General features: G+C 32.4%; 2 protein-coding genes across 2 annotated transcripts; both read left to right on the top strand.

Moving 5' to 3' along the window:
- The first annotated feature begins 26,353 nt into the window (after positions 1-26,353).
- LOC127711543 (uncharacterized) lies at positions 26,354-32,362 on the top strand. The gene is made up of 3 exons (XM_052217978.1): positions 26,354-26,618; positions 27,934-28,149; positions 32,148-32,362. The coding sequence occupies exons 1-3, from the start codon at positions 26,354-26,356 to the stop codon at positions 32,360-32,362; spliced, it is 696 nt and encodes a 231-aa protein (XP_052073938.1).
- Positions 32,363-37,684: 5,322 nt separating this feature from the next.
- LOC127710699 (receptor-type tyrosine-protein phosphatase T-like) lies at positions 37,685-58,789 on the top strand. The gene is made up of 19 exons (XM_052216953.1): positions 37,685-37,895; positions 38,623-38,760; positions 39,056-39,193; positions 39,797-39,940; positions 40,872-41,006; positions 41,443-41,580; positions 41,795-41,900; positions 42,446-42,495; positions 44,801-45,096; positions 47,889-47,976; positions 48,294-48,361; positions 48,988-49,024; positions 50,534-50,631; positions 51,405-51,536; positions 51,916-52,061; positions 52,455-52,590; positions 53,895-54,044; positions 54,974-55,073; positions 58,728-58,789. Exons 1-19 carry the CDS (start codon positions 37,685-37,687, stop codon positions 58,787-58,789), a joined length of 2,373 nt encoding a protein of 790 aa, XP_052072913.1.
- Positions 58,790-72,089: the final 13,300 nt, after the last annotated feature.

The raw sequence follows: 72,089 nt of genomic DNA, 5'->3' as shown, positions 1-72,089 counted from the left end.
ACACCCGCGGATCCGTGACTAAATTAAAGTACATACGCCTTATTTTAAGCCTGGATTTTTAGTATTCGTATTGTCATCTGATAAAGTTGTGCTGGTTATAAGGTGCATAGTTTTCTCTGCTATCAAAATCTTTCTGTTTGAACCCGTCCTGGTTTTTCTTACTACAACCGGAAAATTCATGTGACAAAGATTGAATTTGGTAGTAATAATCCCTGTATAATGACGAAGTTCATGATCTCGTTATTTTAGTATTATAGATTTCGCGGGCAGTACGTCGACTGACCATGCGCGCATGATGATAAAAGCTTAATATGTGAAGGGTTAATTCCAGTCAGCACTTATAAAAAAGTAGTGCTGCATATACCTACGCGTGTTATCATTCCCATGTAGATCTTTATATCTTATATCTAAACACCTTTTCTTCATGTGTGTTGTTTTTAACATTTGTTTGCTGACATTGCTACCGGTAATTATCTGTACCATAGCCAAGCATAGATGCTTGTTAGTTACACCACTATAGGTCTCTACCATATTCTATTAAAGGTACCAGCAGGTCACACTGCTATTCATCTGTAAAATAGGTGCCTGTAGGTCGCATCACTATAGATCTGTACCATAGCCTATCATTAGAGCCTGCAGGTCAAACTGCTATTTATCTGTACCATAGCCTATAATAGGAGCCTTAAATAAGAAAATTTTAAAAAATAGCCATATTCCCATAACACACAGTTGATGCTTGGCTCAATTAACAATACTATAGGTGCCTGCAGGTCACACCAAAATTTATCTGTATCAAATGTGCCTGCAGATCACACCAAAATTTATCTGAACCATAGGTGCCTGCAAATCACATCGCTTTAGATCTGTAACATAGCCTATCATTTGAGTCTGCAGGTCACACTGCTAATTAACTGTACCATAGCCTATAATATGTGCCTGCAGGTCACATCTCCATAGATCTGCACCATATGCTATTAAAGATGCCTGCAGGTCACAGTTTCATTTAATTGTATGGTAGGTGCCTGCAGGGCACATCACTATAGATCTGCACCATATATATAAAAAGAAGACGTGGTATGATTGCCAATGAGACAACTCTCCACACACTCTAGACCCAATGACACAGAATTTAACAACTTACGGCCTTCAACAATGAGCAAAGCCCACACCGCATAGTCAGCTATAAAATGCCCCGAAATGACAAATGTAAAACAATTCAAACGAGAAAACTAACGGCCTAATTTATGTACAAAATAATGAACGAAAAACAAATATGTAACACAGCAACAAGTGACAATCACTGAATAACCAGTTCCTCACATACAGAATGGCGGGGTTAAACTAGTTTGAAGGCGCCAACCTTCCCCTAACCTGGGACAGTGTTGTACCATTACAACATAAGAACAAACTATAAAAATCAGTTGAAAAAGACTTAACTCATTAGATGGATACAAATAGAAATACATCTTACAAAAACACATAGTGGACGTGGACGGGTACTTGTACATGCGAATAACAAAAAAAACCCCAAAAAAACAAAAAAGTACAGATCTGAGAGTACTCGCAGTTATCATAGGTGCCTGTAGATCACTTCACTTATGATCTGCACCATGGCCTATCATAGGAGCCTGCAGGGCAAACTGCTATTTATCTGTACAATAGACTTTCATAGATGCATGCAGGTCACATCAGGATATGTAAAATAACATGGTGACTACAGACACCTATAATATGATATGGAAAATAACATGGTGACCTACAGGCACCTATGATAGGATATGTAAAATAACAGGGTGACCTTCAGACACCTATAATATGATATGTAGAACAACAGGGTGACCTACAGGCATCTATGATAGGATACGGAAAATAACAGGTGAGGGTGACCTACGGGCACCTATAATATGATATGGATAAATGCCATGGTGACCTACAGGCACCTATGAAAGGATACGTAAAATAACAGAGTGACCTACAGGCACCCATAATATGATATGGAAAATAACATGGTGACCTACAGGCACCTATGATAGGATATGTAAAATAACAGGGAGACCTACAGACACCTTTAATATGATATGGAAAATCCCATGGTGACCTACATGCACCTATGATAGGATATGTAAAATAACACGGTGACTTACAGGCACCTATGATATAATATGGAAAATAACATGGTGACCTACAGGCACCTATGATTAGATTTGGTAAATAACATGGTGAACTACAGTCACCTATAATGTGATATGGAAAATAACAAGGTGACCTACGTGCATCTATAATATGGCATGATAAACAACAAAGTGACGTACAGGCACCGTTGAAATGATTTGTAAAGATCAAAAGTAGTGTGACATACAGGCACCTAGGATATGATATGGTACAGATCAATAACAGGGTGATCTATAAGCACTTTTGATAATCATGATAGGATATGGTAAAGATAAACAGGAATATAATCTTCAGCAGCTATGATAGGATATGGTAGAGACTAATAGTAAATAACCTACAAGCACCTTTGATATTATATGGTACAGATCAACAACAAGGCGACCTACATGCACTTTTGAAAGGGAATGATACAGATCAATAGCAATGTGACCTCTTGCACCTTTGATATGATATGGTACATATCAATAGCAGGGTGACCTACATGCACCTTTGAAATGATATGGTACATATCAATAGCAGGGTGACCTACATGCACCTTTGAAATGATATGGTACAGATCAATAGCAGGGTGACCTACATGCACCTTTGAAATGATCTGGTACATATCAATTGCAGGGTGACTTACATGCACCTTTGAAATGATATGGTACATATCAACAGCAGGGTGACCTACATGCACCTTTGAAATGATATGGTGCAGATCAATAGCAGGGTGACCTACAGGCACCTCAGATAATTATGGTACAGATCAATATCAGGGTGACCTACAGGCACCTCATACAAAAAAGTCATGTATAATTATGGTACAGATCAATAAAAGCGTGACCTACAGGCAACTCAGATAATTATGGTACAGATCAATAGCAGGGTGACATACAGGCACTCAGATAATAATGGTACAGATCAATAACAGGGTGACCTATAGGCTCCTTTGATAATAATGGTACATATCAATAACAGGGTGACCTTTAGGCACCTAAGGTAATTATGGTACAGATCAATAACAGGGTGAACTACAGGCACTTCAGATAATTTTGGTACAGATTAATAGCAGGGTGACCTACAGGCACCTCAGATAATTATGGTACAGATCAATAACAGGGTGAACTACAGGCACCTCAGATAATTATGGTACAGATCAATAACAGAGTGACCTACAGGCACCACAGAAAATTATGGTACAGATCAATAACAGGATGACCTACATGCAAAACCAAATGAGTTTCATATGTTATACGGAATGGCCAGCAGTAGTTAGTATGTTATCAGGAGTAACCTGTCCTTACCCATACGTTGTTTGCATCGGGCAATACAAGAGACTTGATATGAAGTAATTGTACAAATGAATATGTAGTTCAAAACATACAGATGTAAAATTATAGAAAATTAGATTGGCATAAAACCAAAATCTAATTATAATTATTAATTAAAAAATAAAAGGTCTGACACCCCGCCGTACTAGTCATGCCACGAACAGTTCAATCAAAACCTTGGTGGACCTCCTAAGACACCCATTAGTAGTTAAATATTCAACAAATTAATTCATGACCTGCATGTACGTGTCGCTTAGACCCCTGCCATGTACCAAAATGGTCAATATAAATCATCCATGTAATTTGCTCCATGGAATGTTTTCAAAATTGCAACGGAGGAAATTTCTTGGCATGAATACTTATCTACCTGAAAGAATATTGATGCCACCAATGATTTCCACAAGTAAACACATACATGTCCTCCTGTTAAACTACTGCGGGTTTGTAATAGATCTTCTATGTAGAGTAAAACGGTCAGAAATAACATTTAATTAAATTTAAAAGTCCTTTAACACGACACCACTCTTTGACATCATGAATTACCTAAAAAAAGGGGGAAAAAACCACTGCAACACTCAAGGAAGGAAATGGAAACTAGATTCGACTAAAACAACATTTGGACTTTAGAAGACGGAAGTTCACCTGTTGATTCAGTTAACTTCCTAGATATGCCCCTGTCGATTTTTCTGGATTCCAATTCGGTTGCTGTACACTAAAAACCAATGTTTTTACGAACTTAATAAGTAGACATTTGATTTTGTTGATCTTTAAAAGTCCAGGGGCTGGTTTTCGAAAGTATCCTAAGATGCGTCATAAGATACATCTTGGGACAAATTTTATGACCATCTTATGACTATCATATGATATGTCATAGAATATAAATCATAGCTGTCATAAGATAGTCATACCTATGATGCTCTTATGACAGTCAAAAGTGAAAATATATAAGTATGAAAATAATAACTATTACTATTCTTATCTTATACGATTATTTCATATTTTTCATTATAATGAACACGGTGAACATAAAATAATATATGAAAAGGAGTTAAAATCTGAGTTGATAATTTAGTTAGAACTTCGCGTTCATGTATTATTATAATGAAGTGTCATCAAATTGGGAAAACTTTTAAAATTTGGTACATCGAGTACCCGCTTAAAAAAATGCCCGTGCAAATACGTTAACGAACTATATAAAGTACTATATAAAGAAAGAAATATTATAAATATTTAATAAAAATAATATGACTAAGAAAAGGATTCCAAATTTTACGTCGCAGGAGATCCAAATTTTAAATGACGAAGTGGAGAAGAATAAATCTTTACTATTTAGCAGATCAAAATGAGAGCAAGGGAGGCTGCATGCAGAAACGGATTCAGTAGGGAGGGGCAGGGCCTCGCCCCCTATGGAACTACATATATGGTTTATGTATAGACTTTTAGCATATGCCACTTCAAACGTTGTCTAGTTTGGGCCCCCATTTTTCAAAATCCTGGATCTGCATCTTGCATGTGCAAATAAAAATGCAGTAATTGACACTTATCACCTTAGAAACAAATATGTGATGTCGTAACATTTATGACAATCATAAGACCATCATAAGTCATGTCGTGAGGTGTTTAAGTGTACGCTAAAAGTTATGACATATCATAACTTGATACCCTTTCGAATACATATCTTACGACTATGAAATGTCCTTAAACCATCGTAAGACATGTCTTAGTCATAAGATACTTTCGAAAACCATGCCCCAGGTCTTGCCTTTCAATTTCCTCCTTGGCCCTCATATAAATAATTGTAAATCCATGATACCCTGCGTGAACAGATCTACTATATTTCAAAAGTTGGTGATATGTAAATGTGACCTGCAGTCACCTATCATTTTACCTGATATGACTGTTAATGGTATTTTAAATATTTCCAATAAACAGTAATTTTCAACGTAATACAAAGAGGATAATCAAAAGATAAAAACGGAATATCGGAAACCTTATGTTAAAATTAAAGGACAAAAATTGCCAGAAACTGACAGAATTTATGATGATAAGCAACAACTAAGTCACGTGGCATGTAATAATATCTTCGATTTCAATCTCAATTTATTGCCGGAATTACTCTTACTTGTAAATCACAGGCTATTCTTTTGATAATCAAGAAACATTGCACTTAATGCACTGAATTTATAGCAAATTATTTTACCGCACATACATCATGTACATGCTCAATTACAATGTTTCCTTTTAGGTATTTAGATCTACCTTTATGATTGAGACTACATTAACTTGCGTATACACTATTCGTAGTGCTACGGTTTTGACGATGGATGGCTGGCAGTAACCCTTCACATAAGTTTTTATCCTCGTGCAGCATGCGCGAAAAAGTATAAGACACGGATCGATAATGGTCTCCGATTTTGGATATTTTCTCAAAATTTGGCGTTTTCTGTGGAAAAAAGATTGTTTCAAAGACAAATTTAGGAAGTACAAAACACTACATTTATACGTCATATCACAAATATTTCCGATTTTGTATGGTTTTAGAGGAGTTGAGGCTCAGTGAAATCGGTCTCTTCCTTTAGTAGTATAGAAGTGCCAATCTGCCCAAGAATCAGGCAATGGTGAAAACATGACAAACAAAAACCCACTCCAGTTTACATTAATTTATGTTCAAAATTTGTTTCCTTTTCCTGTTCTGGTAATTCAAGATATAATTTTGTTGAAATGCACTAGAAATTAACAACTAAGGGGAGCTAACGTAATTTGCTATCATTCTAACCAAAAGTTATTTAGAGAATTCTCGAATTACCAGACACGCAGAAAGGAAAGACCTACCATTTCTAACTCAAGATAAAGGTAACTTCAAAATAGGATGGTAAGTCGGTTGGGATTTTTTCGGCCATGTTTTGATTTTTTCAAAATTGCCTGATTCTTACAAAGACTGTCACTTTAAAAATACTTGAATTTGTTGATTGATTGGTGTTTGTTTAACGTCCAGTGGCAAATATACCATGCATATTCAATACGAGAACAAATTAACAACGACTACAATAGGTAGGTCCTGTAATAGATGCCGTCTAGGATGAAGGTCGGGGAAATTTGGACTTTTACTTACCTTTCCGGAGCATATGAGATCACCCCAGCTTTTGGTGGGGTTCGTGTTGCTCAGTCTTTAGTTTTCTATGCTGTGCATTGTGTACTGTTTTACTGTTAGTATAAAATTGAGAATGGAAATGTTTCTTTTTTAGCCATGGCGTTGTCACTAATAAGTTTGAATGTCCCTTTATTATCTTTTGCCTCTCTTTTACTAGAAAATGAGGGTATATTGGATACCGACAGACATTTTAATACTTAGAAATATGTTACAGTATTGCCGTTGTTGCAATAAATTACATTACAATTTGGCATGAATAGTTTCTACCTCATAATAGTTTTAAAAAAATTGAATGAATTATTAAAATGAAGAAATAAACCATTCCTGGTAATTTTTTCTTAAATTTAATACTGGTATATTTTTTAACAAATCTAAAAAATTCCAAAATCTATAAGTTTTTTTTTAAAGTGAGGATGTATCACTTCTTTCATTATTATATATGCAAAACTTTTAATGACAAAAGTATTTCAAAGAAGAAAGGAACACAGAAAGGTTTCTTGAAACTCGGTTTAGAATGGCCGAAATGTCAATATGCTTTAAATGAACTCATACCACATCTTCTTATTTATATTAAAAAAATACATTTTGTAATCAATGATGTCTTTGTGAAATTATTTGCTTTTTATTTTGTAGTGGAAATGATTGTCACCAGTTTTCAAAGACCGTTTCAAGTTATTGCAAGTGACAGGTTTTCAGGCATGATAAGTTTTGAGCGGTATTTTTTGTTCGAAAGCATGGCCTGGTAAATATTAGAACTATACATGTACAAAAATGTATGAGAAGAAGGTATTTAGATCTACCTTTATGATTGAGACTACATTAACTTGCGTATACACTATTCGTAGTGCTACGGTTTTGACGATGGATGGCTGGCAGTAACCCTTCACATAAGTTTTTATCCTCGTGCAGCATGCGCGAAAAAGTATAAGACACGGATCGATAATGGTCTCCGATTTTGGATATTTTCTCAAAATTTGGCGTTTTCTGTGGAAAAAAGATTGTTTCAAAGACAAATTTAGGAAGTACAAAACACTACATTTATACGTCATATCACAAATATTTCCGATTTTGTATGGTTTTAGAGGAGTTGAGGCTCAGTGAAATCGGTCTCTTCCTTTAGTAGTATAGAAGTGCCAATCTGCCCAAGAATCAGGCAATGGTGAAAACATGACAAACAAAAACCCACTCCAGTTTACATTAATTTATGTTCAAAATTTGTTTCCTTTTCCTGTTCTGGTAATTCAAGATATAATTTTGTTGAAATGCACTAGAAATTAACAACTAAGGGGAGCTAACGTAATTTGCTATCATTCTAACCAAAAGTTATTTAGAGAATTCTCGAATTACCAGACACGCAGAAAGGAAAGACCTACCATTTCTAACTCAAGATAAAGGTAACTTCAAAATAGGATGGTAAGTCGGTTGGGATTTTTTCGGCCATGTTTTGATTTTTTCAAAATTGCCTGATTCTTACAAAGACTGTCACTTTAAAAATACTTGAATTTGTTGATTGATTGGTGTTTGTTTAACGTCCAGTGGCAAATATACCATGCATATTCAATACGAGAACAAATTAACAACGACTACAATAGGTAGGTCCTGTAATAGATGCCGTCTAGGATGAAGGTCGGGGAAATTTGGACTTTTACTTACCTTTCCGGAGCATATGAGATCACCCCAGCTTTTGGTGGGGTTCGTGTTGCTCAGTCTTTAGTTTTCTATGCTGTGCATTGTGTACTGTTTTACTGTTAGTATAAAATTGAGAATGGAAATGTTTCTTTTTTAGCCATGGCGTTGTCACTAATAAGTTTGAATGTCCCTTTATTATCTTTTGCCTCTCTTTTACTAGAAAATGAGGGTATATTGGATACCGACAGACATTTTAATACTTAGAAATATGTTACAGTATTGCCGTTGTTGCAATAAATTACATTACAATTTGGCATGAATAGTTTCTACCTCATAATAGTTTTAAAAAATTGAATGAATTATTAAAATGAAGAAATAAACCATTCCTGGTAATGTTTTCTTAAATTTAATACTGGTATATTTTTTAACAAATCTAAAAAATTCCAAAATCTATAAGTTTTTTTTTAAAGTGAGGATGTATCACTTCTTTCATTATTATATATGCAAAACTTTTAATGACAAAAGTATTTCAAAGAAGAAGGGAAAACAGAAAGGTTTCTTGAAACTCGGTTTAGAATGGCCGAAATGTCAATATGCTTTAAATGAACTCATACCACATCTTCTTATTTATATTAAAAAAATACATTTTGTAATCAATGATGTCTTTATGAATTATTTGCTTTTTATTTTGTAGTGGAAATGATTGTCACCAGTTTTCAAAGACCGTTTCAAGTTATTGCAAGTGACAGGTTTTCAGGCATGATAAGTTTTGAGCGGTATTTTTTGTTCGAAAGCATGGCCTGGTAAATATTAGAACTATACATGTACAAAAATGTATGAGAAGAAGCCTAGATCGATTATAACGTTAAACATTATTAAATGGTAATTATGATTATCGAAGAATAAACATTTGATAACTATTATAAGGTAATTGTACTAAAACGAGACTTTTATAAAACTTCGTTGTGTATTATACGGCATATGGCATTACACATGAACTCAGAAGTAACACTCATTCAACACAAAAATGCATCAAGAAAGTAGATCGCAATTTAACCATGATGATAATAGTATGTGGGATTTTTTTTACATTTTCCTCATGATTACATGAAATGCCCACGATGGAATTTATATTATTCATTCCCGGATACTGGCTTTCCCGTATTATTAATGGACACTGATTTACATTTTACATGTTTTAACACACTTGATGTTTTACATTGACATTTATAAAACATATGATAAGATCTAAATTCAAAATATAGTAAGTTACATATAATAAACATGGTCTGTCTTTCAAAATCTATTTTTATTTTGTGATAAATTGCGGTTTGTACCACAATGACTATATTTTACCTAGAATGTTACTTTTAAAACGTTCGCGTCAGTTGTGTGTATAGAAGTAGTTTAAGATAGACTTGATATTTTTTTCCGTCTGAATTGATGGCAGACGGATTAAGGGGGAAGGGGCCCGACCCCCCTTTTTTGTGGAAAAAATTTGGTTAATTAATTAGGGAATCACTGAAGCATGACTGGATCGGGCCCACTCTTATGGCAGTAAGTGGGCCCCCCTTATGAAAATTTCTGGATCCGCCACTGGATGGTGAATCTGAACGTTGTATTACTAATCGAAATTGCTGGAAAATTTCTTACTGTGCCACGAATTTAAACTGATTAAGCAGCAATATGTACAACATTTTGTGATTACAAAATCCATTGGAATTAAACGTGAACTATGCATTTTGTTTTCTCAGTTACGAGATAATTATCTATTTAGTCAAATCAATATGTTCACGTTCAGTTTCTTCTCTGGCTACCGTAAAACGTTACTCAACATTTCTATGAAAAATACAGCATATGAATCTTAAGTTGTTTATACTTGTGTCCTGCAAACTTGATATTCGAAAAGGATGGAAGCACCTCTCGAGGGAAGCACTGAATATAAAAATAGGGATATGTATATTTATATAATGCAAAGGGTCATATATGCACTCCCTGCATCGACCAAGCTACATATATATGAAAAATAAATAAGGCTTCAATATTATCCAAAAAAACAACTGCGTTGTTTACGCGTCAACAGGCTAATGAAATGCATTTTCCTTACATCCATCAATTGCTCAAAAAGAAGAATTACTACGAAGTTGAAAAATCTATTTTCCTTTAATAAAATGTACATACAATTTAATTGAAGGTACAATATCTAGACTTCCTGTAAGACAACACATACATATAATACATCCTTCGATCTTGTGTATCCACACTTACAAATTTGAATTTCATTACTTAACATAGTAGTTACAATTGTGAGAAGAAAACAGGTAAGACATTTTCAATGCATCTGTCTATTTGTAACGCTAACATAGATTTTGTACATTTATTTACATGTTAAATTGGTACATGCTTATAAAAATTACGAATTGACAATTAAAATCAAATATAGAGAAAATATGACGTATGCTATATATTTACATGTCTCTAGAAAACTATTTCTTAATTTGAATATAATAATGTGTATGAGTGAGAAATGTCTTTAGCATAGTATATTACGATCAATTCAGAAGTTATTGTATTGGCACACTTCAGAAATGTAGGGAGAAGTTACATGTTTTAGGTTTCTTTTTACCCGATAAACGAAAGAAACAATATTATTGGTTTCCGGAAATTGTTGACAACATATATTTGACATGTTGCAATAACATTAATTGACATTTAGCCTGTATATTTTATATTTTGTTCACCATAGTAAGACTATCTAAATCTTCAATATCTTGATTGTATAAAGAAGGCAACTTTTACATTTTCCAAAAGAATGAATGAAACAGGTCTCCCTTTCACGAAAGTTTAATCGGAACTTAAATACAACTGCACTCTGTAGCTTTGTTTATCATTATAAAGCTTAACATGCTAGCCTGAGTATGTTCTTTTATTTTACCCCAGTAGCAAATACTTTTCATTACTAAAATACGTATCTAATTTGAATTGGCTCGAAAAAACGAAACAAATCCAGTCGGTAAAGTATAAATAAATGACAAGCAAATATGTCAGCTTTAGAAAGAAGCTTATGGACGGTTTTATTTTAAAAAAATTTTCGCATGTGCTGATATATTTAATATAAACAATAGGAGAGAGAAACGTCTACTTCATTTTACCAGGAAAATTTTTATTTCTACCTCTAATTTCATTAATACTAAGGTTTTACTTATTTCCATTTTGAGAGAAACATATCGTATTTCTTTGCAATAAAATAAATCAGACAAGAAAATATTTGCTGAATATGTATTGCTTCAAATGACATATATTTTGTACACATTAAAGGTCAAACATATACTTACTGCGCACATCTTTATGCAAATAAAAAAAATAAAAAAATAATTATGTAACATAATTAATATTAAAACTCGAAGGAAACTATGCCTTTACTGTACTACACGTGGTCTATTTTGACAGATTGCGGCAATTATTCTGTTCTTTGGCTTTAACAACTTTTGGTTCTGCCAGCAATCAACATGAAATGCGCCTAGGTGAAACACGAAAAGAAATTGTCAAATTATTTGTTAGTTTTTGGATTCATGTTTACTTACTTAAACGTGTGAAATATATGAGTGATTAAAATTAAAATCATGCTTGTGTTCCAGTAATTACCACGAAAGCTGCCTTTTTTCGCCTTTACGGAAAATGAAAAGAAATTGAGAGATCTACGGATAGTGTTTAGTGCTTGAAACTTACTTAAAAAAGTGCAATAAATCAAAGATAAAACAAATTTTCGGATCATAATGGAAATTCACAGATAAAAACTTGCAAAATCAAATACCATGAACATTTTTATTGAATAAAGAAAATAAATTGAAGTTTTTGTATTTTAACAACAAATCTTTGTTTTCCTAAATATGGGTATGTCATTCGTAATCATAGCCTTTCTAATCCACAAGTAATGCTACACAGCACAAGTAAAAAGCTAGCAGGGCTATCCATTGATCTCTCAATTTCTTTTCATTTTCCGTAAAGGCGAAAAAAAGGCAGCTTTCATGGTAATTGCTGGAACACACACATGATTTTGAATCACTCATATATTTTACACGTTTAAGTAAGTAAACATGATTAAAAAAACTAACAAATAATTTGTCAATTTCTTTTCGTGTTTCACCTACGCGCCTTTCATGTTGATTGCTGGCAGAACCAACAGTTGTTAAAGCAAAAAAACTTAAGAGTAGAACGCTCTATTTATCATTTATATATGAGGTATATATTTTAATTCTATCTTTTCTAAATATGTATGAAATAGCTCGAATACGTGAGAAACTGGTCCACTCTCTGAGCAGAATAATGACATGTCCAAGTGCAGTTATCAGACTTTGTAAAGGGGTTAACATCAATAGTGTAACATTTTGTTATCTGTACAATGTTTTATTCTGCTTCTATAGCGCAACTATTATTCTGGATTACTGCTATCCTCTTTATAATTTTAAAACGTGTATTGGTACACTTTGTGAGGCGAATTGTAGAATACGAGGCTAAGTAGATCTAGTACAACATGTAGGGATTCCATGTTCTATTCTTCATACAAAATATTTCTTTGCAATTGAATTTTCCGTTTGTTTACAGGAATTAATTGGCATTGCCAAATATAATATTGTTTGTGTAGTTTAGGTCAAAATTTTTTACTACCTATATTTACGCACTGAATCGTGTGTTCATCAAATTGTCGAATACCAATAGTTATTGTTTTTGTTTGTTTCAATTGTCGTTTTTTTTGGTTTTATATTTGTATTCGATAACGGCTTAAAAAGGGGTGTTTCTGCTTTTCTGCTAAGTAATAATTGTCACTGGACGTTGGATTTTGCATAAAAAACTCCATGTTATAATCACAAACATTGAATCAGAGTCATACAAGTTATTCTTAAGTCCTTCAATTTTAGCGGGGAAGATTATTTAATTTGCATTTTATTTACAAAGTGTAATATACATTACATCTCCATATTTTGTATCGCTTTGCGACACATTGTGTTATATAGTAAGCTCAGGTCAGACATTGCTGGCTTTGTTCACCTGTATCATTTTCTGTTGTAGATGATTGTGTACCTAAATCTCCTGGCATTGATCGTAGGGCTTTTTACGTTGAAGGTTACAGCACAAAGTAAGCATACAATTTTTGTTTAGGGACCAGCTGAAGCCCACCTCTGGGTGCGGGATTTTCCCGCTGTGTTGAAGACCCATTGGTGGCCTTCGGCTGTTTTCTGCTCTTTGGTCGGGTTGTTGTCTCTCTGACACATTTTCCATTTCCATTCTCAATTTTATTTTGTACTATCAATTTGTGTGTATAACACTGCTTATTGTCCCTGTGAAAAAGGTGGCAATGCAGTTGTTCGCTTGATATCTTTTATCCACGATCTATGATATTCTTCAACATTTCATTTGTCCATTGAAAAATGAAAAAAAGAGAATAATAAAAACTACGGGCCCAACTGCTGCACGATGGTCATTTGTGATAATTTAATTTTTTTTCCAAATAATGTTCGGTATTTTCTTTTTTTTATTAAAATGTCAATAGAAATAATCAAGCTGATGCCAATAGTACTTGTTGGTGAATGTCTTTTCCCCTCTTTTTTTTTGACTTTTTTAAAAATGTTTTCCAGTCATAATTTTTTGTTTATAATAATATATGTTCCGCTAATAACGAACATGCAATATCAATCCCATTGAATATTAACAAAGTTAGTTGAAGAAGATACCTTTCCTTTAACATAACAAATCAAATGCTAACCCTTACCCAGAGAGGGGAGATGTAAATACAACCAAAAGGTACATTTGGTATATGTAATATCGGCTTACAAAAAAGATTAGCGAAATACCAAGCCAAGGATAACCAAACTAGAATCTTGTCAGGAGTTAGTATGCATGTCTATAGTTCCTGAAATGGAGAGAGAAAAAAAAAGAGAAGATATAAAATAAATCTTAAGATCTAAAATTACATGAAACCTATTATAAAGATCTAAAATCACATTACAAATTTGGTTAGGTGCCAAATGTTTTTTTTTTTATCTTGAAATTACATTCATGTTCAAATAAATTATAAAAAAAAAATTACAAAAAGTCATGATATGATAAAGGCAGTGGCTACGACTACCCACAAAAAGTAACAAAAACAGATAATTATTGTTATTTACGAGAATAATTGTCGAAACTTGTTTCCGGACAGGGACCAGATTTCAAACGGAAATCGCACGTAACAATAATATAGTTTTTATTGTTACCTTCAGGTCTTGTAACCTGCAAAATTGTATTTTGGCAAATTGTGTCTTTTTTGTATGAAGCATCTGGATATTCTGTACTGTCTTTGTGTTATTCTCCCGTATTCGTTGATTTGCATAATTATTTGAAAAGATTCAAATGAATAGAACATTATTTATTGAACATAGCAACGATAAATTGAAAACACATTTTTACATATTTAGAATTTCGAAATTAGCTATTTATTTTGGTGGCACGCACTTTCTGCACATCCAGTATGTAGCCTTAAGTGCCATTTTGAAGCCAACACATATCAGGTGATACTACTCCAGTCACCAGTCGCAAGTTTTAGGTCCATATATTTGCACGTCTATACCGCACACTTAACAGTTTCATTCTGGATACACCAATATCGAGTTTTTTTAATGAGTGAATTACATCGATTGACACATGCCATGCTAATGCTTTTTACATCATGATTGAATTGGTTAATGTTAAAAGAAGATGTGGTATAATGGTCGATGAGACAACACTCTACTAGAGTCCAATTGGCATTGAAGTTAAAAAAACAAAACTCACAAATTGCTCGGAAATCAAACCTTTTTTAAGATCAGTGCCTGTCTGAATACATTTGGCGGGTAATACTAACTGCAGATAACAATAAAACATTATATTATTGTTACTTGCAATTTCCGTATGAAGTCGGGTCCCTGCTCGGAAATACATTTCGGCAAATAGTCTCAGAAGTAAACAATATTTATTTCTTATTACTACTTTTTGCGAGTAATCGTAGCCAGTCCCTTTAATAAATGCCTCAAGTTGTGTCTCTTCAATAGGCAACACAATCTTTATATCAAATCCATAAACATATTGTAAGACTGTACACTAGTTTTTATTTTTATTCTAAGGCGTGTTTTAGTTAAGAGGCCGTGCCAATAAGCATTGAGCTTCGTACTGTACAAACTTTGAAAGTGCAAAAAATTAGATTCAGTTTAAAATGCTTTTAATTGATTTTTTATATCATAAAAAACATGTTTGAGACCCAAAAAAATATTTTCAATCACGTTCTTACATCTTGTAACTAAGGAAAATGTTTGGAATGTGTTTGTTGTTACAAGTACAAAGTAAGGTAACCATTGGCAATCATATAAAACATTGTTATCAGTAATGATATTTTTGTAATACGTTGCTATGGCAACGGGAAAATGCAAAGGAATTTGAATTGGAAACATTTAGGAATAAGACCAAAAGGACCAGTAAGACCCCTTTTTGGCCCCAAAATATAGCAGTTTTACAAAATTGTTAAAATGTAAATTTTTAGCTATTTATTGGAAAGAAGAATACTTCTGCTACTTAAATATGGGCTGTTTATGACAATACAATGCACATGTATCGAGTACTAGCATCATTAAGTCATGCTAAATTACTGAAATCTTCGAAATGTTGGCATTTTGGATAATTTTTAGACGGTTTCCGTCTGAAATGGAAGTGGCCGCATTTGTGTTCATTCTTAATATTTAAATGTAAGTTGTTTTTGATGATAAAACATACCATATATAAAGGTTGAGAATGAACACGGATGCGGCCACTTTCATTTTTGACAAAAACCATCTGAAAAGTGACATATTATGACATATTTGATAGATTTTTCATACTTAAGCTTGAATTTGAGCGTCTGTAATGACTAAATCAGTTCAAGTCTTTCACATAAACTAATTGAATCGACTGCAGTAGCCACTCAAGTTTTTAAAAAGTGTCCAAAATCTTTCATCAGATGAACCTGAATTTTGAGGCCAAAATCAGCCCTTACCGGACCTACTCCAAATTTGTATCATATGTATACAAACATCTGGACTAACAGTGATATGATGTATATTGTATTCCTAATATTAAATATCTATATTGTTATGAAAACAAATAAAATTGGGTAGACTTTAAAGAGAAAAGAATCATGTGCAAAACAGTGTAGCCGAGACCATTGATTGGCGCGCTAAAATATCTAATTGACTGGGTCAGATTATGTGAACGTTCGTCTGTAACGCCCACAACTCACGACGTATTTATTATAGACATTTAAACTGTGGGGTCACCAAAGGGTCTCAACGCCTAAATAAAATAATTCGAAAAACTATCAGGAATAACCTTTGTGTTTTGATCTATATTGAATACTTAAACGTTCTTTACTTGTGTTTTTGTTATGTTTTGATAATGAATTTTTATGATATCGGACGTTCTTTCAGCAAAAAAGGATTTAACTGGCTTTAAAAGTTACAATGGATGTGTTGATTATTATCTTTTTTTCGGACGTCAAAGCGATTTAACAATTGCGGTTGTCCAATTATGTCATCTTTTAACTTTTATCTGGTCAAAATTTTATTTTAGAACGAATGCATTGTCAACTTTAAAAAGTGTGCAAACACAAAACATATAGACAAAATATACTTCTTTCCTGTCTTTTTCGTACTTGCAAAGTTATTAGACAGTAAAAAGGCTATTTGGATCAAGCCTTGTGAAATTTGCATTTACGTTTTTGAATAGGTACACTGAAATGCAGTCAAGTTTAGCGATTGATAATTCATTGATAACATTCTGGCGTATCACAAACAAACAACTTGTAACGTCTCATTTCATTGGCCGAAAGATTTAAATACAACAACAATTGTAGTGTGCACGTGAATTGACACAGGTGACCGACAATGGAATGTACTACGTTACTACGAACGTAAAAAACAATGATTTTTGGTCGAAATAATTAAATAAGTATTTTGTGAATTTCAAATAGTGGGGTCGAAATGTTATACTTATAATTTGTGTTAAGTAATATTCTTTATGCATGCAGCACTTGTACCGCACTATGAAAAATATAAGGATAAAATAAAATACATGTGCCGCTTTAATACGGATGAATGTATGAACCACTTTAATTTCTTTCATATTGACGCTAGGTTATTATCCTGACAATGTCGTACTTACTTATAATAAGGATCTCATAATACTGATCCATTTCAAATTTATGTAGGGTTGCACATTCCTCTTTTATTGTTTTCATGCTATAAAACGAAAATAAAGTAGCTAAGCGTTTGGTCATTCAGAAATGACGTGTCATAAACGAGCAAATTGTCCCCGAAAGATCGTACCATGTGTGCACGTGAATATAGATGTACTATGCAATGTACTATCATAGTCACCACGAAATTCAAATGAACTCAGTGAAGGCATGTTGGTGTAAAAAGGTTTGAAATGTTTCATCGGCGAAGATTTTATTTTTGCATGTGTAGAACTAAAGAATAAATAAATACTTGTGAGAAATGTCGTAGTTTATAAGGAACTATATAAATGTACTGTCAGGGGCGTAGCTACCTTCTTAATAAAGTGGAATCACAAACTATAGGGCGAGGGTTCTGGGGGCCGCCTAAGGCCCCCAGTAGGTCCAGGGCAAAGCCCTGGTAGGGGGGGGGGAAGCTCCCCCGGAAGCTCCGCATATATAGCGTTTCAAAACAATCACAACCGAAATAAAACTTAGACATTTTTGTTGTGGTTTTTTGGTCAACTATTTGTTTCACTTCAAGTCGAATGAAGACTTAACATTGTCGCTTGCGTTTTTTGTACGTGAAAGCTTTTAAAATCATGGAGATTTGTTCCAAATGCTAGTATTTGTATTGAGCAAAGTAGATTTAAAAAAAAAAAACAATAAACATAAACACAATACTATATGTGGAATTTCTGTTAGCAAAACATCATGGATACCAAATACTTGGTGGACACATTCTCATAAATTTGCTTAACATATGTATTTAGATGTTTAAAAATTTTGTGGGTAAACTCTACAAGAGAGAGATGGGAATTTCGAATTTTACGTAGTTAGGAATATTCGAAGTTGAAATTAATGAACTTTTTCAGAGTAAATGATACTTTGATCACGATCTTTTTCATGATCTGCGTTTTTAATTAGCCAGCTAATTAACAAATGCATATGCATTCGACCAGTTGTATGGCAATATCTAGATGATAACAGTGAAGATACGTGTAATAAAAGTTTGGTGTATCTTTCGAAAAAGAATCAGCAGTTTAGTGTCCTACTCGGACAGTCAGTTCTTTTTAAAATTGAATGACCTAATAGTCCAGTAAAACGAGTTAGAATTAACAATTTATTTAAATGGTATTACAATCAACCATTCGCATAGCCGGCCCATATAGAAACGACTTCGAATTATCGAATCTATATAAAAAAAAAATTTGTAAAAAAAAAAAAACGTAAAATATGTACTGGAAAATGTGTACTTTTTTTTATAATAACAGCAGTTCCCACTTCTCATCTACTAGTATACGGAAACTATTGATTGATTGAATGGTTATTAATGTCCGGTAGCAAATATTACATGCACACAGGACGAGTTATGTTGACGTGATGTGAAAATGAACTATTCGTGTTGTCAAGACCTACATACTTAGTCAATATTGAACTAGTTCACAAGGTTACAGTCTTCATTCTAGTAAGATGTGTGCTTTGGGGTGAAGCGGAAAGTAATAATTTTCAAGTTTTGTTGTTTACCCTAGAGGGATTATGTTTTTTTTACACTCAAAGCGAGTATACGGTATGGTTGTGGTACCAACAACTATGTAGCTGGTATTTTCTAAACAATGCCCGTAATATAAAAAGTTACTCTATGTTTACACCAGTTGTATGGATTTATCGTACACATACATGTCTTACAGGATTAAAAATTCCGCTGCATGTGTATTCCTCTTGCTTTAATTCTTTGTGTAGTTTTTAAAATGCATACATAGAAAGACCAATTCCTATATGTTAACTTTGTCCCTCATGCACTCTCTCTTTTTCTCTCTCTCTCTTTTTTTTTTTTTTTTTTTTTTTTGTGAAAACGACGTGGATGCACGTGCTGCCGTGCCTCCGGGTAGCTACGCCCCTGACTGTTTTCGATTTTAATTGGTTGAAAATTTATCCTTTAATTTCATACCGTAAGAATAGAGCTTTGCATAACATTGTTGAACTATCCGCCAAAGTAACGTGTGGCATGCGTGCGTATTAAAATGAAATACAAAATCATACATGTATGATAAACTTATAAACGAAATATTAAGAAATTAAGGATGACTACTGTAAAAGTATGTACAAAAATGGAGTCACCTTTTATCAATACATTTAGTGAATAACCACACTGTTTAAAACTGATTGTTTTCTATGCAACTATTTAAATATTTACAATATATAATTTTTAACCGAGGATAGCAAAACAGTTAATTATAAATTAAGAAAGTATATCGCTGGAGTTTATAAAGTACATTTCCTTCCACTGTGCCATGGTTTGCCATCTCCATTTTTTCTCTAAACAAAGCATGGCTGGTTACATGTTCTGAATTTACTTAGAATTTCGGGATTTTTTTTTCAAAATCAAGTAAACTAAATCAGAAAAAAAAAATCACACTATCCTAAAACTTATGAAAGAATATGAATAATGAACATGACAGTTTATAACACAAACCCATTTACTATAAAAATCGAGCAATATCTTTAGTATGTAATTTGGTTATTTTTGTAGTTAAGTACGGTTTCATTTCAAGTACAACGTTAATTCATCAAGTCCATTGAATAAAAGATAAGGCAGGGTGAGCAACTTGACAAAAAAAAAAAAAGGCAGGATGACGATTTATGTAAAAAAATCAGGATAAACTAATAAATATAGTCAGGACCTAACAGACTGAAAAATAGAAAGACAGGACAGAGATAACAACTAAAAAAAATGAAGGACAAAATGTTTCATCCAAGTCCCCTACCCCCTATCAAAATAAAATGGTAGCTCCCTTAATCCAGGACCAATTGAGAGGAGACAGTTGAATTAAATATTTCGACGTGACTGTTAAGATTAAAGTTTAAAATTTTACATGCACATGTATAAAAGCTAGAATTGCCGTGGGATAACCAAGAACACAATCATGTACGTGAATACGACGATGGAAGTTTTTAACGACCTTGACCGGCTACGTGAATACTGATCAGTCCATTCAGCTTTATAGTACGCGTGTTCTATTTTCGCAGGTGTGAGGTCGAAGGTTTGAATTGACCAATGAAAACGATCGTTCCTTAACGAGTTAATCTAATAAAGTTTGTTTGACTGATTATGTTGCACGACCTTTCGCTAAGCTTGGCCGCAGTTCAGATAAAATGTATAGTTTGATGATCTTTTCTGCTAACTACTATACTTGTGAAAAACCCTTGGCAACAGAAACATATTCAGCTTTTTTTTTAATCGACCCAATTTACATAGTAATGGACGACTTCGTACATTTTATGATCGCAAATAAAATATGTATATAATTTACTGTGCACTGTAGTTCGTATATATACTGAGACCCTTTGGCAACCCCACAGTTTAAATGTTTATAATAAATACGTCGTGAGTTGTGGGCGTTACAGACGAACGTTCACCTAATCTGACCCAGTCAATGGGATATTTTAGCGCGCCAATCAATGGTCTCGGCTACACTGTTTTGCACATGATTCTATTTTTGCTGACGGTTTCAAAAATGCCTTTTTTGAAGTCTACCAGAAATGGTCTGTAGACTGAGATGACCTGGTGTCATCCTACTGCTTATCTGCTAACATTATTATACTGTTTTGTTTCATGATATAATTGTTTATAGATGGAATATTCCAATTATTATGTATTTGGGACTAATAAAGGCGGGTTCAGGGTTTGAAAAAAGGGGGGGGGGGGGCATACATTTTTTTTTCTTTAAAAAATTCGTTAAAAATGTCTAAAATTTTTACCATTATGGGCATTTAAAATTCACAATTTTGAATCCTCTTTTATTTCACCAACCCTGGTTATGCCCCTCTAATGTGATATTAAGTCCTAAATTTTATAAATGATTTTGATTTTTTTTAAATATTCAGTTCATTCATTCCAACCTTTCCACATAAACAAATGAGATTTTTTATATGTTTAACAGCTGACAACTTTACAGACTTGATCTCATTAGAATTCACTCTACTTATTGATCTAACTTCCTTTTCTAAGCAAAGCACCCACAACATCCTATTAAAATAACCTACATAATAATTATTTGCTTTATTTGAACTATGGTCAAGCATCTTTAATTCAAAATCTGTTGACTCAATCAGTCAATTTACATGGTATTTGCTGGAAGTTGCTGAAACAGTTTTGTTGCGAAATTTTACACTATTGTTCAAGACTAGTAGGGTTGAGCCCTTGTAAACAAATTACCCCCTCGCCTCACAAATTCGTTAAGTGCCTGTCCCTAGTTGGGAGCCTGTGATTTAGTGGTAGTCATTTGGTCGGGTTGTTGTCTCTTTGACAAATTCCCCATTTCCATTCTCAATTTTATTTTTATTGGTTGCTGTCTGCCATAATTATTTCTTAGTTTATAGTTTAAGCCTAAATCTGGCATCGGTTTTCTCATTTATTTGTTTTAAACATTTGTTCATGCTGTTGTTTTTATCATTTTTTATAGCTTGCTATAGAGTATGGGGTTTGCTCAATGGTGAAGGTTGTAAGAAGACCAATAGTAGATCTTTAGATAAGATCTACATCATTTTGAATGAATGAATTTTATTTCTCATTAACTACAAATTACATAGATACAGAGAATATATCTGTATAAACAATTACATTAAATATTAAAGCACATGTGAACAATACAAACATAAACATTAAATTACAAACTAACTAGGAGGAGTGACCCTCACATTTATAATTTTTATACATCTACATAGTTTTTCAAGAACAATATAATTATTAGAGCTCATTATTGTTGATATTTATAAATATTTGGACGAAGAGTACAATAGTATTGGTATATTGTGTATATTTGTCTTATTGGCAATTATACCACAACTCCTTATTTGAGTTCATCTGACACAAAATAAAATCTGTCATTTTACTGAACCTACTCTCATTTTAAAACTGATATATATCCATGGAAGAATTATACCTTAAACTTAAACTGCATTAATGTTTTATCTATTGTATAAGTATATAGAATCATTTTTTTATTTTTCCCATTAGGAACGGTTTTGATTACAAATATTGTTAGGTCCAATTTGTTCCAATATCATACATTCTTTTCTATACATGTGATCTCCCTAATATCTGATGAATTAGCTAAAAAACTCTGATTAAAATATATTTGCTAAGAATAGAAACTTTTCATTGCAGTTGTATCCCTTTTCATCAACGCCAACTTGAAAGAACATTGATCAATTTTGCAGGACAAGGTGATGCAAAGATTGATCACCAAATAAATTAAAATATGAAGAGATTGTCAAACATTTACGGAGTCCCTTAAGTGCCATGTAAATATAATAATATATATTTTCATTTGCCTGAGATTTAATGTGATGCGAACCAGTTTGAAATATCGTGCGCACGACTTTTTAACTTGTGCACAACTTTCAATAAAATGCTTCGCCGAGCGCAGTCTGATACGACCGCTAAGGTCAAACACAATATTGAAGCTTGATACTGTCTGAATTTGGATTGTGATCAAATTTTTGACATAATATAGGTTTCGGACACAAAATAAATGTGGTGAAAGATCTTAAAAATTTGAAATGGGTCAAAATAATTTTATCAATTTTCAATTAAAGATTTCTTGCTCTTGCGCAATATTTTGTAATCTGATATTTTTTTGCTTATTGTGCAATACTGTGGAATAGAAGATTTCTTGATATTGCGCAATACTGTACAATTGGATATTTTTGCTATTGCACAATACTGTAGAATTAAACATTTCTTACTATTGCGCAATACTGTGCAATTGAATAATTCTTGCTATTGCGCAATACTGTGCAATTGAAGATTTCTTGCTATTGCGCAATACTGTGTAAATGATGATTTCTTGCTATTGCGCAATACTGTGTAACTGAAGATTTTTTGCTATTGTGCAATATTGTGATATTGCGCAATACTGTGCTATTACACAATACTTAATATAATAATTTACACATCCTGTTTGTTGTGTTTCTCCTGCCATATCAGTATTTTTTATTTTATATATAAATCAGAAATAATCAATGGAAAAATGGAAAATTTTAAGGAAAAAAAACAAAAAATTATGAATCCCCCCCCCCCCCCGCAAAAAAAATCTTGCAGTACAATTTCAAAGAGATTCATACACTTAACCACAAGTTATTGTCTGGAAACTAGAAAAAAAATGCTTGTTTATGGTTCTTAATTCCTAAATATTTATGGAAATTACCCTCAAACTCAATCCAAGCCTTTCCTTTGTGACATGGAACCTTGCAGTACAATTTCAGAGAGATTCATACACTTCACTTAAACACAAGTTATTGTCTGGAAACTAGAAAAATGCTTGTTTTAGGCCACTTTTTTCCCCCCTAATTCCTAAACATTTTGGGCAATTACCCCCAAACTCAATTCAAGCCTTTCCTTTGTGATATGGTACCTTATGCTACAATTACAGAGAGATCCATACTCTTAAATACAAGTTATTGTCCGGAAACTGCAAAAATACTTGTTTTTGACCTTTTTTGGCCCCTAATTCCTTAACTGTTGGTACCATAACCCCCAAAATCAATCCCAAGCTTCCTTTTTTGGTATTGAACCTTCTGGTAAAATTTCATAGAGATCCATTCACTTAAATTAAAGTTATTGTCCGGAAACCAATGTGTCTTCGGACGACGCTGACGCCGACGACGCAACATCATACCAATATACGACGCAAAACAAAAATGTTTGCGGTCATATAAAACTAGTAGGTACGACTTTCAAACAAAGTTTGATTGATTCAATACGGAAGAGCGCACAAGTTTGAAAGTCGTGCGAACTATTTTTGAAAGTTATGCACACAAGTTTTTGAAACTTATGCGCACAAGTATAAAGTTGTGCGCATGACGTTCGAAGTCGTGCGCACCAATTTAAAAGTCATGAACACGAATTTTCAAACGGATGCGCACCTGATTAAATCTACAGCAAACAAAAATATTTATATTTATATCGCACATAATGGGCTCTGTAAAGATTTAACCACAAAAGTTTAAAAAGATAAAAAGATCAAACCTTTAATATTCACTTTAATTTCTATTTGATATGACAACCCTACAATAAAGTCAGTTGAGTTATATTTTGTTGACAATCTTATCTGACAAAGAGGGAGGTTTGATACAAGCCATTATTTGAACCCTGACATTGCAAAAAAACAAAAAAAATAAAATTATTCAAGTCTATCAAAATTATGATAACTTTATTGATAAATCAACAGGATATTAGACATTGAATGAATTTAGACCAAGTATGGGTTTATTTAGCCCAGTTGTTTTAGAGGAGAATACTTTTGTAAAAAAATACAAAATTTACGAAAAATTGTGAAGAATTTACTTTAAAGGCCAATAACTCTTTATGGGTCAATGGCAATTTTGATCATGTTGACATATTTGTAGACTACTTTGCTACACATTTTGCTGTTTACAATTTATCTTTATCAATAATAATATTACCAATTCAGGGGCAGAAACTCAACAACGGTTTTTCTAACGATTAATGAAATTTCAGGACAGATAGAACTTGACTTAATGAACATTTTCAAAAGTCAGATTTGCTCTAAATCATGAGTAAATGCTTTAATTTCAGAGATATAAGCAAACAAATGAATTTCACCCCTATGTTAAAAATCAACATTGTATATTTTCAGCCTCAGTTGGTTGCTATGCAAAACAGATGGTTGCCATGGAGATTTTATGCATACTTTCCTACTCAATTGAATACACTTTTGTGTGACATTTGTTTGTCAGTACAAATTAAATCATATGTGTATTTTTTTTTATAATATTTTTAGTTTTTGTACAAAATTGCTTTCGAAACACCATAATGTTGGGTAGCTGCCACCAATATAAATACAAATGTCTACCCAATTTTATTTTTTCTTTGAATTACATGATAGTTACTTAATTTTGTCAGTACCATATTTCATACTACATACATCTGGATTATTTACAATTTTGACCCAAAAATTGCTTATTTTTGTGTAAAATTTATAAACTTGAACCATTTGATTTTCCTGTACCATAGCAACCATAAATAAACATTTTTTTTAAATGCGATTTTTGTTAGCTTATCATTTTAAGGTTATATAATTAAAATATTTACTTGCAGTGACCAGTATTCTTTATTCTGATATTATATTTCATGTCGGAATATCCTGTTTTTTACAAAAAATAGTGTCTCAGATTGACTTGTTTCTATGGTAACCATTATTTGACTGCCAAAAGAGCTTAATTTTCTTTCGTTTGATCGTTATTGCTTGTCATATAGTCTTATAAGCGTAATATGTTCATTTTAACCAAGGTTTTATGATTTTTTTTCACTTTCCACCTGAAGCTCTATGCTTATTGGCACAGCCTCTTAAAAGCAATAAAAAATGAGATTAAATTGTGTATATCATTTATTTTTCAATTTCAATAATTTCATAATTTTCAGACTAAGTTTTGATTAAGTAGTTCAAAATCAATTCAAGAGAAATAAAAACTTTATATAAAGGTCAAGAACTAGTGAAAAGACTAAGTAATGATAAGTACATTCAACAACAAATTTACATAGTTTTTTCCTTCAAATATTGTTTTAAAGATAATCGTTTTGTAAAAACAATCTATAATTTCAAACAATGCATATAAAACAAACAAAATAAAAGCATTCGGTATATTATCCAGTTCATCTTCTACAATGCAGTATGATCTGCTAGGATATGTATGATATACTTGCCACTGGACATTATGCAAGCAAGAATAAATCAATGCCCGAGGTCAAGTACCATTCAGATATGTTGATACATGGATTAATATCGAATTTATTGGAAATCTCCAATGGTACACTTAAAAAATGTACATGTATTTAAAATATACTGTGCATCCTCATTATTTTCAGAAAACCTTGCTTTAGAAGGAGAGGTGAGACAAAGTACAATATACCAAACATTCGGTGCACATTTCGCTATTGAAGGACCAGCAAATAATGACTGGAATGATGGGTGCTCGTCTACAGCTGCGGGTCGACGGACAGCATGGTGGGGATTACTACTACCAAAACTAGTCTACATGACAAATATTAAATTATATTATAGAGGGGACAGTAAGTGTAGATAATTTCTTCCAAGGCATTTCACAGAATAAATTTGCTCATCTACATTGTTTTAACGGTACCGGTTATCAAGCCAAAACAAAATCACAATCATTATCATGTATGTAGATAAAATATTAAAAATGCTAACAGGGCCTATTTATTCAAGCTGAATGTGGAACTTACTGACTAAATTTCCTTTTCAGCTTTTAATTTGTTATTAATTTCTTTTCAGTCTCTTTAAATAAATGTTTTTCTGAAGACACTTATTAAATGATTTTTGAAAAAAAAACATTACTAAAAATTACTACCATGAGCGCACTTTTCTGAAGCAAGCATACTACCAGAAAAAACATCTCACTACATGTACCTTGTATTATTACGGCTTCCCCAAACTTCCCTCTCTCCACCAATGTTAATGTCTTTGGTTAATTTGCAAATGAAAATCTCTTTGTATCTGAAAATCTGGGGAATCGATCCTTTGTCATTGAATCATATTTAACATAAACTGTAAATATAATATGATACAAGATAATATAACGAGTCCTTTTCTATTGGATATCATTATTTTTTCTCCAGATTTTGATCAACGATTCATGTAAAGGAATATCTGATTAATTGGTCTTAAAATCTAAAATTCCAAGTCTTAAAAATGCTGACAAAATATGTTGATATATTAACTTGTTGTGTTAAATATCATTATTTTACATATTGAGTAAACATTACAAAATCATAATTTTTAATGTACTACATGTTTGTATATCAGCTACACGCAGCTTAATCAGTTATGCAGTATAGTAATACATTTGTAGTACTCACGTTCATAATTTTCAGAAGCACCAAGGCATAAACCATTCATCTTTTGTGTGTGTGCGGGAGGGGCTATTTTTAAATACATTGCTTATTTTGAAATAAAACAGTTTGTCGCCATTAAAAATTATAGAAAACATGATTTTATCATTGAATTTTCATTTTTTTATCCAAGTTCCTGTACGTGTTTGATATAATTATTAAAAACATAATTAGTCGAAAACAATTTATTGTTCCCGAGAAAAAAAATCTATGCCCTCCAAAAGGAAAGACGATTGGTCGGTGCCTAATCAATACTCAGAATTCTGAATGTGAACTGTACGTAGGCGGTAAAAGTCATAGTTTATACATGCATGTTCATTTAAACAGTAACTGTTGCTAAAGGAAAACCAAATAACTTGTATTATATGAATAAAGTATTTTTAATTTTAACATTACTATCAACTGAGATTATCTATCTGCTACATGCATTCATTCTTGCATATCTACTGTGAATTTGATATTATTTCTTTTACAGAACCAGACCGTATGAATGATTTTCGTTTATATCTATCCAATACTTCCGTTCATGCTTCGTATAAATTCCGTTGCTATACAGATCAAGGAATAGCTGGTTATCCTGACGTTACCCAGGATATCAATTGCAACCGCCTCACGAAAAATGTGTATTTCTTCAACAGAAGAACTTCTGGCGAAGGTGCCTTCGTAGAAATATGCTATATAGAAATATATGGTTGGTAGTATTTTGTATGTTTTGTTGACGTAGTATACAATGTATTTGATAAGCATTTTCCAAATTAAAGCATTATGTAAAAGGCCTTAACAATTGAGGTGTTTTCAAATATAGATCCCCTAACTTTTGTTATACGTGTTCAGGTATAACAAAATTTAAAATACATATCAATGTTTCCACAAAAGCTACTCTGACTCCAATCAACGTAAATTTTGCTCACAAGACCGGATTCATATGCTTCTTGATATTTTCACGAGTTTTATTTTGTCAGAAAGATATTTAAATGTTCACGAAAATCTGATCGTTGGAGTCTTCGATGGAAATTCAAATTTGTTCCGTGCAAAAAATTATGCAGCCCAGAGGACTAAATGATTTTTATGAAGGTCCGGGTTCTTATTACCAACAAAAATAATATTAGTATGAAAGTTGATCGTAGATTACTCTACATCTACTCGTACGAATAAATGTTTTCTTATTTTATTTTAAGGAGCCACAGAACGTTTGACTGTGCAAGAAAAAAACATTACGTTTATTTTCTCGATTACTTAATAAAATAAAATAAAAAAGAATTAAAAAATTGTAAAATTATGATTTCTGATTAAAATTAAAAAAAAGAGGATTAAAAATAAAAAGATTATCTGCTGAATTTTAGATCATTCTGCAAGCAAATGTAACTACGTAGTACTACATTAATCGACACAGACAAGGAATAACCAGTTTCACAGTTCAACAACATTTGAAATGTCCTACTTGTGAAATCGAATTTTTACGTCCATGTCATCGTGAATCGCTAGGATTCAAAGACCAGAACTGTCCCAAGTTAGGAGCCTGTAATTGAGTGGTTTTCGATTTTTTCGCTGTGTCTCATATTTGTTTTTTGTTCACTGTTTTGCATAGTTTGTTTTATATTGTGCCGTTACACCACTGTCCTAGGTTAGGGGGAGGGTTTGGTGCCAATAAACTAGTTGAACCCCGCCACATTCTGTATGTGCCTGTCCCAAGTCAGGAAACTGTAATTCAGTGGTTGTCGTTTGTTGCTGTGTTTCATATTTGTTTTTCGTTCATTATTTTGTACATAAATTAGGCAGTTAGGTTTCTCGTTTGAATTGTTTTACATTTGTCATTTCTGGGCCTTTTATAGCTGACAACAGCGGTATGGGCTTTTCTCATTGTTGAAGGCCGTACGGTGACCTATAGTTGTTAATTTCTGTGTTATTTGGTCTATTGTGGAAAGTTGTCTCATTGGCAATCATACCACATCTTCTTTTTATAGGGACTGACTTTCAAATTGTTTATGCCTAGAATACTCAACCTGCATTTGATTCCGGTTATATATATATATATATATAGAATGTAACATTTCTAGGAAAAACATACTATTTACTCAAGTCATTGATTGACATGTACGTAATGCTATTTAGTGGTTATATAAACACATAAAGACCTCTGTGATCATAAATTTAGCAATACATTTAATTTTCATCAAAGAAATCGTTAAGTCCAAGTTATTTTAGGATTAAAATACAGGATAAATATTCAGGTAAATTAAAGTTTAATCGCGCATCCATACCATATTACCAAGTACCACTTTGTTCGCGCAAAAGTAATACCTGTCAAAATTCAAATTAGCGCAAATATACGTCGCCCGAATTATTTACAATTAAAAAAACATTATATTTGATAAATATATGCTACTACATTTAAAGTTTTGATGGCAAGGGATTGTAACACAATCATAATGTTTGCACATACAACTTTCGGAGTTACATCTGGTCTTACCACGATCAATGCAGCCAAATTTGGTTACTACCGGACCCTCACACTATTTCAGTTTTGATTCATGTTTGCCTAACGCCTAGTGGCAAAAATATCACGCATATAGAGAATGAGAGAAAATATACAATGAATCCACGAAGTAGGTTCTGCAAAATTAATCCAATGGAATGGAGATTGAGGTTCCACTCTAACTATAATATCATTATCAAAATAAAAAAAGATTGAATATTAGTAAAACTACTGTCAGATTGTTAGCATGCTGGTTGTTTTGTTATTAGCTCTTCACTTGAACACAGAAAAAAAACCAAACAAAAGTATCAGGCATATTTGCTCATGTATGTACTTTGCACAAGTCGAACACTTAGTGTAAGAATTTTGCTAACAACATATTCTTTGCTCCTATCTATTTTTGTTCCTTGAAAATATTTCCGCATTATTGTCAGCTCCATATAACACATTTTTTCTGGGAATGTAGTTTTTCTATTTGTTAGTTAATAAATCCTTGATATGTTTTATAACAATTTCGCCCTAGTGTCATTTTGAAGGGATGATCATATCTATTAAAAGAAACCTTGAAATACAGTGTTGTAGATACTCAAAGTTGTTTCACACTGGATATAAGAAGGGAGAAGTACTAAAAGCACTGACAGATGCTATAACTATAACCACTTCAATTTCTACCTCTAGTGTGAGAATAGATCTGAACATTTTGTTAATTGTTTTTTTTTTCAAAGTATCTTTTTTATCGTGTTTGTCATTAGTTTCATTTTTCTATACAGTATTAAATTTATCAGACAATTTCTTGAATTTTGTTTCAAATTTCGGGCATATTACAAAATGACTTAGTATTTTAGTCAATTTATACAAAGACAGTTACAGAATGACTGAATTATAAAAAAAAATGCCTGTAATATATAAAACATAGTCAACGAAGAAGAATCCGTTTGGATGAATAACCTTGCGTCTGTTGTCATGTTTATGAAGTCACAGTGATATTCATAAACTAATGTTACCAGGTTGATTTATAACTTGTTAGTTGCGTAACATTTATGCGCAAAGGCATTTCAAGGACAGAATTAAAATAAGTATCAATTCAATAGGAAGTTTTGTAAGGCAGGTCCATCGGCGTAAAGGTCGAGAACAGGACACGCTGGATACAGTCAGAAATTTACAGTGCTTGTGCAAGTCTTTTTTTTAACTTGAGTGTAACGCTTTCTGTTGGAACCCACTTTCCCATTCTGACCGGACGTTGACGCGTATTTATACATCATGCCAAGCCAAACGGACACTCTCTTAAGCATCGGTTTACCTGCTGAATGACTTTATATATAAGAACCATACATTGTCTCGAAATCTAAATTTTATTTGTACAAGGCTTAGAAACAGGTAGAAAGCGAGGCTCTGCCGAACATTTCTATCCTGTTTTGAGCCGAGTACAAATAAAATTTATATTTCGAGACAATGTATGGTTATTCTTTATATACTGCAACTCCTACAACTGTTCCAAATGAATTATTTACGGTAAAACCCATCATTTTTTGATTTTGAGCGAACGACGTAAAAATTCCGCGAACCTGTACCTTTTAATGACGTCATAAATAAAACTCTACGGAAACGCATTGTTAACGTCACAAACAAGGTGATACACGGTCAGTGACTGTATATCACAAATGATTATACGGTCAATGCAATTTGACAGCGCAAATAGCACAGCTGCAGTATATATTCCGACATCATAGTAAGTACTGAAAGTACAGTAACCATATTATGTTATTGTTTTAATCTATAATTAATTAAAGTAGTTTGATTTTGAAAGGATTTGAAATAATATATAAACGAAATACCAGGTATTGGATGTATACCCTTATCTTTAATTAACGTTTCTGTACAAGGTTGCAACATTAATAAATAACACATATTGTTGTTAAAATAAAAGGTGTTTACTCTCTTGATGACAAAATACAGTTATGTAAGCAAACACAAGAATGATACTAGGAAAATAACTATCTGTAAAAAAAGAAGTTGATGATTTTGATTTGATGCCAGTTCCTCAAAATATTCCGTTTGATTATGTCGGTGCTTAACAAACATTATATTGTTATATTGAAGACTTTCCTTGATATCTATAGTTGTCATTTTACTATTAATGTCATAAGGTTGTTGTTTCAATGAGGAAATATCCCACTACTATCATTTTCGTATTATGTACTTTGTACTTGTAGGATGCTGGAAAGGTACATGGGGTCTAAATTGTACAAATGCATGTCCTGCTAACTGTATAGACCATCACTGTTACCCGGGAAATGGTTCTTGTATTTGGGGATGTGAATCTCGTAACTGTCTCTATGACAAGTGTGATCCAAACGCAGGTGTTTGCATTGATGGATGTAAACATGGATTTGTTGGACAGAACTGTAATAACGGATATTGTGAGTAATTTTTCGCTATAAAATAAAAACCTTAAAATCTTTAGATTGAAGAAAAATTATCTAATACATTCTGATTAATATGTACAATAATGAGACTTTTGTCACACTAACATGACTAAATGGGGAAACCTATAAAATTGAGAATGGAAATGGGGAATGTGTCAAAGAGACAACAATCCGACCTATATCTATTTGTCAAATACAGCATTACATTTGATCAGTATGACTTTGTGTCTTGAAGATACCATGCACACTTTACTTTGTTATTATCAGTTTTTATCAGTTAGTCTTGAATATCTAAGGAAATAAAAAAAAAATATAATTCCGGGTACCCTTTCAGTTATCCGATTCGGATTTATATCAATAAATATATATATAACAAAAATGTAGAATGTTTGCAAACGGGACAACTATCCACCACAGACCAATGTATACAACTATAGGTAACCGTACGCCCAAAATCAATACCGTTTAGTAGGATATGAAAGGCCCTGGAAAAAGTGAAAGGATTCATAAGAGAAAACAAATGGCCTGCTGCATGCTTATTACAATATACGAAAAACAAATATCGTTGACAACAAGCAACGACATACACTTTATTACAGGCACCTCAAATGGGACAAGCATAACAAATGTGACAGAGTTAAACATGTTTGTTAGCGTTCAATACACTCTTTAACCCATGACAACGATTTAACAGAACAACATAAAAACAAACATTCAATTTCGGTGGGAAAGGACTTGAGTCATCAGATCAGCACGAACCACTACTAAAACAACATCATCACAAAAACACTTTAGGGTAAAGACGTCCTAAATAGTACAATTTCTTATGCAGGCGTGTGGTAACTAGACAAATATAATGACTCAGCAAAATAACATATAAAACATAAACACATTGCCAACATCATATACCTTATTAAAAACAAGAATAGACACAGTCAAACTCTAAGAAGATACCCACTACAACGTTTTAATATGAAAACAAGACCGAGTTGAGACTTACAACGTGAATTCCTTGACAAACTGAATAATGCAAACGAACATAACAAAAAATATTTATTCTTCAAACATTCATGACCTAATTAATTACTACATAAACTTCAACAGTTTACAACATCGACAATACGAAGTTCGAAAATAAACATACGAATTAAATTATCATTCCTGGTGCATTTCAGTACTATTAAGATTAAGGCGAAAAGTAGTTTACCGCTGGTCAATCGGTTAAAAAGAGACTAATCAAGGTTGGCAAATAGAAACTATGAGAATCCCATTAACTCTAAAAGAAGCAAGACCGGTTCAGTCGACAGGGCGAGCTTCTCTTGCTATGTATGCATTACCCACCATGAGAATTGAAACTCATTTAAAATTTGACAACTGGCCGAAATAAGACATAATTGGGGCAATTACAGATTAGAAGACTATAGATATAAGAAGATGTGGTATGAATGCCAATGAGACAACTCTCCATCCAAGTCACAGTTTATAAAAGTAAACCATTATAGGTCACAGTACGGTCTTCAACACGGAGCCTTGGCTCACACCGAACAGTAAGCTATAAAGGGCCCCAAAAATTACTAGTGTAAAACCATTCAAACGGGAAAACCAACGGTCTAATCTATAAAAAACGAGAAACGAGAAACACTTATGTACCACATCAACAAACGACAACTACTGAACATCAGATTCCTGACTTAGGACAGGTGCAAACAAATGCAGCGGGTTTAAACGTTTTAATAGTACCAAACCTTCACCCTTTTTCTGAAACAATAGTGTTACATCACAACATAGAAAGACACACTATAAAATATCAACTGAAATAGCTTAACTCAATCAAAAGACATATTAACACCATTGAACATACACTGAACAAATAAATTTGACCTATGATACAATGTAAATACAAAATAAATAAACTAAGGGAAGAATAATAAAAGTAACATGTTATATCGATATGAAATGTTAAACAATTAAAGAAAAACAATATGCTCGAACAAAAATATCAGCCATTACTGGTTTTAAAAGATATAAGACCGCGAAAACATGTCGATAGTGATTTGAGACTCATCGTATCGGTCAATCAATTTGTGATGGTGACCATAAATCGTATATAGTGTCGACTCCAGTCATTCTACCACGTAATTCTGTTACAGCAGTTTAAATGAGATGTGATTTAGGGTCAGGGAAGTTTTTTTTCTCTTATTCGCAAAGGATTTTCAAAAACTTTATTTTCAATGTAGAATTATCAGTTTTAGTATTTAAAGTAGTTAATGTTTCCAGAAAAGAACACATAACACTTAAGTTCATGGGTTCGATCCCCGTCTTGACTAAACCAAACAAATTAAAATTGCTATTTAAATGTTTTGCCAGTAAGCCCGGTGGCATTGAAGAGCAAGAGCAAACACTGGTCAACTCAGATTTCGAATAATGTGACCAGGTAGAGTGTCATTTCTTCTTAATGGACTGTTTCCATTATTTCGGTCTAATACATTGTTAGGTTTAATGTATTAGCATGTTGTTGTCAAAAGTAAAAGCGACTATAAGAAATAAGGAAAATCAAATAATTCAGATATTGCGTGAATGCTTAAAAATAAAAATTTGAAATAAAGCTCAATCATTATTAATCATTATTCACATACGCTTAACAGACAATATTGCTTCTAATGGAACGGCGATTGAAAATCCTCCGAGCAAAAGTCATCCAGCATATCTGTCCATCGATGGAAAACGGACGGGTAGTTGTTCAAGGACATCTGGACCTAACTCATATCTCCAGGTTGACACTGGGTTTACGAGTATCATAACCATGATTTATATGACTTTAAATGGTGAGTAACAGTTTTTTTCTCATATTTATGATTTACTTTAGAAAACATGTAAACCGTAAAATAACAAAAGACCGAACTCCAAGGAAAATTCAAATCGGAAAGTCCCTTATCAAATGGCAAAATCAAAAGTGCAAACACATCAAACGAATGGAAAGCAACTGTCATATTCCTGACTAGGTACATGCATTTCCTTATGTAGAAAATGATGGATTAAACCTGGTTCATAGCTAGCTAAACCTCTCACTGGTATGACAGTCGCATAAAATTCCATTATATTGACAACAAACAAAACAAACAGACATAATAGGTACAAATGTGTAAAATAGAGGTACAGCAGTCAATATTGTGTTATAATCTTAATCACTATAAAAAGAAACAAATATGTCAACAAAGAAAACCAAAATGGCAAATAGACAAAGCACTTAAGCAAAACTGAATGACAAGAATACAACAAAAAAATGACCACATCACACGAACACATTGGTGGGATGCATAAGTCCCCAGTCACGATAACAAGATATTACCAAACATGAACTAGGCAGGAAAGGTTAATAATTTACAAAGACAAATAAAAGAAAACTATAACACGTTATTAAGATGATAAACAACGTCAGCACCTAGTATCTATACTTCAAGACGATCATTTATTTTTTGTGAAGTTGATACGAAATATTTATCAACTAGGTCTTGGTATCTTACGATGATTTTTATTAGAAAAATTAAAGACGTTCTTTGACATAACCCTGATTCATCAACTTTCTGGCCAGACACTGGTGACGTAATGCATCTTTGGATATATTTAAAAAGGCACAAAAAAAAAAAAAAAACGTACAAACTAGACCGTAAAACAAAAGTCACAAAAACAGAAAGATTGAGCAACTCAACCCCACGAAGATCCGGGTTAAAATAAAGTTTTCTGGAAGGATCAACAGTTCTCGCTCCACTAATGACACACGTTGCGTTAGACCTATCTCAACTCGTTGGTGACACATATATACGATGGTAAGGAAACAAACTGAATTATTGGTAATCTCTTAATTTAGAAATATTACCAAATTCAACAACCAGTACATGTGAAAAAGTATCCTTTTATTGATATTTTTTCAAATAACGATTTGTCGGTTTATAAATTATAAATTATTTAAACGGTTTAAACGCCCTTATTCAAAGTCGACCGAAAATAAATATTTCTATAATTTCTAGGTCCTTTTTCGTCAGATAGCTCTTCAACTGTTTCGGTCCTTATACATCTTTGGCTGTAAATATATATATATATAAACAAGTCTAAATTGAAAACAACGTTCAAACCTTTGATTGCGTTGGATAAAAACCGCAATTTTTATACGTGTGCATGCAAAACAAATTTCTTGGTAGAAGGGTCTAAATACAGCACAAACAACATTTTCCAAAAAAACCAAATGAGTGAAAAGGTATATTTTAACAAAACGCATTTGACTAGCAGGTCGAACAACTGATGTTCTTAAACCCTGCTGACTGCCATTGGCGATTGCCAAATAAACGGATCACAAGGTGTAACAAAATAGATCTTATTATTAATTTGTTACCAAACAGAAACCAATAAACTTGCGGAAAAGATAGTATACCGCAAACATGAGGTGCAAAAATTTGTACACCATATCCGGATTTCGACAATTAATGTCTCTTCAGTGATGTTAGGAATCGAAACGGTATTTGGAAGGCCATATAATTTACCTCAACTTAGGATAGACTCTTGAATTTTGAAAGAGTCAAAATAGGATGAACGGATCATATAAACCCGAAGGCAAATATAATACATCCCCAAACGAAAAAATATGAACAAGTCTAAATTGAAAACAACGTTCAAACCTATGATTGCGTTGGATAAAAACCGCAATTTTTATACGTGTGCATGCAAAACAAATTTCTTGGTAGAGGGGTCTAAATACAGCACAAACAACATTTTTCCAAAAGACCAAATGAGTGAAAAGGTAAATTTAACAAAACGCATTTGACTAGCAGGTCGAACAACTGATGTTCTTAAACCCTGCTGACTACCATTGGCGATTGCCAAATAAACGGATCACAAGGTGTAACAAAATAGATCTTATTATTAATTTATTACCAAACAGAAACCAATAAACTTTCGGAAAAGATGGTATACCGCGAACATGAGGTGCAAAAATTTGTACACCATATCCGGATTTCGACAATTAATGTCTCTTCAGTGATGTTAGGAATCGAAACGGTATTTGGAAGGCCATATAATTTACCTCAATTTAGGATAGACTCTTGAACTTTGAAAAAGTCGACATAGGATGAACGGATCATATAAACCCGAAGGAAAATATAATACAGGTATAGGTATATATATATGTATATATATCAAAAACGTTTATTTCTTTTCCTAAATGGCTGTATGTATTTGTCCAAAACGACCTAAGTGGTCTTGTGAATTACATGTTAAAGTTTATTTGATATTTGAGAATAAACTACATTTAATTGATATGTATTTACTTTATGAACACAGGGTCTGCACAATTGAATGCTGGCACTTATTCAGTATATTGTACAAACACAAGTGACGACTGGACAGACGCGAAAGTATTATACCACGGCCTTCGTCCGACGGAAGATATTCACGTATCTGCTGTATGCAGATATGTTATCTATGTACCACCTACTATAAGTGGAAATTCCGAAGTCGATTTGTGTGAAATAGAAATTGGTGGTAAGTACTTGTCATATATCTTTATTAATCCTAGGTAATTTGACTGTTCAAACGCTTAGTTGGGTAGCCATAATTGCGGTAAACATTGAGACTACACTACCAACACTAAGCTTAAAAAAAGTAACTATAAGTAAAATTTTGCCTGATAAAAATGCATTCTTAGCGTTAATAATTTTAGGAGACCTATAAAAGGAATAAAATATCAAAGGCTTTTTAAAATGTCAAAAGATATAAATCATAATGGTCAATAGCTATGAATAGAATGCAAGAGAAGAAACTAACAACAGTACAAAAACCTCAAGGGTGAGTGTGGGTTATGGTTATATGCTGGTTAAAAATTTGAAGAACAAATATTTTATTCAGGGAGAAAGAAAAACACATGTCTAATCCAGATTTGTTCATTGAATCTAAAGTTCTTAAAATATATTCACATATCGCGCTAAAATAACAAATACATTATTTGATTATGTTGATGGTACAACCAATATATTCAGGATTAAAACCAAATACAAGAACCCCCTTCTCTTCTTTCAAGTTAAATGGTAGTTCCCTATCTTAGTTTAGTATTAACTGCATTCTTGATCAGTTCATACTTAATTGTATTCAGCAGTTCAGAGCATTTATTGTTGTTATCATTTAATGTATTGTTAGATCAGAGAAGTGTGTCTACTTCTAAATTACTAAAATTCTCATTATAACAAGTGCTTTTTTCAAATTTCTTATGTAGGTTGTCCTTTTGGAAAATATGGAGTGAACTGTGAAATGAACTGTTTAGAAAACTGCATATTAGGATCTTGTAATTTAGTTAATGGAAACTGCACACATGGTTGTGTTGATGGCTGGATTGGTGAAAGGTGCAACGAACGTAAGCATATTATATGGATCAGACAACAAATACTTGAGCTATACACCTAATTTTAGGAATGTTTTAATCATTTACTTTATAAAAATAACTGATATAAAGACAACATATAAAAAATAGGAAATGTTAAATGGGTTTGATAATAAAAACAATCTGATGTTACTCGCCAAAAAACTCGTTTAGTCTTTTAAGAACACACTTCATTGTTAGTTTTCGAAAAAAAAAAGATAGCGGAAGGAATTTTTGTAGTCAGTTTACGAGTAATTTGGGTGCCTATCATTAATTAATTTTGTTTTAGCCTGTTATGAAGGTTGGTTTGGAAAACAATGTATGCACGCATGTTCATCGCACTGTTTTTTGCCTCCTTGTTACCATGTGACAGGAGAATGTAATGAAGGATGTCAAAAAGGATGGAAAGATAATAACTGCTTTGATGGTAAGATACGTATTGTTGTATTGTAGGTATAACAGAGTGGTCCACACATCATGGATGTCTGGAAGCAACATCCTCATATTTAATCGAGACATGTTTTAACAAAAAAAATATAAAACGTTAGACATCACAGTAAAATCATAATTTTATATCCATTATTTAATTCCTATCATTAGAAGTCATAACTTTATGTTCATATATGTATGTATTATTCAACCAACATAATGCTTTGGATTAACTAAACATGCATCATCATCATCATCACCATCATCGTCATCATCATCATCGTCATCATCGTCATTATCGTCATCATCGTCGTCGTCATCATCGTCATCGACAACATCATCGTCTTCATCGTCATCGTCACCATCGTCATCGTCGTCATCGTCATTGTCATCATCAATAATTATGATTTTATATTTCGTCATCGTCATCGTCGTCATCATCATCATCATCATCATCATCATCATCATCATCATCATCATCATCATCATCATCATCATCATCATCATCATCATCATCATCATCATCATCATCATCATCATCATCATCATCAATTATAATTTTGAATTGAAATGTTCAAACAATTATGCATTGACATTTTAGAATGCAGTCATGGATATTTTGGAAGAAATTGCTCACAGTCATGTGATGGATGCATATCGAACAATTGTGACCGTTTTGACGGCTTCTGCAATGTCGGGGACAAATGTAAACCAGGGTATATAAACCACCCTAAATGTAATCAATGTATGTATTTTAAAATAAGTCTTCTGTTCCAAAAACAATTTCAAGTTTCATAAATATTTGATGGAATGTTTAAGATAATTGTAATTTTTTTTTCATAATTGTTTATCTTCTATTTAAACGCAAGAGACCAATTGTGGTATTTCTAGACTGAAGGTTAGGGAATATTTGAACTGATATCAATATTTATAAACAACGTAATGGTGATCATTATTCTTCCACGAGAGTATTTTCTGCTCAGCAATTTTCAGTTTGAATGTTTGAATCAAGGTTTCATTTCCGTATAGCAAAGTTGATGTACGATGATAGCTGAAGGTATAAAGCCATGTTTAATATTTGGATTTCAAAAATTGTATATATATTTTAAGCAAAAGGGTGCTGTGCGAACAAAATGTGAAAAAAAAGCTACTACTATCTTAGATATGCGTTTTAACTTGGAAAAAACCAAGATTCGAAACGTTATTTTGCGACAATACAATGAAATGTTAATTTGTTTGGTTATTACTCATTTAATTTATTAATTGCTATAGCTAGTAGCTAGTATTTATAGTGTGTTCTCTAGATTGATGTATTTCATAAATATAAAAAATACATGTGTTTGCCGTAAGTACTATCAAAAGTAAATTTTTATGTTTTGTTTTTGTTTTGAAATCAATAATGAATTAACAATAGAAACAAAACTGTGTATGGCCATTTCTTAGTTTGTCCACCTGTTGTTAAGATTAAAGAACAAGCTGTGCAATGTACACAAGTGTAATCCCTGTGCCATGTCAGCATTTCTGTACTTTTTGACATTTAAATATATATTCTTATTCATATTGTAGCTCTTATATTACCTAGTATTAATAAAACATTCAATATTTTAACAAAAAGATCAATTTAACAATAGATACAAAATGTGTTTAAACTCCAATACGTTCTATATAACTTCCAGCATGTGATTACTGGTTCTATGGTGAAAACTGTGCCAAAAAATGCAACTGCCTCTCTGAGCCTTGTAATAAATCTACTGGATTGTGTCCTGACGGGAAATGTGACAAAGGATGGTTTGGTGAATCTTGTAATAAAGGTTTGTCAAAGACAGTATAATACTTCTTTGTGTTTTAGTGCTTTCAAAACTTCGTATATATTTTGAAACTAGTAAGGTCAACCTGTAATTTGTTGATACACAATTTACAACACGCATTGCAAACAGTACGTAGGAATCATAAATGTATTAAAGGAAATGAGGCTGTAACTATAATCGAAAGAGCGCGGTTATTCTGTGACCGTAGCGTTAACATTAACATCTTTGACATTCCTATATTGCTGCTATGTATGTGTTGGAATGAACAAAATCATTTATATATTATCATGAATTATGTATGGAAGTGAAAAGTCTTTGAAGGAGACTTTAAATGATTTGATTCATTCCAAAAAAGAATTTGGGTTAAATATATGAATTTCTGTTCACATGTACTACTCAGTTAATTTAAAACATATTCTTCTGTTTATGTTTATTTCAGAATGCAGCGAAGGATATTACGGGTACAATTGTATCGGTTACTGTAACAACTGCTTTAACACGTCATGTGAAATATATGAAGGCAATTGTACTTATGGTTGTATTGAGAAGTTAAGTGGTCCACATTGCAAGCAAGCCGGTAATTACAGAGATGATGTTAAAATAGTTGATATATGCGTATTTATTGTATACTTGTTTTGTAAATAATTTGTAAGTACAAATCAGTATTTTTTTTAGTATAAATCAGCATTATTATTAACATTGAAATTAGTTTTGAAAGAATTATTAAATTAGTTGGCAAACGAAATCCTGAGACAATATAATTCGTTATTTACGTACTGTTATATTTATAGACTTTCAGCCGTTAGAAGAACAAGGACCTGTTACAATCGTTATAGGAGGAATTTGTGCTGCAATATTTGTGGTGATTCTTGCAATTATATGTTTTATCGTTTACAGGTACTTATTAGTTTCAGTAGTTTTCCTCTAAAAATAATATTCTCATAATTGATAGACAATACATATATTTTAAAGGGGGATTCACGGAAACATGGGAGCATACACTTATTATGTCAGAGCATCTCTAAATTAAAATCCCCATATTTTTGCCCATACTACTCTGCCATTTTATCCATTTATTTTTATTGTTCGCACATAATCAAGGTATCACTGTATTTTTATGTAAACATTATACATGATTATACAAAAAGTCATTAAAGTGATCAGTCTTATAATTTAGTATGACTGACACGCGTTTCTTTTCCATTCATTGTGACGTGTTTTAGCTTTGAAAGACAAAATTCCCAAAAGTAAAAAAAAAAAGCCAATGGGCAACTTTTCATAAGGATAGAAAAAGGCAACAGTAGTATACCGCTGTAGAACAGTCTTAATGTTTCGAATGATTTTCACATTTTGTGAACATTGAATTAACAGAAAATTAGTGCATCAATGCTATTTGATGCCTATACAAGAAATTAAAATCAATTTTCTTTTGTATATTACAGACGGTTCTTTAGATTGCAAAAACACAGAAATCATCCAACTATGAGAGAAAGTGAGTACCTATTTTTTTTTTATCTTTTTGATGTCTTTCATCGATATAATCTAGATAAGATAGAATATTTTCTTGTACTTAATACCCAATGGTTGAGATGAAAATGTATGATAAGACCACTGTTTGGTCCTTTAAGTTCTGTAATCAAATTTATTATTATTCAACCGATTGCATTATGACAATCGTCAGCTCTTCATACATGTAATGCATCAGCATGTCAAACAGCAATTTCTATTTATGCAGTAGAGCTTCATCATTATTGCATTGTGTGCAAAATGACAAAAAGCCACATCATAAGATCGTGTCATTAATATATGATTGATGAAATAGACTAAGGGGTCATTTAAAAACCAAGATTAAGTGGAAGAGTGGCAAAAACGAAGCTGGCGAAGAGACAAACAAGTCCACAAAAAACTAAATAAAAACATAAGACGGAAGATGTGGATGTGATCATGTGACTAAATGATTTTTTCGGGTGAGGCTTTTGCTCATTATGAAAACAAGGAGATGTGGTATAATGACATATGAGACAGCTATCCATCAGAGATCAAATGAAGTGGATGTTATCAATTACAGGTCACCGTACGGTCTTCAACAATGAGAAAAGAACCCATACAATATAGTTGGCTATGAAAGGCCCGACATGAAAACTGTGAAACAAATTAACGAGAAAACTACCAGCTTAATTTATAACAAAACAATTTACGAAAAACAAATATGACAGATATGAATCAACGACAACCACTGAACTACAGGCTCTTGACTTGAGACAGGCACATACAGAATGTTCACCTCCCAAACCTTGAACAATGGTGTAACAGCACACCATAAAACCAAACTAAGGTACAGCAAAATTTCCAAACCAAATCTTAGTATCTATGAACTGATGAAAGAACTTGGTTAAGGTCTTCTTAAATTTTTGTTCACGAAATCCCTTACTGAATAATTGACCAGTTATTCAAAAATTCATATCTATTTGGTTTTCCAGAATATGGGCAAAATTTCGATTTTTAGGCCAAATATGTCAATTTCTACATGTTCATGGAATCCTCAACGACCTTTCTTCACTGAATTGTCATATTCATTTATAAAAAAATACAATGTTTAGTAAGGCTTGAATAATTTAAGTATTTTTACAATTTCAGGGGCCAACAAATGTATCTTTTAAGACCATCACCTTTTTAGGAAATCTCATATTCTGTCAAATAGCCTTTGATATAAATTTATATCATTTAAATCCAAAAGTTGTTAGTAGAAATCTGGTTACATAACAATTCTTCCTAAAAACACGTGTATGGTAATTTATTTGACCTTCACATGGGACATTCGACGAGTTCATGTTATTTTAGATTTATCAATCAAACAAAAAGTTCATATTTGAAAGGTTGGAGGTTAAGTTATTTGATTATCATTCAAACAATTTTCTTTGTGCAAGGTACAATTTTTATATACTATTATGGGATAAAATTCCTCAGACTTTACAGATCATGCGTTTGCTTCCTTGAAACATGCATATCTTAAAGATAAATATCGAAATATATTTTACGCACGTTTACTTAATGAAAAATAATTATGTGTGTCTTAAAAAACCCGCATTTGTCAGTATTATAACGCTGTTACACTACTAAGTCTACCCAAACGAAACAAGTCAGTAAATGAAGTAAGCATATGGCCGATCTGCCTTTTATGTAACATGAAAAATTAGTTTGATCGTTTTAGATCCGAACTCGTTTTAGATCCGAATTCGTATACCCCTAAAAAACTTGCCAGACAATAGTTGCATATAGCTGCAGTAAAAATATAAATTTTTACATTAACAATGTAATGAAATAAGTCACAAACCTCGTCCTTCTTAATCTGTTATTTCTTAGATCTATTTGATTTTTTTAAAGGAATGAATTATTCACGAATGCACAAAAAATGAAGTACACACAAGTTTTCAAGCTGAATTTATGCTTTCTTACCATTATTCTCTTCCAAAAAAAAGGAAATAAGCAGTATGGTATATATGAATTTGCACAGAAACTAGAGAACGTACGCAACTCGCATACCTATGAACATATATGATTAAGCAGTAAACATATAGTCTATAATTTGTTTCATAGAAAAGTAAATACAAATTTGTGAGCTACAAAGCTTAAAAAAATTAGATTAGTGAATGCGGCGACGTTAAACGAAAATACAATACCTGCGAACAAATAACATAACATTGTTTGGATGTAATTATAAAGAATCTTTTTCATTCATTGATTGAAGAAATGTGTCTCTAAACAAACTTCTTCCTATATTGTTTCTCAATTTTCAGATACAAAGACTCGTTCAGCTACAACTGATCAAAGTGTAATGTATGAAAACGTGAAAGGCGACTTTACAAGTTCAGAAAATATACGACTATCGTTTGAAGAAAAGCACGATGGAAAAATCCAAACATTTGATATAAGTTCTAATGATTTGCCAGATGAAGAGGAAGAGGGGAATGTCAATGTATATGGCAATGTTATTTCGGAAGATGATATATGTCAGTACAAAATTCAAATTGAGGACCTGTCAAACGTGATAAATGAAAAGCGTAAAGACAATGGCTTTGAAAATGAATATGGGGTTGGTAGAACACATGTTCTCTTGTTGAATTCACGACTCCATTAGTCAATATTAAACTTTGTACAAATTGTAATTTGTACCAGCACTTTTTGGATAAATTATAATTTGTACAAAATCCAAACACAAGTTATAATTTGTACAAGTTTTTTGGACGAATTATAATTTGTACAAAATGATAACGTGTACACAACGTGTGTCTTAATACACATATACGTACATTTAGGCCAAAATGATTTTTTTGCAAATTTAATACCCAGCTCAGAATTTGCATTGATATATCGTGTTGCTCAGTCTTTTGTTCTGCTTTTGTGTATTGTAAGCTAATATTTATCGTTTGTTCTTTGCAATTATCTTGTCGGTCTCCTTTGTCTTGTGAATTTTATTCTCCCATTGATTACTCCCACTTCCCTATTAAAGGGACATCGTGTAAGTAGTTAAGACGACATGGGTGGGTATTCATTATAACAGGATATACCTGGTTTATATATAATTGTCACAACCAGCGATATAACACAAAAAGCATGCAAATGAAACGAACAAACTCCTTTATTGGAGATACAAACATAGGCCCGGAAAGGTAAGTATGTGCCACCCATCGCTTTGTTTCAGGACAATTAAAGTTCTGTTGATTTGTATCATTTTGTTGGTAAGTCATAAAGTATGAAACGTTTTGATATATCTGATTTTAAATTAATTAAATGAAGCTAGACGACCTTAATTTAACCATCAACAATCATATGTTTAGAATGGAAGGAGTTCCTGGTCAACTTTCAACCGGCCTTATTATATTAAAAATTAAAATTAGGTGCTTTTTTTAGCTATGATATATCTTAAGTCTTAAACGAGTAACTTAAGTTGAGGGACTACGGTGACAAATACTGAAACTGATATATTATTCGTTGTTATTTATGACACCTGTATTCCATAACATAAAGTCAGCCAAATCTTATTGGCGTCAATAAAATGTTTTACAAGGTGACATAACTTATTATGTTTAGAAATATGTTTCCTTGTAAACACAACTCTCTAGGAAGGGAGGACTATATATTCAGGGAGACATATATAGTAGGTGGTGATTAAATTATCCTACATATCAGTACTAGTAATGTTCCCAGTTTTTTTTAAGAATTTGGGATTGATGGCAGATCGTTCGTAGTTTCTGTAATTTGCCTTTACAACAGTTTATGAACTTTGAGACGATTTAGAGCTTGACATATTGTCTAAAAACATGCTTGTGTTGAACTTGTGTTAACCTCAAAATGTATTTTGATGATTGTGGTCGTCGGATTGATGTCTTTCGAGATATATCCCACATAATTTTATTCATATTCACGTATGGAAGTTTCAATGCAATCCTTTGTTCTTGGGGAGCCTCCCTGTCGTATTTCTGGTAAAAGTCGAGGTATTAAAGGGAACTGGTTTTGTTTTATCCTTTTAATTCGAGTTCAATTGCATATATGCCAAAATTAAAGAACTACACTTTTGGAATGTGTGAGTGAAAATATCTAATCTTTATAGCGAAATGTAATGTTCTGGTATTATACTAGTTTCTTTTTATTTTGTTTGAGATACATTATCTTTGATTTACACTAAGCCGCATCATCCTCAAAAAATCATACTAGTTTGATACTTATTAGTTGTCGCCTCCAAAATGGTTGCTGCAATATTGTGAATTTACGGACATTTTTAGTATATCTTAGTATACTTCGAATTTAAGGAGATTTATAGGATGACTTGGTATACTTCGAATGACGTCCTCCAAATAAATATATGACGCATTTAAATAGTCATAATATACAATACGTGATCGAGTATCGACAAGTATCCCAAGCACAAGACCTTATGGTTTATTTTTAAATAGGATCGACTGTGATAACTGCTTAAAATATATGAATATTCGTAGGGGAAAATTTACCTACTGATACTTTTAAGATATCTCAGAGAGCTTCTTAGAATATAACGTATCTCAATCTCCCCAAAAGAGACAGTCGGATTTAGAGTTATGAGTACTCGTTTAAACCTATCAAGACAACGCAGTTATACATTATACACATCATTAAATAAAGGCAACAGTAGTATACCGCTGTTCGAAATTCATAAATCGATTGAGAAAAAACAAATCCGGGTTACAAACTAAATCTGAGGGAAACACATCAATATAATAGAACAAAGACACAACGGAAACACTAAAATGCAACACACACAGAAACGAACTATAAGATAACAATAGCCATTTTTCTGACTTGGTACAGAACATATTAAGAAAAAACAGTAAATTTATAAAATATAAAAATGACCATATAATTGATATACATGTTAACACCGAAGTGGTGACTAACTACAGAATAAAAACGAATACGTAAAACAACCTAGATCAGCACATAAAAAACAGCACAACAGAACAACCCAATGTATGTCAGCCGAATAGATCGACGCACAAAAGTGACGTCACAGGTAAATTTCTAAAAATTTCCAAAAAATAGGATAGAGTTCAAGATTAGGTTTGTGATACTGATATTACATTATTTAATAACAATGAAAATTATAATACTTATTAATATAAAATTGTGTTAGTAATTAGATAATTAATTGTATTATTTATCATAAAACCTTTTTCAGCATAGTATTATTAAATTTAATGAATAACTAATTCCTACCTAACCATTTGACGATTATTGAATTGAATTGAATTGATGTTAAGCTCTAGAATATAATTAAAATGTACAGAATGGGACATTTAAACTGGCATATACTTGATTAATAAGTAAAACGGGGTATAATATATTTTACAGATGTTCCCAAAAGGTCTAATTCATGCTCATGTTGAGGGATCAAAAGAAGAAAATAAAGCTAAAAATAGATTTTTGTCGACATGGCCATGTAAGTGAAAAATATTAATTACGAAGATTTATGTAGGAAAATACCATGTTCAAATTTATAGTAGTTTATTCATTTGTGTACTTGGAAATCATATCCATGGTTTTAAATAACAGTTACCATGGAAAAATGAAAAAGACTTGAGAAAGCTTTAACGGTCGAACTTTGACATCTACACTCTATTGATACATATCATTATGAATTAATAATTTGTGTTTTAGATTGAATTAGTATTGTTGGTCCCATACACAAAATATATATAATTTATGCTAGAAAATAAATGTGTATCAACATAACGACAAACCATGATTTCATTACAGATGACCACTCCAGAGTAGTTTTGAAAGGAGATACAAAATCGGATTACATAAATGCAAATTACATCGACGTAAGTTCCTAATTGTATCTATATATACAGGTTGGAATAACAATGTAGATGTTATAACATAAAGTGCATGTAACATACCTTTGAATTTATAAAACATATATATTAAATAGTTTAAAATCAATAACAAATAAAAAATAATTAAAAATAACAGTATTAAAGACCAAAAATGAAATAAAAAAAAAAAAAAAAACATATCATGCATGTCTGTAACCGAGTAAAGTTCATATTAATTTTTGTATCTAGAGGAAGTTCATATAAACTATCATCAATTGCTTTGGGTAAGTTTACCCCTCGGGCCACCCCCAATCCCCCCAAACAAATAGGCCAAAAGCCTAATATATGGAAATTAGCAATCATGGTACTTTAGGTTCAGTGATATTTATCTGTCAATGTTATGACTTGTAGGTTCAGTAATATTTATCTGTCAATGTTATGACTTGTCAATGTTGATTATTTATGTTATGATAATATTTACCTTTTCTAAATAATCATTTATTAAGCGTTACCTTTTTAAAACTAATTAGTCACGAAGCGTTACCTTCTTAAAATGATTAGATATGAAGCGTTACCTTTTTAAAAATAATCTGTATGAAACAATAACAGATTTAAATATATCTAAATTGCAGAGCTATAATAAAGAAAAGGCGTACATTGCCACACAAGGTTTGTATATCAAATTAACAAAAAAAAATGGTTTTATCTCATATAACATGTATAAAGGAAGATACCAGTTTTTGTTGTACTTTGTTTCAGACTAGTATTATCACAATTGTTATGCCCCACCTAGGGGCATTATGTTTTTCGGTCTGTGCGTCCGTTCGGACGTCCGTCCGTTCGTCCGTTCGTTCGTTCGTTCGTCCGTCCGTCTGTCCCGCTTCAGTTTAAAGTTTTAAGTTAAAGTTTTTGGTCAAGGTAATTTTTGATGAAGTTGAAGTCCAATCAACTTGAAACTTAGTACATATGTTCCCTATGATATGATTTGTTTTAGAAAATGATAGTGCGAGTGGGGCATCTGTGTACTATGGACACATTCTTGTTTTTTTATAGTCATTATAATAATCATAAATTGATTCAAATCACGTTCTCAAAATTGTAGTTATATTTTCTATTTGATAAATTGCAATCATTCTCATAAATGGAACGTTAATTGAGCCAGTAAATGGCTGAAATGTATTTGTTATAGTTTTTGCAATGACGCAAAGCCGTGGTATGAATTGTACTGCCTAATTTCATATGAATTACAGTCGTTACTTTTCGTATCAATCCCTTTTGTCATTACGAACAGTGTCAAAATAGTATACAGAAAACAAAACAAAAACAAAAAGTTTGTAAAACCTACTAAACGCACACACCAATGGCGTTCGAATCAAAGCAACCAGAAAATCAAATTAAATTCCAAAACAATATAAAAAGTATAACCGAGAATAATGGCAATAGATGAAATCAAGCTTAAAAAATTAATCTGCTACAAGAGTCATTACACACTCTCTTTCTATGTCTGTTATAATATTATATATCATAATCACATGACCATACATGTAGATGACATTTACCATTACCCGAATTCATTTTCTGAAAATGGTTCTTTCCCTTTACTCACCAAAATCTGAGTGAAAAGAATGTATCCTAGTGTGTTAAACAAGATGTTGCAATACTAGTTTTCAAAATCAGTAAAATTGCTTTTCAGTAAACTACATTGTAAATCTAAATTGTTTTCTTTTATCAGTTAATGACTTTTAATTCGAGAAGCTGAAAGTTCGGATACATACTTCATATTTCACATTTGGATTATTCTTATTTAGAGGTTAGTTTGTCATGTGACTGTATGCATATATAGAATTAGAAAAAAACATCAACAGGGATGTTTTTTATTGCATGCAGAGCAATTTGCCATTCCATGCTAAACAGTTTTAGATGCAGACCAAATTGATGCATGCTTACACCGAATTAAGAATGTACAGTTATTCTGCCAGCGAGTCTTAAACAGTTTCAGATGATGGCTGTTTATGTATGTTGTTCAGTTAACAATACACGAATAGAGAATAACTTACAAACCTTGTCCAGTCATATCATGCATATTGATAATGTTTAAAAAGAAAACAGAATACACATTGAACGACTGGTGCAAATGTCCTTCATGGTCTATTTCGCTTGTTTATTTTATGATTTCAGGTCCAAAAAAAAATACAGTGAGAGATTTCTGGCATATGATATGGCAGGAAAATGTTGGCAAAATAGTGATGGTCACCCAACTGGAGGAAGAAGGAAAAGTATATGACATCATTAAAATGTTGAATATTTGAGTTTTAAAGTCCATTCAGAGGATTAAAAACAAAATTTTACTTTCTTGTTAATTTTAGATAATTTTGAAGTAGTAAAAATGGAGTAGCACGCAATGTAGATCAAAGTTTGCCGCGTTAAGGTTTTGACTTTACTTCCATGATCAGTGAGAAAAAACAAAACAATATGAAAGTATTGTCAAACAGGGAATTGCTGCCTGGCAAACCTGAAAATTGCTTACATTGAACAACTAATTACTGTTATGAATAACAAATTAGTTCTAACCAAAATCTGGAAACTTTCGTTGTTTTGGTATCGACTCTTTGAATGGAATCATTTATTGACCTTACGCAGACATTTCTTGAGAACGAAGTTTGAGAAAAATGACTGTTTTCCTGAATATAAATACAAGTCATTGGTTTGAGGGACTAGACATTACGTTTCGGCCGTAAGTGATTGATTTTAACAAAATCTGTACTGTTCTATCCTCAATTGGGATGCCAAAACTTTGAATATTATTTTAATAAACGTGTACATGTCAGAAACACACATGCTACCTTAACGTTTTTGTTAGGTTTGGCAGCGACACTTGTCATTGTCAATAACTTAAGACCATGAATATATATCTAAATGTGGATTATATTGTTGAGCTAACGGCTGTCTTAACGACATGCATATGCCTTTTTAGTCATATGATAACGATTTATCTTTATTTAAAACAAACAGTATCACTAAATGAACATATCTTACTGTACCTTTGCAGAAAAAATGTGACCAGTATTGGCCACAGACAACTAACAAGCCATTGATAGTAGACAAAATTATATTAACCATGGATGTAGAAAAGGAACACTCTGTATACATGTACAGGCTGATAAAAGTTAGACACAAATTGGTAATTTACACTTTGTTTTGATTAGTGTCAATTTTGTAATGCTGATACGCAGGCAATTGTTAAACATCGTGTATGTCTATGAGAAACCAGCTTAAATATACGCCTTTACTACAACCACTATATCATAGTTAACTAAACAAGAACTCTCTATCAAAATTACTTTCACTTTTTTGTACCATAAAGTGTATACAAATTCTTCGATCGGTTTTTGACAACATGCCAGTAAACAGAGCCCTAGTGGTAGTTTTTGTCATCATCTGTTAACGTTTAAAGGAGTTAAGCTGTCTACAAAAAGTCAGTGCAGTACATATGTTGACAATAGAATGACGTAGTGCTTTCACAGTCAAGCATTTCAATAATTTGCTTTTTTCTTCTACAGGAAAAACACGAACGAAAGGTTCATCATTTTCACTTTACACAATGGCCTGATCATGGTGTTCCAGACAGTATAAAGCTGGTGAATTTCTATAGAGCAGTCACGAATATGAGCTGTGATCAGCCTGGACCACTTCTCGTACACTGCAGGTAATTTAATATCTATATGAGGTAATTGCTGTGTACATAAAATCAAAAAAACAAATGCAAAGGACATACATGAACTGATACCATATTTAAAACAGCACATGCCATGTTTAATAGTTAAATTCAAAAACAGCTACAAAATTTCGAACTGAGAAAATATAGCGAATCCTTGATAATTATTATTATTTCATTTTTTCAGCCGTTGCTTTTCCGAAGAATCCAACAAGAAAGCGTAGCTGAATAGTGTGTTAAAAAAAGAAATACTAATGCCAATTAATCAGCTTGAAAGGTACCAAAGAAGTCGCACAATATATGTTATACTGTTGGTTTACTTGCAATATAATCGTAGAAAAACCAATTCTAATCATTGAATATGTTTCTGAAATGATTTTTTAGTGCAGGCATAGGCAGAACGGGTACATTTATTGCAATAGATTCCTTATACGAACATGGAAAATCAGTTGGTTATATTGATGTCAAGGAATATGTGAAGATTATGCGGAAGGACAGAATGAATATGATTCAAACATTTGTAAGTTGAATACGATATTTAATAGTTAAATCTTTAGTAAAGATACGATACAATATAGAAATAAAAAATTAAACTTTCCAGTTTAAAATACAACGTAATCCTTTATTTATTACATAGTTGTTGCAGTACATTCATAACTTAAATTTTTATTAGTTCATTAACCGTTTTAGCAACTTAACATATCAATAATGAAACAATGCCTGATTTTTTTTTATTTGAAACCACTCGGTCAATTATGACGACTGGATAAACTTTTATGCCAAAGAAAAAAATAATGCAATAATTATCTATTTGGAAATATAAAAAGTCAATAAATGTATGGTCGGCTGTCCAAATAACTATCCATCAAATAAAGCTAATATAGTAAGCATAAACGGGAAATGTATGACCAATAACTTACTACCTCGGCCTAAGATAAATGAATGGATGATAAATACGAATGACAAGGTATTTAATTCACAAGTTGTTATACTAAAACAACACAACACACTACAAAAACTACATTAAAAGTCCAAGTTACTATATACAGATAGAAATATTGAAACGAAAGTTGATGCCTACACATGCAAGTATTGCTTATCAATGAAAACCATGAAATTTGTAATAAAGTTTTGATCGTAAACAGCGATTTTGGGGACAAAAACATCCCCAAAATCATGGATAAATCAGTTTGTTTTAATCGTGTGAATCATTGGGAAACAGTGGGTTTTGATTGATTGTTGTATTTAATTTATGAAATGCACAATTGGAAGGTAATAACTCACGTTAATAATTTCAAACCGCTGGGAATACCGTTGTCTGACTGTATATGTAATATGTTAGATTGAAGATATTTTTCTGATACCTGTAGTGCTATACGTATTGTTTCTGATCGTATCAGTAGCACAGTAGTCAGCACTTTTGTGTTGAGATGAAATATCATTGATGTGTTTATTTTCTGTAATCTACTTTCTGCATAATCTGTCGAAACATTAGGATTTTTCTACCCAGTAATAGATTACCTAAGCCGTATTTGGCACAACATTTTCGAAATTTTCCATTTGTTATGCTTTTCGGCTTGGTTTTTGATTTGCCCTTCCAACTATGAAAGCAACAGATCAATCTAATGTAGACGAAAGGCAAGTCATGTGTACTTGAAATTCGTGTCTGGTATCTTTGTATGTTTTTATCAAAATTCTAGTTTATACTAACAGTTTAAATATTGGTTATCAAATCATAGTGTCTTACAATTACATGATTGTTCGTCACAATACTAGTTGAGGACTCATATCTATTGCTTTCAAATTTTAGTTTTATATTTGTAGGAACAATACGAGGCTGTCTTTGAAACATTGCAAGAATTGTTTACCGTGCCAGATACATCTATTCCAGTATATGATTTCTGTAGTTACGTTCAAGAACAAGAAAATAACAAAGTTCCACAAAATCAAAAGACATACCGATTAGAGTTTCAGGTATATACAGTTGAAATAACCATAATCAATTGCCACTAACAAAAATATAGAAAGACAAGAAAGAACAGAAAAAAAATTGAGAATAAAACAGTGATAGACTGGTATTAGCAAAATTAATTACTGACTGCCGTTCAATGGCAACCGAAACTACGTGTCTAAAAATCTTGTGTGCTTTAATTTTGTGTAAAAGATAACCTTCAGAATAGTTTCTGTGTAAAAGTACTGTGAGTGGAATGTTTTGTTTAATCTTTTTGCTTTATGTTTTGTTTTGCGTTGTTTTTTATGCTTTTTAGAATAATGATATATTTGCAAAAATGTCAAGCATAGTACTAGTAAACGAAAACACTGAAAATTTTTCTCAACACAAATATGTGGGTGCAAAAGTCATACTCAAGATGATGCAAAATTAGTATACATATAATCGTTAAAATCTACGTACAAAAGTATCAATATCTTTGTTCTTGATAAGAAGAATACAAACATTGATAATTCTGTAGTTTTAAAAGAGGAAACAATTCGCAAATAAGCCACAAGAAGTAAGGGAGATTAGGGCAATACGACATTAAGGTATCAACCCAATGACACAGAAAACCTGAAAATAATCGGATTTTCTATATTCGAGACGACATAGATACATGTAGGTGTAGAGATTGTTGATATTAATATTATAAAATTGAGAATGAAAACGGTGAATTTGGCAAAGAGACGACAACCCCACCAAAGAGCAGAAAACAGCACAAGGCCACAAATGGGTCTTCAGCGAGAAAATCTCGCACCCGGAGACGGGCCTCAGCTGGCCCCTAAACAATAATGTACATTTTATGTATGCATATATAAAGTATACATATTTATACATACAATTTTGTGTCATATGTTTTTTTAATCATTGTATGTTAATGGAAAACACTACACCATACTTGTTTTAATAGAGGTTGCAAAGTCTTCGTTCCTCATACTCTGCTGACAATTTCACATCTGCAAGACTCGAAGAGAACATTTCAAAGAATGCAGTAAATTCTATTTTACCACGTAAGTGTATGGAATATATATCATGTTTTATTATTTACCTTATAGACGTGTATATTTTCATTTATTTTATATTTTTTTTAACACGGTTGTGCAATGTAGTCAGAGAAAATTTTGTTAAGAAAACAATATATGCAGTTTACACAGGAGGCATATCAGCACCACAAGATATCTAGTGTGTAAATACATGGTTTTAAATTTTTTTAATGAAAGCATATAGTAATCTGACGCTTTATATCTTGCTGTCATTTTCTAATAAATAATAATAATCATTCTACTTACATGATTTTGAAAGTAAACAAGAGCGCAAGTACTACCTGTTTAGAATCGTTTAAACAAATGTGCTGCTAAAAACGTGGTTTTAGTGGTAATAATTGGTTGCAATCTCCTTTGGATAATTTAAGATTGCTAAATATTATCTTTTTTTCAAAACGTCAGCAACATCATCAATAATAGAATTACAGTTAAAAATATGTATTAAATTATAAAGCTCCAGCCTCCTTGATTGCCTGTTTAATATCATTTAAAAACGAAGGACCACAACAAAGACGCGACCAAAAGTTGATTCACTGACTTAACCGATACTTTTCAAATTAACGACTGTCGTAAATCATTGTGGAACATTTGGCAAATCCGCTCCCGATTGGTAAATAAATTATTGTTAACGTGTTAGATTATGGATTGAATTAAATGATAACTGTATTGTATTTGAAGCATTGCGGAAGTCCATCTTTAGTTTTAGTATCGCAAATTGAGTTTACCTGGCGACGCGCAGCAAAGACACATAAACGGATATTTGCGACAGTTAATCTACCGATGGACATCGTCAAAGCTTAAAAATTAATAAAATACAGTTATCTCTATTCTAATGCAAAATAAATACATAATTCAATTTAAGTCATTATTTCAGTGTAAAATGTTCATTAAACGAAAATTCCGCGAATTGATGTTATCTTCTTTGGCCCTAAACTAGGTGACGTCAAAGGTATGCTTCCGGCGTCAAACGTAAACACCGGGCGTTTTCTGGCTTCCTGACCGCCTCAGAATGTAATATAACTTGATAAAAAGAAGATTTCAAGGTGCACAATGTGAGTTTTTTTGGAGAAATCACATGTCAATACATTCCGGAATTTAAAATGTCGGCTTCCTTAGTAACAGATGAGGAGATAGAGAATTTTACGCTTACGGTCATCCAACATATCCAGAAATCAACGCCGCTTTGTTTTTTTGAATATTATACTAAAGAAATCGGATACGGGTCACGGAAATTATATTGAAATGATAGGGAATTTTGAAAAAAAATGTCTGTTTTAACTTTAATTTTTAATGATAGACAGGTTGCGGGGACAGAAAATAAATATACACAACAAAATACACCATTTAAACAAAACATAATGACTGTCGTTGCAAAAATCAAGGTTCCTGAGCTATTTTAAAAATCGAAGCAAGAGGCTTTTAACATTGCAGTATAAAATACAGGCTGAAATGGCTGAAACGTCAAATTTGCAAACTTCGTGTTGAAAATTGGCTAACAAGGTCATTACAAAAACAGGTTGCGGGGATGAAACTTGAAACTTGAATGTCCAAAAAATAAGCAAGTCCAAACCTTGTATGTGTAGTCGTTGAACTCTAGGTTCCCACGTAAAGTTAAAATGCCCCTATTTCAAAAAGAATAAACTCACGAAAACACGAAAAATTCACTAAATTCGCGTTCATTGTTTTGATTCTGACCGTCTGGCAACTTTACGGAAATATCAGAGTGATTATAAACAAGGACTCTGTGACGGGCAACTTATAATATCCGTGTTTTAAAGATTTTAATGATATCAAGCCAGTCCAGTTCAAACTATTATCACGTGGTCCAATTCTCATTTTCATATTATGAATATTAATTAGCAAAAGTACTACTAAGTTCTGGCTATGATCAGAACCATAATTGCATTAGAATTAGGATCGCTCGCTCAAAATGATTATAAGCAATCTGTTTGTCAAGAGCCTGATCGTTTATCATATGTTATTTTTCGTCTCTCTTTTAGACTTTTTAAGACTGTTTGCCTTGCAGATTTTTAGTAACGACATTTTGAATAAATGAACATATTAATGAATATTTTTGTTGAATTGGATAGGAATAGAAATTTAGCCTAGCAACAGGCCACCTTCCGACCCCTCATAGATTCGTTGCAAAAAGTGAAATAACAAAACAACCGAACTCAAAGGAAGATTCAAAACGGAAAGTCTCTTATCAAATGACAAAATCAAAAGCACAAAGACATCAAAAGGATGGAAAACAACTGTCATATTCCAGATAGTTCTTAACGACCAAAAAGCGTTGCATTCTCTCTACCCAGTCATCGGATTTACCGTCCTCATTCTGACCGGACGCTTTTACAGTTTGATAAGAGGCCATAAATCCAATGCTTAGTGCTGACAGAATGCTATTTTGTCTGCAAGCAAAATGAATAAACTCATTGGCGGGTGCCACAAAAATGCGAAACGCCGATCTCAGCAATTATGCAATTTGATGACGAGAAATATATTTCGGAAACTTACAAATTTGATTCCTTCAAGTCTTAATCCGTATATCGAGACATGCTTCCACAGACATGTTTTGTAATACATCTGTTGCGAGAAATTTATTGGAAAAAGTATGACAAAAATTCTCCAACGTAATTGCAAAAAGTGGTAAGTCCATAAAAACTGACAAACTTTAGACAATATCAACCAACTAAACGAATGGAATACAAATGTCATTTTGCTGACTTGATTTAATAATTGATGCAGATATATTGAAAAATATGCTATAATATCCCATAGATGTAGGTTTACGCACATTTTATTGTTTATTTAAAATCGAAAATAAAATAGATATCATGTGATAAAAAAGTTTTAAATCCTGCATAAAGACATAGCATGTATACAAAATGCCTCAAGTAGACAAAACATCACGAATGTGGATACAGCGTTTTTATTTTTTGGTGCTATGTATCATAAATAGGGACGAGTGAATGTTCTTATGTAACGTCTTAAACTATTGATTTGGGATTATGTTTTAAACATATTCCTGTTTTGGTTTTTTTCAGTTTTTACAAGACTGCTCAGATCATTTTCATTTGCATTGTAGATGATGACTATAGGCCATATCTCATGTCCTTTGGTAAGAACAAAACCAATTACATAAATGCAGTTATAATACCAGTAAGTGCAAAGTTATCAGTATTTATTTTCCATGCAATATGTGTTCCGGTCATATAAGTTGGTCTCATTAAACAAGTTTACAGAACGAATTAAGTAAAGCTTGTGAAATAGTTATTTCTAAGTGTAACCCGTTTGTAGACTACCACTCACTTTCTAATCGACCTGTGATGAATATGTGTATCACATGTATCATTGTGAATCATACAACATTCCCGTGTTGGTGTATTTAAAAAGTATATAAAGTTTTACGTGAACATGTAAAACATTTGGTTTCCGAATACGTGCATGCAAGTAGTCCTTTGAAAAAGTATCTATGCAAAAAATAATGGTTCTGAAGTATATGAATACGTAATCATCTTTAATGCATAATGTGATACTGCACTAATTTCGACAACATTATTTTCTTCAAAAGCATATTATTGTAGTAATTTTATGTAAATATATAAATCTTATTATTTTTAGGGATACTCAGTACAAGGAGCCTTTTTGGTTACCCAATGTCCATTAAAAGAAACTGTGGTTGATTTCTGGACAATGGTGTATGATCACGACTCCAGTATTGTTGTTTTATTGGATACACTTAATGAAGTGAGGCAATTACGAACAATTTAATTATTTCTTTTGACAACACGATCATGACTGTATGCATAAATCTAACTGTTGGTGGCATAATAGCTGACAGTCATCTGGTAATATTGACCTGTAAAATGAAAAGAGCAACAGTACTTCAAACATATCAGACGGCTTTAATTTTATTGACGATAAGCTTTACATTTTCAAAAACATTAAGATGATCAAACTTTAAGGATAAATGAATCAAACATGAAATGAGTCACCAATACATGCGGGAAAGTACATACCTTGAATTTCAGAATTCAGAATGATACATGAAAAACTTGGACGCGCCTATTTCTAGCCACGTAAAATACATGTTCCGTATATTGTCATCGGAGTTCTTGAATAAGAATGACGGAACAGAAAGAAGATCAACATTGTTAATTTATGTCACCACTAAGTCTATAAGTCAAAATAATAAATAACGTGTCTAGCATTTAAAACTGTTTATGTTTAAAAAAAAAACGGTTTACAATACCTATTTTGTAGCATGCATCAACAACTAATCGAATCTCGATAGTTACAACGACATGTAAATCTTATCAATATAATATATATTCACTAAACATTTGTACCATTGTCATACATTTTTAGAATGGGATGTATTCAGGCAGTTTTATTCGTAACTATCAGTATATATAAAAGTAAATAGCTTGAAATAACACCCGGTTTTTGGTTCTGTTCGCGTTGCTCAGTCCATCGTTTTCTATGTTGTGTTTTGGTGACTGTTGTTTGTCGTTTTGTCTTTTTTCGTTTTTGCAATGGCGTTGTCTGTGTGTATACAGCTTTCAGTTGGAATGCTAATTTCCTTATGTGTCTTCCGCCTCTCTTTTATTGATGCCAATTTAATTCTATATTTATCATATGATCTATTTAGCTAACCGAATGTTGTTATGATTTTGCATTAAAAATGCATTACGTCTGATTGTTTCAAAACATATACGTTACGGTATACATATTCATGACTTCCAACATATGCAACATATGTATTATATGTGGTACGTATACTACTTCCAGAATATGCAAAGCCCGGTCTGCATGCGCCGCTATTACAGACAGGTTGTACAAAATGAATTTAGACTGGAAATTTATTGCGTTTTGTCTGTTACTTAAAACACAAAAGTAAAAGTTTACTGATAAACATGTACACCGAACACAATATAAAATATTGAAATCGGCGAAAATGTATATCCTATAGGCTATAATCTTCAATATCATTTCTATATGAAAATTTAAAAAGTACATAACTGCTAGCTGTGATAATAAGTTTAGGCTGAAAACAAATTAACGTTTTATTTATATTTGGAGGTATTCGTGTTTGTTGCAGATCTTTCATAGTTTCAGTTTAAATGCAGCTACAACGTTATTGATACACTAGGGACAATTCAGACATGTTTTGTCTATAAAGACGTATGTTGACCTCTTGACGTCTACTTGTTATTTGTGGCGTTGGTTAGCCTTTATCAATTACGTATAGCTAATTCTCATTATACACCCGCTTTAAAAAGTGGGGATATACTGTTTTACCTCTCTCTGTCCGTCCATCCGTCAGTCCATCCGTCCGTTCGTCCATCCGTCCCATGAATAGTTTTCGTCGCATTTATCTCAGGAACTACATCATAAGGATTTCTGAAATTTGGTTTAAGGATTTATATAAGTCAGCAGTTTCACTTGTTTTAATTTTAAATCTTTAAGAATAGATAAAAATAAATCCTGATAGGTTATGATATTTTTCAAAATTGTTCAAATGATGTTTTTGGCGATAAATATTTCAGGTCATAATTCAACATATTATTTTCTACATTATTAAGGACAAAACGGACCGTTCGTTTTGTCTTCAGTGTATAGTGTGTAATTGTAAACTTACTGCTTCCGTAACATTGTAATGTAGTTGGTACACGTTAGTACATGTACATGGTATATCCTCATGCTTATTTTTTGTTTGTCGGTTGACTTTGGAATCTAAAGCCACATTACAGACGGGTCACGATAAATATTATTATATAATGATAACAAGATTAATTAAACGCTTATCTTAAACATAATCACGAAAAAATAATTATATATTAGCCTGTCACGTGTAGTGTGTCATCTGGTGTTCACTGCGTCTAAATATTCATTTTTAAAAGTCCACAGTTAATTACTTTAAATATATTGAAAAGATGTGACCACATAAATATATGAATCAAGTAAATAAAATAGTACTCAATACTTACATCCCAGTTCCTTTGTTCTACCAGGGGTGATCTGAGTCACATTTTGGCGTGAATGACAAATCCACAATAAAACTTAGAATTACTTATACGGAAAAGACTTACTATCAAAATTTATGTAGTAAAAATCCAGTGTCTATGCTGGGATTCGAACTCAAGACCTGTAGCATATAGACCATCGATCCATACCCCTACACCAGGACGACTGGATAAAAACTCTGTGTTAATTTTACATGCTTAACATATTTAAACAATTTGTCCGGGGCTCATTAAGGGTATATGCTATATAGAAATAAATAAAGTATATTATATTTATTGTGTGGCGTTCTAAACTAGATTTTATGAAGCGTAAATGGTTTTATATCTAATCTAGAACAGCTGGGATGTAAAATAGTTATCCCATTCGGACTTGTTGTGTCAGTGTTAGATCACCCTCTGGCCTCCGGCCATGGGGGTGATCTTACACTGACACACCGCGTCCTCATGGGATAACTATTACTTATCAATCTGAAGTAACAATTTCATAATTCGGTTTATTTTAAGGATGCTCCATTATGGCTAAGAACAGAGAAAAGACTGGAGTTTGAAAATTTTAACATTGACCTTGATATTGATAAGACACCGATAGAAGTTCAACTTTCTATTGTTCAACGAGTGGTAAGATAATAAGATTAGTTTTAAACTATAGAAGAATTGTTTATTTGTCTATTTTTAGGACACACATGATATTATTTGTTGCATGCTGGTTTAAATGTTCCAAAGCGTACACCATGACGTCATAAACAACATTACACTTGGCAATTTTATAAAAGATCACTAATTTGATAATGTAATATAACACAGCTTGGGACTTATATTTATTTAATTAGCAACATGTAGAAAAAAAAATTGAGCGCATCTGTTGTAATTCACTTAGCAAATAAGCATTTACTTATGACAGACATTCTTGTACCAATCCATACCCAATGTTGTAAAGAAACTCATCATAGATATCAGGTTTAAGAGAATTGATTCACAGCATATTATATCAAAATTGGTACAGAGAAACAACATTTTATACATTTTATACATTTTAAAGAACAAAGCCAGCGGTATAACACCTGTGAAAACGTGGATATTTTTATAGTTAATATTTTATCTAGTAAACATGTCATTTTTGTACAAAATATTGTTCCGTCAATACAATGACACTGCTCGGCTGACAGGACGTAAAGTGATATCAAGTGATTATGTTTTGTTTGCTTAACGTCCAGTTGCAAATATTTTATGAATGTTAAGGACGATTATACATATAAACAGCTGAAGTATATTTATCTTCTTGTAATGAAAACAATACTACCCACTATACACTATGCTGAAACAGAAGGAAAGTATCTACAATTTGATTTCATTTTTGTATGTTTAAGAATAGACAAGATAAAAGATCTATACATGTGTTCTGCGCAAAACAATGCGAAAGTGGCAACTCTTCGCTACCTCCTGCAGCTGACATGCTGGTACTGTTGCAAAGAGTGATTGATCAACGAAAACATCACACAGGTCCAGTGACTGTCGTTTGCAGGTATTTTAACAAGCCCGACCTCTTGAGGTTGATCGTAAATACAAAACAGACTTCGAAATAAACAATTCTAAACTCTGTTACATACTCATGTATTATTGTTGGAACATGCTATTATATTCATTAACAAACGTTCGTTCATTAATGAAAGTCTTGAATAGCAACAATGTTAGCTCTGTAATGCTAAATAGAAAAATAGTGGAATTGCATATCAATAGACATTCTAACATGAAATTTCGGTTTTAGTTTATTAAAACAATAATTCCCCCTTTCAGATTAATAAATAACTTTAATTTTTTTATATCATTGTTTTCCTCATTTTAAATATTATGGACAAAAAACATATAAAAAATGTATGTTGAAAATTATCACCTTAAACATGTTAAAACATTACAATTAGACGATATAATAGTGTCTGTAATCTTTGCACTTTAAAAACAAATTTCACCTATTTTCAATATTTTGATACAGATAAAAAAATTGAAAACAACACGTTTAATAATTTCATGCGTCCAAAGCTATAGTGACGATAATTAATTACTTTCATGTTAAATGCATACATTCTCTCACGTTCCTTGTTCACTAACATTATCGCGGATTTGTTAAATGAGCAATGTATGTATAATCAACATGTCCATGTATTTTCCAGCAATGGTGCAACACAGAGTGGACTGTTTGTTGCATTGAGTTTGATTTTAAAGAAAATGAAGATAGATGATCAAGTCGATGTGTTCCAAGTTATAAGAACAATACAAATTCGGCGACCAGAATTTGTGACAAATTTTGTAAGTTTGCAAGGACATAAATCAATATAAAACACATAAATACAACAGCAGCTATCGAACCATATTACGGAATTGTCATACTATGGTCAGGGTTACACAAACATCACGTTTTAAGTAAAAGTTCACACAAATATGTTTCAACCTTACATTATACAACCTAACGTTTCAGTGTAATACAAAAAAATATGTTACATTTCCCAAATTACCATTACCCATATACTAATTCATTTAAAAAAAAAAGATGTGGTATGTTTGACAATAAGACAACGACCAGAGACCAAAATGAAGTAGATGTAAGCCGTTGGTCACCGTTTAGTCTTAAAAAGAAACAGAACGACTACCGTAGTGTAAACTATAAAAGGCTTCGAAACGAAATTTAAAAAAAAAAATCCAAACAAAAAAAACTCCAACTGCTTGATTTATGTTCTAAACAATAAATGTATAACAAATATGATAGACATAAACTAACTATAACTACTGAATTAGTGAGACTTGAGAAATGCACATATAGTATATTTTGGGGGCGGGGGGTAAACATGTTTGTAAGCCTTCATCCTTCATCTAACCTGGAACATTAGTGTAACAGCACAATATAAGAACAAACTACAGTGAAACTTCTCTAAACCGGCCCCTCTGAATACCGGTTCTCCCCTCATACCGGCCAAATCAAGAAGTCCCGGGCGATTTGTATTCCATTAAATGGCCATGTAACCTTCTTGTATTTAGTTAATCAAATTCAATCAAATTTAACCTCATAAAACCGGCCTTGTCATCTGAAATCACCGAGCTGTATACATAATTGTTATGTAATCAATGAAGATAATCCGGTCAATCAGGTCACCTGCAAGCTGACTGAATACTGTTTACTTCTCAAATTTCTTTCAATACCCAAGCTAATTATGTGTACATTAGTGTAACAGCACAATATAAGAACAAACTACACGCGTATCAACATCAGATCGACACAAAGCACAAACAACATAAAGACTGAAGATTAAAACTACCGATTTAAGAGTACTCACAGTTACATGTACTGAAAGCTAGTTCTAAGCCCATCTCAGCTAATAAATGAACAATGTCTCTTAGACAAAATCGACCAGTACACATCCAATGGATTTAGTGTAAAGACGTCATAAATAGTCTGTGAAAAACTTGAATATATGGAAACGAAATAAATTAGAATGAGCCACAGAATGTAGGACAGTTATTGGGCATATCTGTTTATAAATATTTAGTTGTGTTTTAATTACTGAAAAACAAAATATTTGTTAATATGCATTAAAAACCTTTTCCAACATGAGCATGTATCTATCAAAAATTAAAAACACAACCTCTAAACAACAGAGCATAGAATAATACCATCCCATAGTCATTCATGAAAATGAGCCACGTATAATGAGGATATTTTATGTTTTAAGGATCAGTACGAGTACTGCTACAAGTGTATCAAAGATTACCTAGAAGAACAGTCAGTATATGCGAATCTTTAGTGTATAATGACAGTGCAATTGACTGTTTGAGTAAGCAAAGGAATTCTTAACACTTTCATTTTATAATCAAATATGAAAAGAATGAATTAACAGTGTATGGATTGTTGTACAGAAGTCAAAAGTCAATTTATTATTGAAATAATAGATATTTCAATGTATGAATATTATCATTATCTTCATTATCATGTGAATGACAGATCCAGTCGCATACTGGCAAAAGTTTGTCATATTCTTGCATATCCGTTAATGAGACTATTATTGTTATCCGGGTTTTTTTTCGTGATAAAAATGTACCTACTGCATTTCAGTAATTTATTTGTTTTGAAACAATTTTAACAATTAAGATTATATCACAATGTTGACTGCTGTGTTCCATTTTTTTTACATTTTTACCTATTATGTCTGTTTGTTTTGCTCACACATTGTTGTCAATATAATGGAATTCTATGCGACTTTCATAAAAGTGAGAGGTTTAGCGAGCTATAAAACCAGGATAAATCGATCAATTTCTACCTAAGAAAATTCCTGTACCAAGTCAGGAATATGACAGTTGCATTCGTTTGATGTGTTTTAGCTTTTGATTTTGCCATTGGATAAGGAAATTTCTGTCTTTAACTTTCCATTGAGTTTCGTATTTTTGTTATTTTACTTTTTTTGCTAGTTTTCTTCCATAATGTTCTTGGAAAAACACTATAAAAGGAGAAAAAACGAATACCATACTGTGTAGGAGAACGATTGGAATGATTAATAACTATATTGAATACATGCCGCATCGGTAGGGTTCGTGCTGTCAATATATTGTGTAATAGTATACACTTATTGACTATTGTTTGTCTCTTCCTCTATTACCGTAGGTTTAAGGGTTATATTTCAACTTTTAAAATTTGAGTGTGACCTTGGTATCTTGGAATTTTTCCTTTACAAGTAATTCACTCTTTAGTTGAGCCTGAATGAATAACTCGAAGTATTTATCTTATACAAAATGACGTATCAAGAAAGTAATGCCGAAACAATCAATTCATCCCTGTCATTAAGGTGACAACCCAGACAAACACTAAAAGTTATAATGTAGAAGCACCAGAAATCAACCTGGTTTTGATGCGGTTCATGTTGCTCCGTCTTTAGTTTTTCTATGTTGTGTTTAGTAGACTGCTGTTTGTCTTTTCATTGGTTCTCGTGTTTTATCTTCGACTAATGAGTTCAAACATCGCTAACGTTAAGCACGCGACATTTAAGTGTAAGAACAAAGACTGGTTGGCACGGAGTCCGGGTAGGGTAACATGTTACGGATTGTTACCTTGTGAACTTAGACGTTAAAAATCCGGCTTTGCGTGTCAGTACTGATAGTCATACTACATTATCATGTTCTCGTCTTCAATATGAATTTTACTGCCTACTTGACGTTAAACAGTCATTCATCCATCCATAAACAATGAGCAAAATTCATACAGTAAAGTAACCGTTAAAAACCAGGATAACAATCATTATGATAACATTTCAAACAATTTATAAAGAAAAATGAAAGTCCGCTTTAAACTAATAAAAGCATCACATTACTTACAGTAATGATGTATTGTGTTGTAAAATGACAAGATATGATCGTGCAACTGACTGTCAATGATATTAAACCTTTGTCGTATCCTGTTTTCCAATCGTCGGTGGTACCTCCTTGATCGTTTAATTTCCCGGTTAATACAGATTTGTTATTGTTGCTACCGGTTTTGTGATTTGTTATTTTGCAATAGGAGACCCGAAAAATTGCAGCCACAATATTCCTTTTCGTTACATTTTTTTGCAATGTCCACTCAAAAAGAAAATTATCACCACTTCTTTCCACATTTCTTTTGAAAGACCTTTTGATATTTTTCTGATTGTTATTTTTACACTGCTTATGTTATTCAACATGGTGATATGATATTTGGTATACTTGATATATGATATTGAACAGTTGAAGCGCTTTTGAAACTCAATATGTTGAACTAGAAACTCTTTCATCTTGGAGTTATCTCCCCGTATACTGTTTTCTTGTTATTGCTACTCCTCAAAACCACAGAATATATCGGTTAAAAAAATTCTCAATTCTTCCTCATAATAGCAAGCTCAATTTGGACTAAAGCGACCCGGTTACATGTAATAAGAGTTATGTTATTTCCCTTTGTGTGTTTCACTTGAGTGGTAAGTTGGTGTAAACTGGAAGTCTTAGAGACCTAGAGTATACTGATATGACGTCTTTAGTCCATCAATAGGAAATTGTGGCCAAGGTAGAATTCGAATGTTTTGATAAAATTTATTTCAGAGAATGACCGAGATTTAAAATTTTCAAGAATTTCTTTTGAGTTCTTAAGAATCCACACATGGTTAATGCCACTTCGCGAGTAAACAGTATCACAGTATTTACTGCGTATTGTTAATTAATCTTATTGACAATTCCTTGGTAGAACATACAGAGGAGCTGGCAATATACCGTTGTTTGTACGGAGCTTTGTGAAGTCCAGGTATTAAAAAAACAAATTAGGTAAGTCATCAGATGTGTTGCTCATTGAAATATTAAATGAGGCCATGTATGACTTATGGTTTGCCAAGTTCTCGTCCTTATCACAAGTTACGTTTTTGTACTTGAGATTACCCTAGTGTTCATTAATTCATAATTCTTTGATTAGTCACTCGTAGCAATAGGATTTGCTGTAACAGACAAACACAATATTTTTTAAGCTTTGTCAGTAGAAACAACATGTTTATCGTGAAGAAGGGATAGATATTTCAGAGGTTATTTGTATCTGAATAAGGACTTAGGTCAAACATTTACATAGTTTATCAACTTGTGGATTCGACGTTATATCAAATACCTATCTGCTTTAACCCATTCTGACAGAATGTCTAGTTCAACCGTTTCTCGTTTTGCCAATGCTCTGTCGTAATCCTTAACGGTATTCCTTTTTATTGAGAAATTATGGTTTCAAATGAAGTTTTGTGACATTCGAAAATTAGGTCTATGATATATCACCTTTCGGAGATTTTTATGTTGAATTATGTTTAGATCACCAGTAATTACATGGCCAGAGGGCTTGTAAAAATATAGAGAGTGGGATCAGTCACATGTCAGAGGGTTTTCGAGTTTTCTTCTAAATCAAGGTCTCGCAATAGTTGTTAATTTTTGTATATATATTAGTTTTTGATGTAAATGTAGAAGACAATAGAAACAGACTGGTTTTGAAAATAAGGCGGAATTTTAAATGTTACTTCTTATTGATGAAGAATGTTGCGGATACTGATAGCATCGATTCCTTTATTTGAAAAGTAAACTTTAGGGGTTTCCTTTTTTCATCATGTACCGGTTCTGATCTTACTATGTTAATAGCTACATCACAATTTATACTTATTAGTCTGTATATTTGGGAAAACATATTTATGAATCTTTTGTCAAGTGCCTAATATCTTAAACATTTTAGAAAGTTTACAGGCAGTAAAAAGTATTTTTGAAACGAATGTTATGTAATCCAAGCGGATAATAGAGATGTGAAAGAAGGTCATCAAAGCTCTAAGTGAGTGATCCAGATTTGAAATATTTTTTTTTACATTTGGACGATGATAATGTTTATGATCCTGGTTCTGATTACGCTTTGGTCCTGAGCTATTGTTGAATAATATCAATACATTTACATCACTGCTTCTTGGACTTGAAAAGTTTCCTCCACATTTGATGTTTTCATTGCAACTGTATGGTATTGCAGTACCGAATATTCCCCTTTCCAGAAATTATCTCTATCTGTTCGGAAAAGCGAACTTGGTACAATTGGGCTATTAGTATGGTGGAAAATTTTATCTCAATGATACGGACTTTCATGGATATAGATGAATCATGGTCCGGTTTATTAAATGGTTATTGGGAATCCTGAATTACGTATTCATTTATTATCCGACCGATGTTGAGTCATCCTTTTACGCAATGTTAGTTGAGTTTCACCAACATAATGTAGCCAGATGGATAAAATTGTCATTACAAGTACCAGCACAGACACAAAGGTAACTTCAGGTATACAGACTACCAGCATGATAACACCGGAATTGCTGTTGTTTTGATTGTCAGATAGTTCCTTAGTGACCATGATGGTCTACCACCACAGACAGACATATTCTTCAGGTAATTTTATTATAATTCAGAAACAAAAATAATCCGGGGTTTAAGCTCATTAGACTGATAAAAAAAAACAATTATAAAATTGAAATGTTGGCCAAAATTTATGATAAAAGAGATGAATTTTCATTTCCTATTGTTAATTATCCATTTCTAGATGATGATGTGCCCTTGTCACCATCTTATGGTATTGATATATCCCAACTTGTTCGATTCGCGCGTGTATGTAACAACGTATTTGATTTTAACGAAAGAAATCTCTGTATTACTGAACAATTATTACACCAGAGTTTTCGATATCACAAACTAGTCAAAACATTTACTTAATTTTATAATCGGTACAAGGACATCATTCGTAAATATGAATCAACATGCAGACACCTTATACGTTCAGGTATTTCACATCCCATTTTTTAAGGTAATATTCTATACAAAGCACAAAAATGTCGACATTCACCTCAAAAGCTAACCAAACCTTTAAACAGACTTATTCAGAAGGGATATTGTTATAATACTGGTGTCAGATCTCACAAAACATATTTAACTCCGCCGCATTTTTGCGCCTGTCCCAAGTCAGGAGCCTCTGGCCTTTGTTAGTCTTGTATGTTTTTTAATTTTAGTTCATTTATATGTTTTGGAGTTTAGTGTGACGTCCATTTTCATTGAACTAGTACACATTTTGTTTAGGGGCCAGCTGAAGCCCGCCTCCAGGTTTGGGACTTCTCGCTGTGTTGACGACCCATTGGTGGCCGTCGGCTGTTTTCTGCTGTTTGGTCGGGTTGTTGTCTCTTTGACACATTCCCCATTTCCATTCTCAATTTTATGTGTAAATGAAACACAGAATACATGAGATATTTTGAAGAGAAAAAAATAATTTCAATCGACACTGAGAAAACATCCCTCAACTTATTCTGGAGCTCCATCCACAACCTGAAGCCACCAAGTGATAAAAAAGTTTCAGCACCTGTTTGAACCATGCGACATTGTTTAGTCCAGCAACACCTCAATGCTGGCACGAAAAAAAAACCATTCCCAATGCCCATGAAGACCCAGTCTAACTCCAGCTGAAAATTTTCAAATCTCCAGTTATGAATTGACAACTCTGTACATATGTTTTAGATCTATAATGAAATAATCAAACTTTATAGATTAAAAAACCAGAAAGAAAGAGAGTAGATAATATCTTGAATTTTATTATTTTTCTATAGTTTCGTGCGTCACTGAAGAGGCTTTTGTAGACGAAACGCACGTCTGGTGTATAAATTTTTAATCTTTGTATCAAGTATACTTATACAGATATGATGAGTTTTTTGTTAATTAAACACACTTTAATTGTATCCACGTACAGTGGGTTCCTTTTTTCTTGTGAGTATTTGATTTCGTGGTTTTACCATAGTCTGCTTACAAGCCTATAGAATATTTGTACTTTGTTGAACCTTTAAATTCGTGTTTTACCTATATCCACGAAATCAACAACATTGGTATCTCGTGAATAATAATGAATTTACAGAAGTTTTGTTCTAAATGTATTAAAAATATATTTCTTAACACATTTGCGTGTTGAACCAAATTTACCTCCGAAATTACACGTAACGCCCTTTTCAAACAGACCCAGTACAATATTGATTTCCTGGTGAGTGCATTTATTCATTTGTTTACCAAACACGCTAGCCTCTACTACGCAGTGGGAAATCTAGTGACAAAATATTATCTCCCCTGTAAACACTAAAACCTAGATCTTTTCAATGTTTGTCCCATTTTAGCAAGGAACCATAATAATTATAAATTCACGAGAAAATGTTCTGGTAAATACTAAAAGTAGAAATAAGTTGAAATAAAAACAAAACTTCCATTTAATGTTATCATTTCCCTCTTTAAATAGAAAACGACGAGTACAGCAGACTAAAGGAGCTTGGTGTAAAATTGGTTTAAAATGTTGCTATGCGAATAAGTTCCTGGAGCACCAACTTCAATTATTTTTTTTAATTGGCTGTATACCTATCTGTTTACCTCTCTGGAACATGCTAATTATCCGTATATATATGCAGCTAGACCAGAGAAAGTCAGGGAAGAAATCCAAAGGAATCGATTGATATGCAGCAAAGATTAGCACTTTTGAAATAAAGTTACTAAGCAAATTCAAACGGACCTTATCCTGATGTAAACATTGAATGCGAATAGATCGAGAAGACCGCAAATACATGTATCGAGACGACCTTTTCTTATAATTGTATAAAAAATGGTAAAAAGATGCCTACTTCATAATAATATTTATTTTTGATTTTTTAACCTCCACAGACAGACTTTTATAGTGATATATTCATGAAAAGACAATATTTCTATATTTAAATTTTCATGTGACAAGATCAGACCGGTGTACTAGAAAACTTAGAATGTGAAAAATAAGTATAGTTTGGGAAATTGTAACATGCTAAGGACTTTGTGGAACACTCCAAAAATTAGAGACCTGAAAGATCTTTAGATTTTGTATGTACATGACTTTTTCCAATTTTTTTTATCAATATGCAGCAAAGATTGGCATTTTTTAGGTTTCAGTTTCACAAGCTTCTAATGCAATTACAATGTATCTCGATAAAAACTGAACATAAAACATCGTGTATTTGCATGTATACTTCAAATAACACAGTTTAACTAATAATTTCTTTAAAATGTACAATATTTAGAAATAACTTTTGATCATTGTCGTCACCGACATTGTTTTATTATTGATTTATATGGTTTTCGTTTAAAATGAGTTGTGTTTAATACGTGATATTTTTTGCGCAGGGTATTTTTGTTGTTTTGATTTATATTCTAATTATACAAAAACTATTTTTCGTCAGACAAATTTTTCTTTTTAATTTATGAAGTAAGAGGGAAATACTTCAATGATTCGAGTTCATTTGCAGAATATCTAACACAGTATTTGCGATTTAGGTCATTTATGCAGAAATCATAAAAAACATAATACAACCGACTGTTACGAACAATTATGTAATACACCAAAACTGAATAAATAACAATAATT

This window comes from Mytilus californianus, unplaced genomic scaffold (genome assembly GCF_021869535.1).
Source record: "Mytilus californianus isolate M0D057914Y unplaced genomic scaffold, xbMytCali1.0.p SCAF_1, whole genome shotgun sequence".
Classification (NCBI taxonomy): domain Eukaryota; kingdom Metazoa; phylum Mollusca; class Bivalvia; order Mytilida; family Mytilidae; genus Mytilus; species Mytilus californianus.
This window is presented reverse-complemented; position numbering and strand designations above follow the sequence as displayed.

Coding starts and splice junctions, on each gene's coding strand:
- LOC127711543 (XM_052217978.1), top strand. CDS start 26,354: ATGGTACACTTAAAAAATGTACATGTATTTAAAATATACTGTGCATCC. Junction 26,619..27,933: donor ATTATATTATAGAGGGGACA/GTAAGTGTAGAT, acceptor TTTCTTTTACAG/AACCAGACCGTATGAATGAT. Junction 28,150..32,147: donor ATGCTATATAGAAATATATG/GTTGGTAGTATT, acceptor TTGTACTTGTAG/GATGCTGGAAAGGTACATGG.
- LOC127710699 (XM_052216953.1), top strand. CDS start 37,685: ATGAACACAGGGTCTGCACAATTGAATGCTGGCACTTATTCAGTATAT. Junction 39,194..39,796: donor AGATAATAACTGCTTTGATG/GTAAGATACGTA, acceptor TTGACATTTTAG/AATGCAGTCATGGATATTTT. Junction 39,941..40,871: donor CCACCCTAAATGTAATCAAT/GTATGTATTTTA, acceptor TATAACTTCCAG/CATGTGATTACTGGTTCTAT.